The sequence below is a fragment of the Nicotiana attenuata genome, unplaced genomic scaffold (genome assembly GCF_001879085.1).
Source record: "Nicotiana attenuata strain UT unplaced genomic scaffold, NIATTr2, whole genome shotgun sequence".
In the NCBI taxonomy this organism is placed as follows: domain Eukaryota; kingdom Viridiplantae; phylum Streptophyta; class Magnoliopsida; order Solanales; family Solanaceae; genus Nicotiana; species Nicotiana attenuata.
Window position 1 is genome coordinate 11,929 of NW_017672880.1, and position 53,009 is coordinate 64,937.

The window sequence follows — 53,009 nt, forward strand, 5'->3', positions numbered from 1 at the left end:
CAGAGAAAAGATGGTTAGTCATAAGAACACAGCCAAGGTCCTCGAGTGGAAAAGGCACATGGGAAGCGAAGGAGCAATCGCTCTCAAAGTCAAGGACCACAAACCAACCACCACATTATTAACTACAAGATTTCTCTTATTTGAATACAGGGGCAGTAAATTCATATTCGTTTCGGAGAAACCCACCCTCAAGGAAAGGCAAGCACCAGACCAGGTTCGACTATTACACTTTTAGGACCTACCTGAAAAATGGATTTTAGTTTAAATTTCAAAACAATCAGTTAGTAGCATAATGTTAGCCATAAATGTACCCAAAGCGAATATAAGTTGGTTTCAAAGTGTTGGCATGTTTAAGTATAGGATTAAATTAGAAGTTTTCAGGATCCTGCCTCATAATGGGGACTAGTTTCAAAAGTCTGCTTAATAACCAAGATATAGTGTGGAAGTCATACCTTTAAAAAGACATAGCTTAGATTAAAATCTGTTGTTTTGCTAAGATGTTGTCAGGCCTAAGCCTGGATAAATAGGAACCTAGCCTTTCAAATTTTTCAATGTAACATTTGGCCAAATACCGATTCAGTTTAACAACTCACATATGCTGCCTCAGCTCAGCCAAACCGGCGCCAGGAAATTTTTCTTTGTTTGTATATTGTGTAGTAGAAATTCAGGCGACCAACCTGCGACGGAAAATGGGAATACATTTCAAGAAGTATCAGCCAATTCAGCGCCCACCTGGAGAACACAGAGGAATACATTTCAAGTTTCAGGCAATCAGGCGCCCAACCCTGAGAAAGGGGGAATACATTTCATAAGTGTCAGCAATCAGGCGCCCACCTGGGAGAACAAGGGAATATGACATTGCAAGCTTTCAGCAATCAGGACGCCCCCTGGAGACGAAGGGAATACATGTCAAAGTTCAAGCAATCAGTGCCCGCTCCACCCTGGATAACAAGGGAATTTACCCATTTCAAAGTTTTAGCAATCAGGCGCCCCCCTGATGAGAACAGGGAATACAATATCAAGTGTCAGCAGTCAGGCGCCGCACCTGGAGAACAAGGAATACATTTCAAATTTCAGCAACCAGGCGCCCACCTGGAGAAACAAGGGAATACATTTCAAATTTCAGCAATCAAGCGCCCACCTAGAGAACAGGGAAATACATTTCAAAATTTCAGCAATCAGGACGCCACCTGGAAGAACAAGGTAATACATTTCCAAGTTCAACAATCAGGCGCCCACCTGGAGAACAGAGGTAATACATTCAAGTTCCAACAATCAGACGCCCACCTGGAGAACAGGGAATACATTTCAGTTTCAGCAATCAGGAGCGCCCACCTGGAAAACAAGGGAATACATTTCAAGTTCAGCAATCAGGCCGCCCACACTGGAGAATAAGGGAATTACATTTCAAGTTCAGCAATCAGGCGTCACCTGGAGAACAAAGGAATATATTTCAGATTTAGGAAATCAGGCGCCCACCTGGAGAATAAGGGAATACATTTCAAGTGTCAGCAATCAGGCGCCCACCTGGAGAACAAGGAAATATATTTCAAGTTTCAGCAATCAGGCGCCCACTTGGAGAACAAGGGAATACATTTCAAGTTGCAGCAATCAGGCGCCCACCTGGAGAACAAGGGAATACATTTCAAGAGATTCAGCAATCAGGCGCCCACCTGGAGAACAAGGAGATTACATTTCAAGTTCAGCAATCAGGCGCCCACCTGGAGAACAAGGGAGAATAACATCAAGATCAGCATCAGGCGCCCACCTGGAGAACAAGAGAAGTACAATTCAAGTTTTAGCTTTCAAATTTTAGTAATATTTGGTAACATGATGCGCCCAGCCACCAAACCTGGGGCAGAAAATTTTCTTTGTTTGTCTATTTTGTTGAAATCAGGCACCCACCTGGAGAACAAGGGAATACATTGAGTTAGCAATCAGGAGCCCGCCTGGAGAACAGAGGCATTTATTTCAAGTTTTAGCAATCAGGAGCCTGCCTTAAAACAGGAGCCCTGCCCTGTAAAACAGAGGCATTTATTTCAAGTTTTAGCAATCAGGAGCCCTCCTGGAGAACAGAGGCATTTATTTCAAGTTTTAACAATCAGGAGCCCGCCTGGAGAACAGAGCATCTATTTCAAGTTTTAGCAGTCAGGAAGCCCGCCTGGAGAACAGAGGCATCTATTTCAAGTTTTAGCAATCAAGGAGCCCGCCTGGAGAACAGAGGCATACACTTCAAGTTTCAGCAGTCAGAGGAGCCCGCTTGAAGAACAGAGGAATACATTTCAAGTTAGCAGTCAGGAGGCCTGCCTGAAGAAACAGAGGAAATACATTAAGTCAGCAGTCAAGCATCACTCGGAGAAAGGGCAAAAACATCTCAGATCACAATTCAAGTCAGCAACAAAGGAGGCTTGCGGAAAGAATGCGAGTCAACAGTCCAAGATGACTAGCGGAAGTTGGTCACAATCCAAAATAATAAAGAAGAAGGGAGAAACAAAAAAGAAGGCAAAAGTGAATCCAAATGCAGAAGTAGAGAAAGATGTGAATTGCTTAAGACATGATTGGAGTGACAAGCGTGGTGTGGTGTTCGGGTTTGGTCCGAAAAGCTGAGGAAGAAGAATTAGCACCTGCAACTAGCAAGCATCAAGGTTTCAGATCCAAAAGTCTGCATGAAGAACCATTCAAAGACTCAAGATCAAGCTTCAGAGACTTATAGATAGGAATCTTGTAACTCGTAGTTGACAGGCTTTAGCTAGTCTTTTTCATGTTTTTTGAATTTTTGATGTAATAACAGGACCGCAGACCGGAACCTCGGCAAAACGGTCACTCGACTGGCTCTCTACCTCGCAATACTCCATCAACCTCACTCACTTCTGAACTACACGTGTCCTGATTCCTTTATAGGCCAAGGAAATGTAGGCAGCTCAGATATCCCAGGGCTTCGGTCACATTCCCCTTTTCTTCAGTTTTAGTCTCCCCAAATAAAGATCGGGTTCAAAAAAACCTGTCTAGTCGTTCTTTGTCTGAAAACTCTTCGCGTTTTCCAGTCAAAGAGGGGCAGCTGTAGACATGTGATTTTTGACCCTCCCCAAGATTATTTATATTTTAGCATGTAAATATTTAATTTTAGGCCTAATATAGCCTATTTCAACTATTTTTTGACTTCTTGACCTTTATTTTCATCATAAAAATGGAAAATTACAAAAAAATATTTTAGCTTACGTATCTTTCGTAAATTTAAATAAAATATACAAAATAGTACTTATTTTTATCTTTACATAATCACGAAAAATAACAAAAAAATATATAATATTTTCATGTTAGCTTTTGCATTGTGTAGTATTTTTATCTTATTTTAAAAGGAGTCAATTAAATTGTTGGATCACAATTTTAAGAGTTTTAGAACCCAGTTCTTGGCCCAATTCGGATTAGTCCATTAAGCCTATGGATCCTTCTAGACTCTTCTTTGAAGAAAAACAAATAAAAAACCCTAAGGACTTAACCACAAAAAATCTAGGGACTAATTGGCAAAATACACAAAAATAATAACCTAAACCTAGACTCTTACATTATACTAAACGTCTACCATCTGAAGAAGAGAACAAAAAGAACGCCTGTTATATTGAAGAAAGAGAGCGCCACAATTCACAAAAATCCCACTAAAAGATCGTCTCCTTGACCCCACCCCAAGTCACCGGACGCTCAACCCCCCCCCTTCACCAACTCGCCGGAAAATACGCCACAAACCAGCCGGCCCACCCACCAGCTGCTTGAAACAACAACGGCGAAACTCCTCCACACAACATCCCTTCTTCTTCTTCACATCTCTTTCAACAGAGGAACGGACTCAAGACCCCCTACACGCCATCGAGAAACGACCAGATCCCATCCTTCCTCATGTCCTAGCAGTAACCAAACTCACCTCAATTCAAATTAAAAAAAAAACGAATGATACAGTGAGAGGGAAAACGGTGTCACACCTCCTTTTTTAACACACCTACCCAAAGGATAATGTATAAGGAGTTTTTCCATTTAAAGTGACATTATTCGAAATGGGAGATTATTTATTTGATTTAGAGTCGCCATTGGGATAGGATTGGCTTTTGGTGTCCCAAGTCACCGGTTTAACTTGAATCCCAAATCGAGGAAAATTTCGACTTCCCAATTGGAGTCTGCGAACCAGAAATTCTAAATAAGGAATTCTGTTGACCCGAGGGAAGGTGTTAGGCACCCCCGGATCCCGTGGTTCTAGCACGGTCGCTTAAACTATCATAATTGGCCTATTATCTGATTTTAATACATGTGCAAACCTATAGTGCAATTTTAGAATTATTTACCGCTCTTAATTAGTTTTAAGGAAAATTGAACGTCGTTTAAAACGTGTCTTTGGATCGCGTCACATGAAATGCACCCGCAATCCGAAATACTTTTTATTCAACGTTTTAGGATTTGGATTTGGGTCACATGAAATGCACACCCGAATTTAGGAAGATAATATTATTAAAAGACGCACCTAAAGCAACTAACGCGTTGTTAACTTTGCGAGGGCCATGGAAAGTTCAGCTAAATGGCACGCCTCGATTCCTAAGGATTAAAATTAATTAAGTGAGGGCCATGCGTTTTGAGATTTTATTTGGCACGGCACACCTCAAATTATTCTAACCCAAAGGATTTCTAAATTTAGTTTTGAGGGCCATAGCTATTTGTGTGGCTAATATGGCACACCTCAAACCCATTTAATACTAAAGAAATCACTAACGAGACACATATGAACTTAACTTTACCATATCAAATTTCCAATTCCAACTGGAACGACTCATAAAGTAAAATAATAAAATATTAATGAAACAAAAACATGACCCATTAAGATCTAGCTATTTTCAACGTAGAAGACTTACTACCATTTAATAACTATACAAATTAGCATTCTCATAGAACAACGTATAAAAGAAAAGATAATGAAATAGCCAATATCCGTAAAGAGGAAGAACGCACAAGTTAATTTCCTCAAGCTTAATATTAAACATAATGCAAATCACAAGCAGTTTTCAAACAAACAGAACCTATAAAAATGAGATTCGAGCATTACATCATCCAATCAAACGAGTTACATGAACGAAATCAAAGTCATACCTCAACAGCCAAGTAAATATCCCAAAATAACCAGATAAAGGTTGAAAAAGTGAATCAATGGGACAGGGACAACAGAGCAGTAGCAAACAGCAATTCCATCGCTTCATGTTTCAAAAATTACGAAGCAAAGACACAGAAATTGAGACAGCGAAGAAGCATAGTTGAAAATGACCTTGGAGTCTTCAATTATTCCTGTTCTTGTTTTGTGTTTTTGAGCTTTTTTTTTCTTTTTTTTGTTCCAGATTTTTATACATACCAAGACCCGTGAGATTTTAGCAAAGAAGCATTTCTTTGATTTGTGGTTGCTCAACAGGGAAGAAGAAATAGGCGAGGAGATGGGTGGCGTTTCCTTGGTTGGACTGGGGAGTATCGATGTTGTAGCTGGGAGTTCTTTTTTGGTTCTCGGTCTTTGTTTCCAAAATGAAGAAGAAGACCTCCAGCCTTGATGGAAACGGCGCTGGCCTTTTCTAACATCTGATAATGTGTAGGGGGGTCTTGTGTGGGGGAGTATTTTTGGGGAAGGTCTTATCTAGGGGAATATCTTGGGGGGAAATATTTTTGGGGGAAGATCTTATGTGGGAAATATTTTGGGGGAAGGTCTTATGTGGGGGAATATTTTTGGAAAAATATTTTTGGGGGGAAAGTCTCATGCGGGAGAAGGTTCTTCCAATTCTTCTTTTTTATTCCCAATTTTCTTTTTATATATCTCTCTCTTTTTTTTAATTAAAAGCCCTAGAATTAAGAATCCTAAAAATATAGAATTATACTAATTATAAAAGCTACTTAATCCTAAATTAAAAGAGAAGAATCAATAAAAAGAAAAGGTGTAAAAATGAAGCATTTTTTGTGATTTTTAATTTTTATAAAACTAGTAACTATCGATTAATCCTAAAAATGTAAAAGTAAGGCCTAAATGTCATGCGTGATATTTTTGGTATTTTTTCATGATTTAAATAAAACTCAACATGCAAGAAAAATGCAACATGTTAATAAAATCTATAAAAATTCCTAAAAATGGCAAATAATTATAACAATATTCTATCTTCTTGGATGTTATAGGAGTATTTCATATAGGGCAAAAATCACGTGCTTACAAACGGAAAGTGAGAATGAGTTAGGATTTGACGAGGAGCAATTTTCCAGCGATGTACATGTTTTCGTTGACTGCTATACTTGGTTTCTTTGGGATGTCGACCGCACTTATTATGAGGGAATGTTGTCTGTTGGTTTTCTAGTTTGCTGGCCGGAAAAGTAAACTCAGACCCCTTCTAGTTCGAGTTTTTCGATGCCGAGTCGATGTTTTCGTTGCCAGCCGGGGTTTTGTTCGTGATTTCGTTGCTTGTGAGCCTTGAAACAGTGTAGGCATCTGAGTTTCAGATTCAATTAAAGGTCCATCTCTTACTTTTTTTTTAAAGTTTTCTGTTTGTGTTTTGCATCTTATGATTAAGAATGCTAATGACTGTTCATCCCGTTTTGGTTAGAGTGGGATTCATAATTCAACGTTTCTTTGTATGCATTTCAGTCGACAATTTGGTGAATGTTGAGCTTGACTTGAAATTTCGTTTATTTATGAAATATGTAAGGCTTTGCATGTGTGTGAATTGATTTGTTCATATCCCTCCTAATATCTAGCGTTCAGTGAACTCCTTTCGTTGGAATTTGAGACTATAGTTTGTTTTATTCTAGCTTAATGTGTGTGAATTGTTTGTTTGCTTGGAGACTTTGATCTCCGTGGTTTTGAATTTGCTCGCTCGGTTACCTGCTCGCGTTTATTCGAATTGGTTATAGCTGGACATGATGTTATCACAATATAGATATTGGCCCTCCGTCTGTAGTTCTCTTTTAAATTAGAATTAGAGGTGTGCCGTGCCGAACAAAAATGACAATTGCATGGCCCTCATTTGATTAATCTTGTTTTGTCCTTAGAATTCGAGGTGTGCCATTTAGTAAACTCCATGGCCCTCGCAAATTGCAAATGCGAAATTGCTTTAGGCACGCTAGTTAATAATATTACCTTCTTAAACTCGGGTGCGCATTTATGTGACCCAAATCCAAATCTCAACGATGTTAAAATATGTCAAAAGCCACGGGTGCATTTATGTGACGTGGTTCGAGACATGTATTAATAACATTGCAATTTTCTCTAAAATGAATAAAAGCGGTTAAAAGTTAAAATTTTCACATAGGTTCATAATTGTATAAAATCAGATAATTAAGCCGAATATGACAGTTGAGCGACCGTGCTAGAACCACGGAACCCGGGAATGCCTTACACCTTCTCCCGGGTTAACAGAATTCCTTACTCGGATTTCTGGTTCGCGGACTGTTAAATAGAGTCAACTTTTCCTCGATTCGGGATAAAACCGGTGACTTGGGACACCATAAATCTCCCAAGTGGCGACTCTGAATCTCTTAATATTAAATCCCGCTTCGATTGTCCCTTAATTGGAAAAACTCCTATATACCCTTGCGGGTGTAGGTAAAAGGAGGTGTGACAACAAAGTCCAAGCGAAAATAATTAAATCAACTCAAAAATCTCGAAATTGGCCAAACCCGACCCCCGGGCCCACGTCTCGGAATTTGATAAAAATTACATCACTAGAATCCTCATCATCCCACGAGTCTATACATATCAAATTCACCCAGAATGGACCTCGAATGACCCCTCAAATCCCCAATCAAAGCTCTCAAAAACTCTAGCCCTAACCTTCAATTTCACCCTAAATTCCCCACTAATTTCATGATTAAGTAGTGGATAATCCATCATAAACGCCAAATACAAAGCCCAAGCTACTTACCTCACTGGTATCCTTCAATTCCTTCTTGAATTCCCGGCTTGGAGCTCCAAAATCGCACAAAAATGGTGAAAAAATGACTGAAAATCGCGAAGTGAGGCTTTTATAGTTTCTGCCCCAGGGGTCTCGCACCTGCGGTCCCATAAGCGCATCTGCGCTTCCGCTTCTGCGGATTTCACTTAAGGCACCAGCTTTAGCACCTACGCCCCAAGCCTCGCACCTGGGGGCTCGCAGGTGCGGTCAATCCTTCTGCTCCTGCGACAACCTCCGCTCCTGCAGTTACTCTCTGCGTCTGCGACCATCACACCTACGGTCCCCACCTCGCAGGTGCGGAAACAACAGAAGCAGTAAAAATCTGCAACTCCAATTCAACTCTAAAACCTTCCGTCAACCACCCAAATCCATCCCGAGGCCCCCGGAACCTCAACCAAATATGTCAACAAGTCACATATCACCATTCAAACTTGTTCCAACCTTCGGAACGCTCAAAACAATTCAAAACATCAAATCACCCTCGGATTCAAGCCTAAGGATTCCAAAACTCCCGAATTCCGCAAACGACGTAAAAACCTATCAAACCTCATCCAAATGACCTGAAATTTCGCACACACGTCACAAATGACACAACGGATCTACTCCAATTTCCGGAATTCCAATCCGACCCCGATATCAAGATTTCCACTGCCGACCGGAAAACGCCAAATTTCCAAGTTTGCCAATTCAAGCCTAAATCTACCACGGGCCTCCAAAATACATTCCGATCACGCTTTTAAGTCCCAAATCACCTAACGAAGCTATCCGAACCATAAATCTCTACTAACCGCTCTGAAGAATAAGTAGTACACACAGGAATGAAGTGCGCGGACTTGGTCAGCCGATCCACAATCACCCAAAATAGCATCGAACTTCCTCAAAGTCCGTGGGAGTCCAACTACAAAATCCATGGCGATCCGCTTCCACTTCCACTCTGAAATATCTATTTGCTGAAGCAAGCCACTCGATCTCTGATGCTCATATTTCACCTGCTGACAATTGAGACACCGAGCTACGAATCCCACAATATCCTTCTTTATTCTCCTCCACCAGTAATGCTGTCTCAAATCCTGATACATCTTTGCAGCACCCAGATGGATGGAAGACCGCGAGCTATGGGCCTTCTCCAGTATCAACTCCCGAAGCCTATCTACATTGGGCACACATATCCGACCCTGCATCCTCAATACCCCGTCATCACCAATAGTCACATCTCTGGCAACGTCGTGCCGAACTCTGTCCTTAAGGACAAGCAAATGAGGATCATCATACTGGCGCTCTCTGATGCGATCAAACAAGGAAGACTGAGAAACCACACAATCTAAGACCCGACTGGGCTCTGAAATATCCAACCTGACAAATCGATTAGCCAAGGCCTGAACATTAACTGCCAGAGGTCTCTCCCCAACAGGAATATATGCTAAATTACCCATACTTACCGCCTTCCTACTCAACGCATCGGCCACTACATTGGCCTTCCCCATATAGTACAAGATAGTGATATCATAGTCCTTTAGCAGCTCCAACCATCTCCGCTGCCTCAAATTGAGATCCTTCTACTTGAACAAGTGCTGGAGGCTACGATGATCAGTAAACACCTCACAAGACACACCATACAGATAATGCCTCCAAATCTTCAACGCGTGAACAATGGCAGCCAACTCTAGATCATGAACAGGGTAGTTCTTCCCATGGGGCTTCAACTGACAATAAGCATAAGCAATCACTGTACCCTCCTGCATCAACACACACCCAATACCAACTCTCGAAGCATCAAAATACACTGTATATGAACCTGAAGCTGATGGCAAAACTAACACTGGAGTTGTGGTCAAGGCAGTCTTAAGCTTCTGAAAGCTCGCCTCACACTCATCCGACCACATGAAAGGGGCACCCTTCAGAGTTAATTTGGTCAAGGGTGATGGTATAGATGAAAATACCTAAACGAACCGACGGTAATAACCCGCCAAACCAAGAAAGCTGCGAATCTCTATGGCTGAGGACGGCCTGGGCCAACTTTGAACCACCTTTATCTTCTTCGGATCAACCTGAATACCCTCACTAGACACCACGTGCCGCAAGAAAGCCACTGAACTGAGCAAAAACTCACACTTGGAGAACTTTGCATAAAGCTTCTCCTCCCTCAACCGCTACAATACCACTCTCAAATGCTCTGCGTGCTCCTCCTAACTACGAGAGTACACCAAAATATTATCAATGAATACAATAACAAACGAGTCTAGATAAGGCCGAAACACGTTGTTCATCAAATGCATGAACGCTGCTGAGGCATTGGTCAGCCCAAAGACATCACAAGGAACTCATAATGACCGTATCGGGTCCTGAAAGCTGTCTTAAGAATATCCGAGTCCCTGATCTTCAACTGGTGATACCCTAACCGGAGATCAATCTTGGAGAACACCCTCGCTCCCAGAAGCTGGTCAAGTAAATCATTAATACGAGGCACAGGATACTTGTTCTTGATTGTAACTTTGTTCAACTGCCTGTAATCGATGCACATTGTCATCGTGCCATCCTTCTTCTTCACAAATAGAACAGGCGCACCCCAAGGCGACACACTAGGCCGAATAAACCCCTTATCAAGGAGTTCCTAAAGCTGCTCCTTCAACTCCGCCGGTGCCATACGATACGGTGGAATAGAAATAGGCTGAGTGCCCGGCACCAAATCAATACCAAAATCAATATTCCTGCCCGATGGCATGCCCGGCAGGTCTGTAGGAAACACATTTGGAAATTCCCTCACTACCGGGACTGAATCAATACTAGGAGTCTCTGCACTGACATCCCTCACAAAAGCCAAGTAAGAAAGGCAACCTTTCCCAACCATCCGTTGGGCCATCAAAAATGAAATCACTCTACTAGGGACAAAATTAGTCGAACCTTGCCACTCAATCTGTGGCACACCCGGCATAGCCAATGTCACTGTCTTAGCATGGCAATCCAAAATAGCACAACACGGAGATAACCAATCCATGCCTAATATCACATCAAAGTCCACCATACAAAGATATAAAAGGTCCACTCGGTCCAAAAGCCCCAATAGTCACCACACATGACCGATATACGCGGTCCACAACAACAGTATCGCCCACCGGAGTAGATACACGAAAAGATGAAGCAAGAGACTCACGGGACGTATCCAAATAACGAGCAAAATATGATGACACATATGAAAAAGTGGAACCAGGATCAAATAACATAGATGCATCTCGGTGGCAAACTAAGACAATACCTCTAATCACCGCATTTGAAGCAATAGCATCGAGCTGGCGGGAAATGCATAGAAACGGGCCTGACCACCACCTGATTGACCTCCCCCTCTGGGGCAACCTCAGGCTGACTGGTGCTGAATTCGATGGCTGACTCCTCTGCTAAGGCGGACCCCCAAGACGACGAGGACACTGCCTCCACATATGCCCCAACTCTCCACACTCATATCAACCCCCTGGTGCTGGAGACGGGGACTGAAGGGAACCCCTAGCACCGGAATGACTAGCAGAAGAGCGTGGCATGGAAGAGCCTTAAACTGATGGAGCACGGGACGAACTCTAGGCTGGAAGGGCACTAAGTGAGGAATGGCCCTGATGAGAACTGTAAGAGCCATGGCCCGATGATGCCCCACAATAAATTAGGTGAGCTGACTGAGCATGCCTGAATGGACAGCCTCTGCCGTGCTGAAACTGACCCCCATGAGGAGAACCACTGAATCCACCCTGACCACGAGCCTCTTAGCCTCCCTCTCAACCCTCTCTTGACCATGAACCATCTCAATCTTTCGAGCTATGTCAACAACCTCATCAAAGGTAGCACCAGATACTCTCTCTCTGGTCATAAGCAACCGAAGCTGAAAACCAAGGCCATCTATAAACCTCCTGATCCTCTCTCGGTTTGTGGGAACCAACCAGACCGCATGATGAGCCAACTCAGATAACCACATCTCATACTGTGTAATAGACCTATCAACCTGATGAAGCTGCTCGAACTGCCTGCGCAGCTCCTCTCGGCGAGACTTAGGTACAAACTTCTCCAAGAAGAGAACGGAGAACTGCTGCTAAGAAAGGTGCACCAACCGGCCTACGCCTCTCATAAGCCTCCCACCAACTAAGTGTAACCCTGGAGAACTGGAAAGTAGTGAACGAGACCCCACTGGTCTCCAGAACACCTGCGGTAAGAAGCATCCTCTGACACTTATCCAAGAAACCCTATGCATCCTCACCCTCAGCACCGCTAAATGACGGAGGCTGAAGTCTACCAAACCTCTCCAATCTGCGTTGCTGGTCCTCTGGCATAACATGAGCTACATAGTCCTAACCAGCTGCAACCGGCTGGGCTGGAGGTGCCCCCAATGTCTGAAGTCCCTGCACGACCTGCTCAGGTGTGCGAGCGGCGGGAGTCTGGGTGCCTCCCCCGGCCTGAGAAGTAGCTGCGGCTGTAGTAACTGAGACTGCCTGAGCCAGGTCAGTGCAAACTGATAGAATCTGGGCCAAGGCCTCCTGAAGGCCTGGGATAACAATAGGCACAGCCGGTGCCTGAGCTGGTACTGTTAGAGTGACCGCAACTGGGACTTGCTCATGAACTGGGGCGGCTGGTGGATCTGCAGGTGCTGCCCTAGCTGTTGTGCGGGATACACCCTTGCCCCTACCACGACCTCGATCGCATCCTCGGCCTCTAGTGGCCCCAACTGGTGGTACTGGTGGTCGTCCGTCCTGACCAGTAGCATGTGTGCTCACCATCTGTGAGAGAATAGAATAACATAAGTTTAGTTACCAGAATCAACAGATTTGCACGATAGGAATTCAAGAATGTGAAGTTTTTCCTAAAGGTTATGCAGCCTCTCGAAGATAAATACAGACGTCTCTGTACCGATCCTCGAGACTCTACTAAACCCGCTCATGACTCGTGAGACCTATGTAACTTAGGCTCTGATACAAACTTGTCACGACCCTAAACCGAACAGGTCGTGATGGCGCCTATCGTGAAACTAGGCCAGCCGACACAAATCCCAAATCAAACTATTAATTCATAAAAGATAGTTTTTAAACTATTAATTGGCAATATCTCATAACAGGGGTCTAAATAACAAATGCGGAAGAGAAATAACACAAGCCGGACATCGGGGTGTCACAAGTCACGAGCAACTACAAGGTCTGTCTAAGTACAATAAAGACTATCAAAGTCCGGAAATAAAGATACTAAGAACAGTTTGAGTAAGATAAGAAGGAGAAGTGTAGGGTTGCGAACACCAAGCAGCTACCTTGCCGTCTCCGAAAGATTTGCTGGAACAACGATCATCACTCACTACCGCGACCCGCAACTCCTGGATCTACACACAAGGTGCAGGGAGTAATGTGAGTGCGCCAACTCAGTAAGTAATTAGAGTAAATGAAAAATGAGCAGTAAGAAAAACAGATAATTCCACGTCATAGCAGTACAACAAATACAATACGTTTCCAAAACAGTATAGAAATTATTTATCTCATTTAAAAATCCAAGTTCATTCAAAATTCCTTGAAAATGTCTTTCTAACAGTTAACAAAGAATCAATGAAGTTCAGAGTAAAAATGATGAAAGTCATAAATAGCCCATCGGGCAAGACTTGTATCATAAACCGCCCCTCGGGCATAATATCAACTGAACCAGCCCCTCGGGCTACCTCACAATCACTCGTAATCAGCCCCTCGGGAAACAATATATCACTCACTCTGGGTACCCGCGCTCACTGGAGGTGTACAGACTCCGAAGGGGCTCTTACAGCCCAAGCGCTATCAAAAGCCATCTCGTGGCATAATAAATCAGGCCCTTGGCCTTTCATATATCACAAAACAGTACAACCTGTTGCGGCGTGCAGCTCGATCCTATGATATCCTCACAACACAGGCCCTCGGCCTTACTCAGTCAGAAACCTCTCAAGCCACTCGGGCGAACAGTAAAACAGGATGCTCAGTCCAAATATCATTTATGCATCAAATCATAGTAAATAAGACTAGGTTATGAAATCAGTAAAAACATAGCATGACTGAGTACAATTATTAAATCAAAACAGTGAGGAATTTCAGTAAAGAAATCCCCTAAGGGTCCAAGCAGTTGGCACGAGTGCCAAATATGGCCTTCAGCCCAAAATATAGTAATACTTTCTAACATAAGGTAATATCAAGTAGTTTCAGTCAAATATGCAACTCAATAGTTGCTACGGGACGGACCAAGTTACAATCCCCAACGGTGCACGCCCCTTACGCTCGTCATCTAGCGTGTGTGTCACCTCAAAATAGTACAACGATGTGAAATTCGGGGTTTCATACCCTCAGGACAAGATTTACAATCATTACTTACCTCCAACCGATCCAAACTCTAACCCGCGTTGCCTTTGCCTCTCGACTCGGCCTCCAAATGCTCCAAATCTAACGAAAATCAGTATCACATCATTAATACACGCTAAAGGAACAAAGTCCAAGAGAAAATAATCAAATTAACTCAAAAATCCCGAAATTGGCCAAACTAACCCCCGGGCCCACGTCTCGAAATTCGATAAAAATCACATCACTAAAATCCTTATCCTCCCACGAGTCTATACATATCAAAATCACCCAAATCGGACCTCGAATGACCCCTTAAATCCCCAATCAAATCTCTCCAAAACTCAAGTCCTAACCTTCAATTTCACCCCAAATTCCCCACTAATTTCATGATTAAGTAGTGGATAATTCATCAGAAACACCAAATACAAAGCCCAAGCAACTTACGTCACTGAAATCCTTCAACTCCTCCTTGAATTCCCGGCTTGGAGCTCCAAAATCGCACAAAAATGGTGAAAACATGAGTGAAAATCGAGAAGTGAGGCTTTTATAGTTTCTGCCCCAGGGATCCCGCACCTGTGGTCCCATAAGCGCATATGCGCTTCCGCTTCTGTGAAAAATATCCGCTTCTGCGGGTTTCACTTAAGGCACCAGCTTCCGCACCTGCGCCCCAGGCCTCGCACCTGTGGGCTCGCAGGTGCGGTCAATCCTTCCGCTCCTGCGACAACCTCCACTCCTGCGGTTACTCTCTGCGCCTGCGATCATCGCACCTGCGATCCCCACTCCTCAGGTGCGGAAACAATAGAAGCAGTAAAATTATGCAACTCCAATTCAACTCTAAACCTTTTGTCAACCACCCAAATCCATCCTGAGGCCCTCGGGACCTTAACCAAACATGCCAACAAGCCACATATCACCATTCAAACTTGTTCCAACCTTCGGAACGCTCAAAACAATTCAAAACATCAAATCACCCTCGGATTCAAGCCTAAGGATTCCAAAACTCCCGAATTCCGCAAACGACGTAAAAACCTATCAAACCTCATCCAAATGACCTGAAATTTCGCACACACGTCACAAATGACACAACGGATCTACTCCAATTTCCGGAATTCCAATCCGACCCCGATATCAAGATTTCCACTGCCGACCGGAAAACGCCAAATTTCCAAGTTTGCCAATTCAAGCCTAAATCTACCACGGGCCTCCAAAATACATTCCGATCACGCTTCTAAGTCCCAAATCACATAACGAAGCTATCCGAACCATAAATCTCTACTAACCGCTCTGAAGAATAAGTAGTACACACAGGAATGAAGTGCGCGGACTTGGTCAGCCGATCCACAATCACCCAAAATAGCATCGAACTTCCTCAAAGTCCGTGGGAGTCCAACTACAAAATCCATGGCGATCCGCTTCCACTTCCACTCTGAAATATCTATTTGCTGAAGCAAGCCACTCGATCTCTGATGCTCATATTTCACCTGCTGACAATTGAGACACCGAGCTACGAATCCCACAATATCCTTCTTTATTCTCCTCCACCAGTAATGCTGTCTCAAATCCTGATACATCTTTGCAGCACCCAGATGGATGGAAGACCGCGAGCTATGGGCCTTCTCCAGTATCAACTCCCGAAGCCTATCTACATTGGGCACACATATCCGACCCTGCATCCTCAATACCCCGTCATCACCAATAGTCACATCTCTGGCAACGTCGTGCCGAACTCTGTCCTTAAGGACAAGCAAATGAGGATCATCATACTGGCGCTCTCTGATGCGATCAAACAAGGAAGACTGAGAAACCACACAATCTAAGACCCGACTGGGCATGTCGCCGGACAGGGACATTGATTTCGGTATTGATCTGGTGTCGGGCACTCAGCCCATCTCTATCCCTCCCTATCGTATGGCACCGGCGGAGTTAAAAGAGTTGAAGGACAGGGTCCAGCATGATGATGCCAGAGATGTGACCATTGGAGATGATGGTGTGTTGCGGATGCAGGGCCGGATTTGCGTGCCCAATGTGGATGGGCTCCGGGAGTTGATATTAGAGGAGGCCCACAACTCGCGGTATTCGATTCATCCGGGTGCCGCGAAGATGTACCAGGATTTGAAACAGCATTACTGGTGGAGAAGGATGAAAAAGGATATTGTGAATTATGTGGCTCGATGTCTCAACTGTCAGCAGGTCAAATATGAACACCAGAGACCCGGCGGTGTACTTCCAGCGGATGGTATTCCGGAGTGGAAATGGGAGAATATTACTATGGATTTTGTGAGTGGTTCTTCCCCGTACTCGAAGAAGTTTGATTTGATTTGGGTGATTGTGGATAGGCTGACCAAGTCCGCACACTTCATTTCCTGTATGCACTACCTATTCTTCGGAGCGGTTAGTAGAGATTTTTCATCCGAGAGATTGTGCGGTTGCATGGGGTCCCAGTTTCTATTATATCAGATAGAGGTACCCAGTTTACTTCTCAGTTCTGGAGAACTTTCACGAGAGTTGGGTTCACAGGTAAAGTTGAGCACGGACATTTCATCCTCAGGGACGGGCAGTCCGAGCGTACTATCCAGATATTGGAGGACATGTTGCGTGCCTGTGTTATTGATTTTGGAGGTTCTTGGGCTGAATTCTTGCCACTTGCAAAGTTTTGGCTTATAACAACAGTTTATCAATCCAGCATTCATATGGGCCGTATGAAGCCTTTATGGAAGAACGGTGTTAGATCTCCGGTTGGTTGGTTTGAGCCCGGCGAGGCTAGATTATTGGGGACAGAGTTAGTGCAGGATGCCTTAGAGAAGGTAAAAGGTGATCCAGGAGAGACTTCGTACAGCTCAGTCGCGCCAACAAGAGCTATGCGGACCGGAAGGTTCGAGATGTATCTTATGCGGTGGGCGAGAAGGTCATTGTTGAAGGTTTCGCCTATGAAAGGCGTTATGAGGTTTGGAAAGAAAGGAAAGCTGAGTCCAAGGTTCATCGGACCTTTTGAAGATACTTAGGAGGATTGGGGAGGTGGCCTATATGCTTGCTTTGCCACCTAGCTTGTCGGGAGTTCATCCAGTGTTCCATGTTTCTATGCCTCCGGAAGTATGTTGGGGATCCATCTCATGTATTAGACTTCAGCACGATCCAGTTTGGATGAGGACTTGACCTACGATGTGGAGCCGGTGTCTATTTTGGGCTCGTCGGGTTCGAAAGTTGAGATCTAAGGACATAGCTTCGGTGAAGGTACAGTGGAGAGGGTCGGCCCGTGGAGGAAGCCACTTGGGAGACCGAGCAGTGAGATGGCGGAGCATATATCTCTCACTTGTTTGAGACTCCAGGTATGTTTCTTGACCCGCTCGAGGACGAGCGTTTGTGTTTAAGTTGGGGAGGATGTAACGACCCGACCCGTCGTTGCGGGAGTTACCGCCCTGTTTTCCCCGTTTCATGCTTCTATATGTTTTCATTATATGTGTTTGGAAAAATTTGAAGTAATTCGGATGGAGTTCGGTTAGAAATGAGAAACAATAAGTCTCTTTATGAGAAGGTTAGTTTGGAAAAAGTCAACCGAATGTTGACTTATGAGTTAGAAGTCTCGGAATGGATTTCCGATGCTTCGACTAGTTTCGGGGGATGATTTGTGACTTAGAAGCACAATCGGAATTGAATTTGGAGGTCCGGTGTAGAATTAGGCTTGAATTGGCTAAGGTTGGATTTTGGCGAATTCCGGATGGTAGGTGAGATTTTGATCCGAGGGTCAGAATGGAATTCCGAGAGTTGCAGTAGCTCCGTTAGGTGATTTTGGATATGCGTGCAAAGTTTCAGATCATTCGGAGGTGTTTAGGTCGGGTTTTAGATCAAATGCAAGTTTCGGAAGTTTTAGTTTAACTTAGGCTTGAATCCGTGGGAATTCGATGATTTTGGTGTTTATGATAGTGTTTTTATGTTACGAGCAAGTTTGAATGAAGTAATAGAACATATCTGTGCATTTGGTTGAGGTCCCGAGGGCCTCGGGGTAATTTCGGATAGCTAACGGGGAGTTTAAACGGTGAAATTTGCAGCAGAAAATGCAGCAGCAGTGCAGGCCTGTTTTGGCCTTCGCGTTCGCGAAGGCAGGTTCGCGTTCGCGTAGTATTAGCAGCTGAAGCATCGCGTTCGCATGCAGAGTAACGCGTTCGCGTAGAGGAATTTTGAGGGAGAGGAACTTTGGCCTCCGCGTTCGCGTCTAGGGGCCTCGCGATCGCGTAGGGGAAGGTGGTGAACCATCGCGTTCGCGTAAAGGAGGATCGCGTTCGCGTAAGTGAAGGACCCAGGCCTTCGCGTTCGCGTGGATGAAGCCGCATTCGCGAAGGGCATTTTTGGCAGAGTGATAATTTGGTCATCGCGAACGCAGGAGGACCATCGCGTTCGCGTAGAGTAAAATACCTGGGCAGAAGGGTTTTAAAATAATATTTCATCCGCGACCTTTTCATATTTTTCCTCCATTGTTGACGTTCTTAAGAGCTTTGGACGAGGAAATTCGAGGGTTTTGAATGAGAATCACTTGGAGGTAAGTTCCTTGGCCTAAATATTCGAGTGTATGGTAGAAATTACATGAATATGGTGGAAAATTCATCAAATGGGTTAAGTTAGGCTTGAGAAAAATAGCATGAAAAAGTGGAATTTGGAAGGTCAAACGAACTCCGATTTTGATGAACTTTATATGTACGGACTCGTGGCGAGACGAGAAATCTGTTGGTGTGATTTTCGGAATTTTTCGAGAAGTGGGCCCGGGGCTCGGGTTTTACCAACTTCGTGAATTTTAGTACTTTTCGAGTATTTTTGATTGGGTTATGTTTTTTTACCCCATATTTATGTATTCGTTGTGATTTTGACTAGATTCGACGCACGAGGAGGTCGATACGAAAGGAAAAGGCATTGCGGACCATTCTACGGCCGGTTAGAGGTGAGTAGTTGGTGTATATGATGGCCTGAGGGTTTGAAACCCCGGCTTATCACATTGTGACGCTATTGTAGGGCGTGACTCGCACCCCATGGCAGGTGCGGGATTAGTTATGACTGGGGATTGAGACTTAGTCCATCCCGAACAAGAATATTTCTATATTGGCGACTGATACGCACCCTGTATTGAATATATCTGGGCTTATTGCCGTGTTTGGGGCCTTGTGCCGATCTGTAGCATCCTTAGAGGATGATTGTCATTGTGATAGCATGCTTTGTATAATCACTGTTATAAAATGCTAAGTCACTTTTCCTGAAGTTAAATATCTAAAGTATAATCTTCTTAAGAAAACGGAAATTGGGAAATTAATTGAATTTGTTACGTGACTCATATGCATATTGTGGACTGAGTATGGATCGGGCTGCACGCCGCAGCGAATGATATGATTATATTGCGCTTGGGCTGAAGGAGCCCCTCCGGAGTCTGTACACACCCCCAGTGAGCGCCGTCGACGTTAAATGGATCGGGCTACGCGCCGCAGCGGTCATGTGCATTGCATTGCATCATTAGTTTTTACTTGACTGTATTATTTGAAGTTGTCTTGCTGTTAGATTGTAGTAAGGTGTAGGACTGTTAGTGTTAGCTTTGCTTTGTGGTATTTCGTGGATTTCTTACCTTCAGACATTTTATATGCTTATTACTCACTGAGTCGGTAGCACTCACCCCTACTCCCTGCACCTTGTGTGCAGATTCAGGTACACCGGAGGCTTAGCTGAGCAGTCTTTGTTTCCCAGAGCTTATCAGAGTTGTTGAGGTAGCTGCTTGACGTTCGCAGGACCTGACTACTCTTCCTATTTCAGTTTTATTTATATATACATTTCCAGACTTGAGTATTTTCGTTCAGATATTGTTATTCGGATTGTTTTAGAGGCTCTAGACTCGTGACCCCAGATCTTTTGGGAGTGTTTTATTAGACTTCGTATTTCTCAGTATTATTCTTCGATAAATTATTGGATTATTATTCTAAGACTATTATAATCTCTTTAGATTGTCGGTTTGAGTTTTACGGTTGATTTGGGAACGATTGTGGTCTGGCTTGCCTAGCAATATTGTTGGGCGCCATCACGACCGGGTTTTGGGGTCGTGACATATACTTAATAGTACAAAAATGAAATTAATAGATTACGAGAAAATTTATAAGAATATTATCTTAGCCTTCAACATATATTTCTCATAAAATATATACAATCCTTGGGGGAGTGTGATGACCCGAAAGGTCATCACTCGTTTTGAAAGAAAATTTTGTGTTCCGATGCCTTAAAAACCTCCTTATGTCTCACCTCGATTTGCGTGCGCAATCCGGGCGCGTTTCCGAAAAGCTTTTATGTGAAAACTAAGTAAAATATGAAAATTGGCTTTTAAAATTGAATAAAGTTGACTTTGGTCAACATTCTTGGTAAACGGACCCAGACCCGTGATCCGACGGTCTCGTAGGGTCCGTAGTAAAATATGGGACTTGGGCGTATGCCCGAAATCGAATTCTGAGTCCCAAGTGCGGGAAATTAATTTTTAAAGAAAATTATTTTCTGGAAAATATAAAGATTTTTAGAAGTGAATTGATGCATTTTCTTGATGGTATCGGGCCCGTATCTTGGTTTCGGAGCCCGGTACAAGTTTAAAATAATGATTAAGTTGAATCTGTAAAATTTGGTAAACATCGGAATTGGTTTGGTATAAATGGGATCTATAGTTGAGAAAACAGTAATTTTGAGGATCTTGAGTGATTTCATGAATTTGAGGTTTAATTCATAGTTGTTGATGTTATTTTGATGATTTGATCGCACGAGCAAGTCCGTATGATATTTTTAGACTTGCGTGCAAGTTTGGTTTGGAGCCCCGAGGGCTTCGATGAGTTTTGGATGGGCCACGGAGTGAATTTAGACTTAGAACATAAGAGTTGCAGGTTCAGAGAAAGTTGCAGATCTCTGAAGCCAAGCTTCGCGGTCCGCGGTGGGCTCTTCGCGACCGCGGTGGGATTTATGCGGTCAGCGGTGAGCAAGGCTAGTCTTCGCGGCCGCACATGATATTTCGCGATCCGCGGTGGAGCTTCGCGGCCGCGGTCCTTTTTATGCGCTCAGCGGTGAGGATCTGAGAGGGGTATATATAAATGAGCCTTTTCAGCCATTTTTCATTTTTCAAAAAACCAAAAAAATAAGAGGCAATTTTTCAAACACTCTTTCTTCCCCAAAACACAAGTAAGTGATTTTAAACTCATTTCTTTCACTCCTTAACTTCTTTTTACAAGATTTCATCCTAGAATCTAGAGTTTTCATGGTGGAATTGGGAATTTTGGGTAGAACCTTGGATTTTCAAATTTTGGGGATTTGGACCTCGATTTGAGGTCTGATTTCAAAACAAATCACATATTTGAGTTCGTGGGTGAATTGGTAATCGGGTTTTGATTCGAACCTCGGGTTTTGACCATGTGGGCCCGGGGTCAATTTTCGACTTTTTGGGAAAAACTTTAGAAAACCTATTTTCATGCATTAGAATTGATTCATTTAGCATTTATTGATATCGTTAAGTAAATTGTGGCTAGATACAAGCGAATTGGTGGTTGAAATAAGAGGTAAAGCGGTAGTTGAGGCTTGAATTGTGTTCATGGCATTGAGGTAAGTGTTAGGTCTAACCTTAGCTTGAGCGATTAGGAGTTGTGTCTTAATTGCTATGTGTTAATTGTTGAGTACGACATATAGGCATGGTGACGAGTATCTATACGTCGGTGTCAAGCATGCCCGTGAGTCTTATATTATGATAAATGTGACTCCATTTCGTATTGTTCATGCTTTATATGATGATTTCTATTTTTGAACAAGGCTTGTGGAATTATTATAGGTAATTGAACATTGTAGAGCGTCGGCTCAAATTGTGAATTGAGTTGTGGAAGAATTATTGGTAACTGAGCATTGTAGAGCGTTTGCTCAAGTTGTGGATTGAGTTGTGAAGTAATTGTGGAAAAGGGAGGATGTTTATGATATTGTCTCCCTTGCCGGGATGTTATTGCTTTTGATATTATCTCTCTTGCCGGGATGTTATTGCTTGTGATATTGTTTCCCTTACCGGATATTGTTGTTATGTTATTGTTCCCTTGCCGGGATTCTATTGTGATTTTATTGATTTCCCTTGCCCGTATTGCTTTGTGATTGTTGTTTGGGTAAGGAAGTGTGTGAAAGCACGAAGGATGATGCCGTGCATGATAATTATGAGAGAGTGTTAATGCACGGAGGGTGATGCCGTGTCGATATTGTGAGGTTAAAGCATGAAGGGTGATGTCGTGCCGCACGATGTACCATGACGTGCCCTGATATGAGTGATAATGCACGAAGGATAATTCCGAGGCCATGATTATGTGAGGTAAAAGCACGAAGGGTGATGCCGTGCCCATTATATTGATTCTTATGGTGAGGACGAGAGTAAAATCACGAAGGGTGATACCGTGCACTTGTCTTTGATTTTCCTGATTCTTGCTGATAATTGAGTTATGGTGTTCTTTACGTTTATTTATTGGTTTTCTGTTGTTACTTGATTTTCCCGCATCATGTTCCCCCCCCCCCCCCTCCTATCATTACCTGTAAATTTTTGCCTTTACTTTTCCGTTGTATATGAATTAACTGTACATGTTTATTTGGTAGTCTGGTCCTAGCCTCGTCACTACTTCGCCGAGGTTAGGCTAGGCACTTACCAGCACATGGGGTCGGTTGTACTGATACTACACTCTGCACTGTGTGCAGATCCCGGTGCTACAGCTTTTGGACCACAGTGAGGTTGCTGCTTCCAGACCGTCAGGCGACCCGAGGTAGTCCTGCAAGCGTCCGCAGGCCTTGGCGTCCCCTTCTATCAATTTCTTTCTATTTTTACTTATTCAAAGACAGATTCGTGTAATTCTATTCAGACCTTATTTCTAGTATTCTTAGACAGTATGTGAGATTGTGACACCAGTTCTGGGTAGCTTATGTTTATGGATTGGTATCGGTATTATTATTAAATTGTTATATTTCAGTCTTTCGCTTTGTTATTTCCGCTGTTTATATAATGTTAATTCACCATTGTTAACGAATTAAAGATAAAAAGGGTTAAATAATTGGAATAATCGGCGTGCCTAGCTTTCACTAGTAGGCGCCATCACGACTCCTGAGGGTGGGAAATCCGGGTCGTGATAAGTTGGTATCAGAGCTCTAGGTTGCTTAGGTCTCACAATTCACGGACAAGCTTAGTAGAGTTTGAGGGATCGGTACAGAGACGTCTGTATTTATCCCAGAGGCTACAGAGTTAGGAAAAACTTCACATCTATTCTTTCCTGTCGTGCGATCTGGTTTCTCAATGCTAATTGAACTTCTACTCTGTTCTTTCGCAGATGGCGAGAAAATGCGCTTCTTCATCCGCTGATCAGCAGCCCGAGCCCCCAGCGGTAGCGTCTACGAGGAGCGGAGGGCGAGGCCGAGGCCGTGCTAGGGGCCGAGGCAGGGGTAGAGCTCAGTCCGGAGCAGCAGTACCAGTGGCGGAGCCTCGGGTTGAGTTTGATGAGGAGATTCCGGCCCAGAAAGTTCCAGCAGGACCAGCTCAGGTCCCAAAAGGGTTCATCGCTACCCTGGTACTCCAGGATGCTCTGGTCCGTCTAGTGGGCCTTATGGAGAGTGTCACCCAGGAAGGATTACTTCCGGTAGTACCAGCTGTCTCTCAGGCTAGGGGAGGAGTACAGACTCCCGCTACCCACACTCCGAAGCAGATGGCTCCCCAGTTTCAGACTCCAGCAGTTCAGCCAGTTGGAGCAGTTCAGCCGCGTATGGTAGCACAGACCGGTGAGGGAGAAGCTATGTCTGTCGATGCTTTGTGGAGGTTGGATAGGTTCACCAAGTTGTTCACTACTACTTTTGGTGGTACATCTTCAGAGGATCCCCAGGATTATTTGGACAGCTGTCATGAGGTTCTTCGGAACATGGGGATAGTGGAGACCAATGGGGTCGACTTTGCTGCTTTTCGTCTGGCTGGATCCGCCAAGACTTGGTGGAGAGATATTGTTTGGCTAGACCAGCTGGGTCACCAGCTTTGACTTGGGATCAGTTTTCTCAGCTATTTCTAGAGAAGTTTCTTCCTATCACTCAAAGGGGGAACTATTGGAGGCAGTTTGAGCGTCTCCAGCAGGGTTCTATGACTGTCACTCAGTACGAGACTAGATTCATTGACTTGGCCCGTCATGCTCTTCTTATACTTCCCATTGAGAGAGAGAGAGAGTGAGGAGGTTCATTGAGGGACTCGTTCAGCCTATTCGACTGCAGATGGCTAAGGAGACGGGGAGTGAGATTTCTTTTCAGGATTCGGTCAATGTGGCCAGGAGAGTGGAGATGGTTCTATCACAGGGAAGTGGTCAGGGGTCTGACAAAAGGCCTCGTCATTTGGGCAGGTTCAGTGGTGCCTCATTTGGAGGCAGGGATTCTTTCGGTAGGGGCCATCCTTCCAGGTCGTTTCATTCAGCACTTCAGGCTTCTCACGGTGCTCCAGGTGGCCGTGGTTCTCATATGCAGTATTCTGATCAGCAGTCCTACAGTGCACCACCAGCTCCTATCAGTGCACCGCCGCTCCAGAGTTTTCAGGGTGGTCATTTAGGCCGTCAGGGTTAGCAATCTCAGCAGCCAAGGGCTTGTTATACTTGTGGCAATACGAGGCATATTGCTAGATTTTGCCCTCGAGCACCGAGCAGCTCTCAGCATCAGGGTTCCCGTGCCATAGTTCAGGCACGGGGTATTCCACCGCCCGCTCAGCCAGCTAGAGGGGGAGGTAGAGGTGCTAGAGGTGGAGGTAAAGATATTAGAAGTGGAGGTCAGGCCGCTAGAGGTGGAGGCCACCCAACAGGAGGCCATCCTAGAGATTTAGTTCAGAGTGGTACGCCCAGCCCCGATGTTATGCTCTTCCAGCTAGGCCTGAGGCTGATGTCTCCGACGCGTTATCAGACGTACTGTTCTGGTTTGTAGTAGGGATGCTTCAGTGCTATTTGATCCAGGGTTTACATACTCCTATGTGTCATCTTATTTTGCACTGTATTTGATCATGCCTAGTGATTCTTTGAGTGCTCATGTATATATGTCTACACCAGTGGGTGATTCTATTGTGGTAGATCATGTCCATCGTTCCTGTATAGTTGTGATTGGGGGTCTTGAGACTCGAGTAGATTTGTTACTTTTGGATATGGTTGATTTTGATGTCATATTGGGGATGGACTGGCTATCACCTTACCACGCTATCTTGGACTGTCATGCCAAGACTGTGACCTTAGCCTTGCTGGGGTTGGCTCGTTTAGAGTGGAGAGGGACTCCTGGTTATTCTACCCATAGGGTTATCTCATGTATGAAGGCTCGGTGTATGGTCGATAAGGGATTTTGGCCTATTTGGCGTATGTTCGTGATTGTAGTGCTGAGGCTCCTTCTATGGATTCTGTGCCTGTTGTTCGTGAGTTTCCTGAGGTATTTCCTTCAGACCTGCCGGGCATGCCACCCGACAGGGATATTGATTTGGCTAGGGGTGTTCATAAAAACCCGAAAAACCGAACCAAACTGAAAACCAAACCAAACCGAACAAAAAAACCGATACTTCTTAGGTTTGGTTTGGTTTTTTGGTTTTGAATTTTAAAAACCGATCAAATTTGGTTTGGTTTTGGTTTTACTAAAAAAATAACCAAAAAAACCGAACCAAACCGACTGTAAAAGTAGCTATTTAAATTTATTATTACACCTATATATATGTATATCTTTTTATAAAGTTTCTAAAATTTTATGGTACATATTAGTGATTTATATTTTTAATCTAGTTCTTTGCTATTTAATAATCTAATTCTTTGCCTTTACATTCTAGTTTGATTGGTAGTTTTCTTTTTCTAAGTACAAGAATTTAGATCATGTTAAAAATAATCAATTTTTAATTGAGTAGTTAAATTATTCATCACTATTTGATTCAATTATCATCAATATATCTTGGTAAATGATAGTCTCAAAGAGCAATTGATTTGATAGTGTTATGTTGAAAATATAGTCGCCGGAATATGCGTTTGGTAGTGTATGTCTCATACTTAATAAAAAAACGATAAATAACCGAAAAAACCGAAAACCCGACAAAAACAGAATCGATAAAGAACCGACTTAATTGGTTTGGTTTGGTTCTAATATTTGAAAAACCGACTTACTTGGTTTGGTTTCTTTTTAGGGAAAAACCGATCCAAACCGAACCATGAACACCCCTAGATTTGGCTACGGGCACTCAGCCCATTTCTATTCCGACGTATCGTATGGCCCCGCCTGAGTTGAAAGAATTGAAGTAGAAGTTGCAAGACTTGCTTAATAAGGGCTTTATTAGGCCTAGTGTCTCACATTGGGGTGCGCCAGTGTTGTTTGTTAAGAAGAAGGATGGATAGATGAGAATGTGTATAGATTACTGGCAATTGAACAAGGTCACAATCAAGAATAAATACCCATTGCCGAGGATGGATGATTTGTTTGACCAGCTTCAGGGTGCCCAAGTGTTTTCTAACATTGACTTGAGATCTGGCTACCATCAGTTGAGGATTAGGGCATCCGATGTCCCTAAAACAGCTTTCCGAACTCGGTACGGGCATTATGAGTTCTTGGTGATGTCATTCGGATTGACAAATGCCCCAGAAGCTTTCATGGATTTGATGAACCGAGTGTTTAGGCCTTATTTGGATTCCTTCGTGATCATCTTCATTGACGATATTTTGATCTATTCCCGCAGCCGGGAGGAGCACGAGCAGCATCTTCGAGTCGTTCTTCAGACTCTGAGGGATAGCCAGTCGTATGCTAAGTTTTCGAAGTGTGAGTTCTGGTTAAGTTCAGTTGCATTCTTGGGTCACGCTATATTAGCAGAGGGTATTCAGGTGGATCCGAAGAAGATAGAGGCAGTCAAGAACTGGCCTCGACCCACATTAGCTACAGAGATCCGGAGTTTCTTGGGTTTGGCGGGCTATTACCGTCGGTTTGTGGAGGGATTTTCATCCATTGCAGCCCCGATGACTAGGTTAACCCAGAAGGGTGCCCAGTTTAGGTGGTCGGACAAGTGTGAGGCGAGCTTTCAGAAGCTCAAGACGGCTTTGACTACGGCGCCAGTGTTGGTTTTGCCCACAGGTTCAGGGCCATATACAGTTTATTGTAACGCATCTCGTATTGGACTTGGTGCGGTGTTGATGCAGGAAGGCAAGGTCATTGCTTATGCTTCACGGTAGTTGAAGATTCACGAGAAGAATTATCCAGTTCATGATTTGGAGTTAGCAGCCATAGTTCACGCGTTAAAGATTTTGAGGCATTATCTGTATGGCGTGTCATGTGAGGTGTTCACATATCACAAGAGTCTGTAGTATTTGTTCAAGCAGAAGGAACTAAATTTGAGGCAGAGGAGGTGGTTGGAGCTGTTGAAAGACTATGATATCACCATCTTATATCGTCCGGGGAAGGCTAATGTGGTGGCCGAGTCTTTGAGTAGAAAGTCAGCCAGTATGGGCAGTCTTGCGTATATTCCGATCGGGGAGAGACCGCTTGCTTTGGATGTTCAGGCTTTAGCTAATCAGTTTGTGAGGTTGGATGTCTTTGAGTCCAGCCGTGTGTTAACTTGCACAGTCGCTCGCTCTTCATTATTTGGGCGTATCAGAGATCGCCAGTATGATGACCCTCATTTGTGTGTCCTTAGAGACACGGTGCGGCACGGAGGTGCCAAGCAGGTTACCATTGGAGATGATAGAGTTTTCAGGATGCGGGGTCGTATATGTGTGCCTAATGTGGATGGTCTTCGTGAGTTGATTCTAGAGGAGGCCCATAGTTCCCGGTACTCTATTCATCCAGGCGCCGCTAAGATGTATCAGGATTTGCGGCAGCATTATTGGTGGAGGAGGATGAAGAAGGATATTGTTGCATATGTGGCTCGGTGTATGAATTGTCAGCAGGTAAAGTACGAGCATCAAAGACCTGGTGGTTTGTTCCAGAAGATTGAGATTCCTGAGTGGAAGTGGGAGCGTATCACTATGGACTTTGTTGGACTCCCACGAACTCAGAGGAAGTTCGACGTAGTATGGGTTATTGTTGATAGCCTGACTAAGTCAACGCATTTCATTCCTGTGGCGGTTTCTTATTCTTCTGAGACGTTAGCTGAGATCTATATCCGGGAGATTATTCGTCTTCATGGTGTGCCCGTGTCTATCATTTCTGACCGAGGTACGCAGTTTACCTCACATTTCTGGAGGGCAGTTCAGCGAGAGTTGGGCACACGGGTTGAGTTGAGCACAACATTTCACCATCAGACGGACGGGCAGTCCGAGCGTACTATTCAGATTTTGGAGGATATGCTCCGAGCTTGTGTTATTGACTTTGGAGGCTCGTGGGATCAGTTCTTGCCTTTAGCGGAGTTTGCCTACAACAACAGATATCAGTCGAGCATTCAGATGGCTCCTTATGAGGCTTTATATGGTAGGCGGTGTCGGTCGCCGGTTGGATGGTTTGAGCTGGGAGAGGCTCGATTATTGGGTACGGATCTAGTACAGGATGCCTTGGACAAGGTCAGGATTATTCAGGATAGGCTTCGTACAGCTCAATCTAGGCAAAAGAGTTATGCCGACTGTAAGGTTCGTGATGTGGCACTCATGGTCGGCGAGCGGGTGTTGCTTCGGGTGCCGCCTATGAAGAGCGTAATGAGATTTGGGAAGAGGGGCAAGCGTAGACCTAGATTCATTGGCCCGCTTGAGATTCTTGATCGAGTGGGAGAGGTGGTTTACAGACTTACGTTGCCGCCGAGTTTATCAGTCGTACATCCAGTGTTTCATGTGTCCATGCTTCGGAAGTATCACGGCGATCCATCCCACGTGTTAGACTTCATCACTGTCCAGTTGGACAAGGACTTGTCCTATGAGGAGGAGTCGGTAGCTGTTCTAGACCGGCAGGTTCGTCAGTTGAGATCGAAGAAGTTCCCTTCAGTTCGTGTTCAGTGGAGAGGTCAGCCTGCCAAGGCAGCTACCTGGGAGTCTGAGTCCGATATGCGGAGCCGATATCCCATCTTTTCTCCGACTCAGGTACTTCTTTCTTATGTCCGTTCGAGGACGAACGGTTGTTTTAGAGGTGTAGGATGTGATGACCCGAAAGGTCATCACTTGTTTTGAAAGAAAATTCTATGTTCCGAGGCCTTAAAAACCTCTTTTTGTCTCACCTCGATTTGCGTGCGCAGTCCGGGCGCGTTTCCGGAAAGCTTTTATGTGAAAACTAAGTAAAATATGGAAATTGGCTTTTAAAATTGAATAAAGTTGACTTTGGTCAACATTCATGGTAAATTGACCCGGACCCATGATCCGACGGTCTCGTAGGGTCCGTAGTAAAATATGGGACTTGGGCGTATGCCCGGAATCGAATTCTGAGGTCCCAAGTACGAGAAATGAATTTTTAAAGAAAATTATTTTCTAGAAAATATAAAGGTTTTTAGAAGTGAATTGATGCATTTTTTTGATGGTATCGGGCCCGTATCTTGGTTCCGGAGCCCTTTACAAGTTTAAAATAATGATTAAGTTGAATCTGTAAAATTGGTAAAGATCGGAATTGGTTTGGTATAAAACGGACCTATAGTTGAGAAAATAGTAATTTTGATGATCTTGGGTGATTTCATGAATTTGAGGTTTAATTCATAGTTGTTGATGTTATTTTGATGATTTGATCGCACGAGCAAGTCCGTATGATATTTTTGGACATGCGTGCATGTTTGGTTTGGATCCCTGAGGGCTCGGTTCAGTTTTGGATAGGCCACGGAGTGAATTTAGACTTAGAACATAAGAGTTGCAGGTTCAGAGAAAGTTGCAGATCTCTGAAGCCAAGCTTCGCGGTTCGCGGTGGGGTCTTCGCGACCGCGGTGGGCTCTTTGCGACCGCAGTGGGATTGATGCGGTCAACGGTGAGCAAGGCCAGTCTTCGCGACCGCGCTCGATATTTCGCGGCCCGCGGTGGAGCTCCGCGGCCGCGATCCTTTTTCTGCGGTCAGCGGTGAGGATCTGAGAGGGGTATATATAAACGAGCCTTTTTAGCCATTTTTCATTTTTCAAAATACCAAAAACATAAGAGGCAATTTTTGAAACACTCTTTCTTCCCAAAATACAAGTAAGTAATTTTAAGCTCATTTCTTTCACTCCTTAACTTCTTTTTACAAGATTTCATCCTAGAATCTAGAGTTTCATGGTGGAATTGGGAATTTTGGGTAGAACCTAGGATTTTCAAATTTTGGGGATTTGGACCTCGATTTGAGATCCGATTTCAAAACAAATCATATATTTGAATTCATAGGTGAATGGGTAATCGGATTTTGGTTCGAACCTCGGGTTTTGACCATGTGGGCCCGGGGTCGATTTTTGACTTTTTGGGAAAAACTTTAGAAAACCTATTTTCATACATTAGAATTGATTCATTTAGCATTTATTGATATCGTTAAGTAAATTGTGGCTAGATACAAGCGAATTGGTGGTGGAAACAAGAGGTAAAGCGGTAGTTGAGGCTTGAATTGTGTTTGTGGCATTGAGGTAAGTGTTTGATCTAACCTTAGCTTGAGGGATAAGGAGATGTGTCTTAATTGCTATGTGTTAATTTTTAAGTACGACGTATAGGCATGGTGACGAGTATCTATACGTCGGTGTCAAGCATGCCCGTGTGTCACAACCCAATTCCCAACCTGGTCGTGATGGCGCCTCTCGTGAAGACAAGGCCAGCCAACTAACCCAAATCCTTTCACTAACAATTATCAAACATAAATAAATAGAAGATACAACTTAATGGCATTTAAGATTTGTTAATTTCTACCCGACCGGGGTGTCACAAGTCACGAGCATCTAAAGAAAAACCTGAACACAACTACAGGGCCAATAATAATATATATGGGAAAATTCTGGAAAATCAAAGACAACATCCGGTGCCGCGAACGCTGGCGATCACCTTACTCAGCTACAATAGCCATACCTTCAATCAGCTAAATAACCCGCTACCGGGTGTACAATACCTGCAACTGCACGCGAGGTGCAGGGAGTAAAGTGAGTACTTCCAACTCAGTGGTAATAAGAGTAAATAATAACTGAGCGGTAAGAAATCACGTAAAAGCACTCCATCATGCTATATAAGACAGTGCAAATCTTTGAGAAAAACAGTAAAACCGTGAAGATCCTTTAGAAAATATCTGACTCAGTTTAAAACCTCTTTTGAAAACATCTTTTTCTCAACAATCAAGCAAATGAATGCATAATCAGATAGTGCAAGTCCGCACATAAGTCAGCCCCTCGGGCACAGCACTCCACAAACAGTTAATACCAGGGCGTCTGGTAACAGTACAAGAAATAGCATGGATGCCAATGATATGAGAGTGCTGAATGTCATGACACGTAGTACAATCAGGAAACAATGCATGAATGCAATGCAATGCACATGACCGCTGCGGCGTGCAGCCCGATTCATTTGGGTACCCGCGCTCACTGTGGGGGTTCAGACTCCGGAGGGGCTCCTACAGCCCAAGCGCAATATCATCATAGTATCGCTGCGGCGTGCAGCCCGATCCATCCTCAGTCCAGAACATGCAAATGAGCCACTCGGGCAATGTCAAGTAATAGCTTTTAACTCAAAACATCAGAAAAATGCAATTTAAGTCTTTAAGCTTTAGCAATATGACTGCACATTTCAAAACTAGGTTTAACTCAGGACTGAAATCATTTAATATGCAAAGTGTCATGAAAACAGTGATAATGATCCCTAAAAGATTCAAATAATTGGCACGACGCCCAAATATAGCAATCAACCCAAATAATGATGATAACAAGTAGCTTCAGTCAAATACGCAGTATATTCATCTACCGGGGCGGACTAAGTCACAATCCCCAACGGTGCTCTACCCCACGCTCATACCTGGCGTGCAAGTCACCACAATACAGCACTATGATGTGCAAATCCGGGGTTTCAAACCCTCAGGATATCATTTACAAGTATTACTCACCTCGAACCGGCGAAAACTCTAGCCCGCGACGCCTTTGCCCCTCGAATCGGCCTCCACGCGCGTCGAATCTAACCAAAATCTGAGCGAATACATCACAATATGCTAGGGGGACAATACCCAATCGAAAACAATCAAAAATTAGCAAGAATCTCGAAACTAGCAAAACCCGAGCCCCGGGCCCGCTTCTCGAAAAATTACGAAATTCACATTACCGGATTCCTCATCTCGCCACGAGTTCATACATACCAAGAACTCCCAAATCCGAGCTCAAATGACCTATCAAATCCCAAGTTAAAGTATCAAAAACTCAAGCACTAGCTTTACCCTTTTTTGAAGAATTTCAACCAATTTCCATGTTAAATCTATCAAAGTTCCATGTATTTAGGCCAAAGGACTTACCTCCAATCACACCTAGTCGAAATCCCCCTTCAATTCCGTCCAATAGCTCCCAAGCTCGCTTAAAAATGGTGGAAATAACATAACCCTCGCGGAACAAAATGAATATAAAACTCCTACTGGCTTCAGGGGTTTCCGCTTCTGCGGTCCCCACGCCCGCTTCCGCGCAACCGCTTCTGCGGTTTTTGTCCGCTTATGCGGAATTTCATTAAAACTCAAGGGCCGCTTCTGCGACGCAAATTTCCGCTTCTGCGGAAGCTCACCTCCTGGCCAAACCCGCTTCTGCGACCGCCTGTCAGCTTCTGCGGACTCGCTTAAGCGAAAAGTGTTCCGCTTTTGCGGAACTGCCCAACTCCACTCCAGACCGCTTTTGCGACCAAGATTACGCTTCTGCGGAATCGCTTATGCGGTCCATTTCCGCAGAAGCGAACATACCAGATACCAACAAGATCTGTCATTTCCTCAACTTGAATTTCATCCCGATAGCCATCCGAAATCACCCCGAGGCCCCCGGGACCTCAACCAAAAGCACCAACATGTCTTAAAACATCATACGAACTTGCTCCAAACATCAAAACACACCTAACAACACTAAAATCATCAATTCACATCGGATTCAAGCCTAAGTTCTTCAAGAATTTCCGTAATGCACTTTCGATCAAAACCCCGACCAAACGATGTCCGAATGACCTGAAAATTTGCACACATATCCAAAATCACTTAACGAAGCTACAGCAACTCTCGGAATTCCATTCCGACCCTTATATCAAAATCTCACCTATCAACCGGAATTCGCCAAAATACTAACTTCGCCAATTCAAGCCTAATTCTACACCGGACCTCCAAAATCAATTCCGATCGCACTCCTAAGTCACAAATCATTTCCCGAAGCTAACCGAATCACCGAAAATCACATCCGATCCTTCTAACTCATAAGTCAACGTCCGGTTGACTTTTTCAATTTAAGCCTTCCTTAAAGAGACTAAGTGTCTCATTTCCTATCCAAACCAATTCAATTCAACTCTAACTCACTCGTTGCTGATAATGAAACATGAAGGAGCAATAAATGAGGAAAACAGGGCGGTAATACCTGATACGACGGGTCGGGTCGTTACATCCTCCCCAACTTAAGCAAAGGCTCGTCCTCGAGCGTATCCAGAGTTGTTCTAAAAGCTAACCAACAGCTGAATAACTTTACCAAGCATATACTCGGGATGATCCCACGTCACCCTATCTTACATAGGTCCGACAATACAACATAGCTGAAATTTCACAGTCCATCTAGACCATAAATCGTAGAATCACATTGCACTTTCCGAAATCATACACAAGATCAGGACCTCACATCTATACTCAGAATAGGCCCGAACCAACTGTAATAACCCATACCTGCAACCTCGATGAAATCATATGATGTACTACATAACCCAAACACTCGAAACGATAGTAGTTGCCCATAACAATCAAATACCGGTAGAAAACCTCTCATTAGCTAAAACCTTATTCCCACAGTTTCCTATACTGCCAACGATAAATGAAACACGCTATAACCGTAATCATTTCTCATATCAACCATTCATGAAACCGTTTCCCTTTTGACTAATACCACAACAGATTTCCGGGCCAAACCTCGATATTATCCTTCTAACAAGCTGAAATCAAATCTGTTCGTATTCATTAATGACTCCAACGATCACCTCGAATCCAACACATCACTTTGGTGCTACGACACCTCAATACAGGCCTAAGCCACAACTTGCATAATACACGTACCAATGAGGAACGGTCTGAACATACCCAAATCAGGACAAATGACTCAACCGAAAGAGCTGTACCTCAAGCTCATCAACACCATTACAATACAAGGCTGAGACCCCGTCTCACATCATAGAAATAGAGTACCTGAATCTACCCCAAAAGGTCATATCTCCACGTAGCCTCGCTACAATGTGCGATCCTGTCCAAACACTGTTGCACATGAAACACCTCAAGTCACTATGCTCGAAATAGACAGCCACGCACAATTTGATGTCTGGAACCCAAGCAATTCATTACACCCACGGTGAAACAGATAACATACGACACGCAACCCGATAGGTCATAGCCAACACTCCATTTACCGAGCAACACTCAATTACTCTTCCCGCTCAACTTTCTCTATGAATCCTCAATAGAACCGCACCACATGTGCCCATATCCAACAAATCATGACGTCTCAACACACCGAAAAGCAACTCATAGCTCTCCTTAGATCACTAGCAAGCTCAATAATGATCAAATCAACCTACCCCTCATCAACATAATTCGGGGCCAACCAAGCTAACTCAAGATAAAAAAACATAGCCACATCGGCGTGCCCACAAACTCAACACCAAGAAGCCTGAAGTTGCTCCTTCCACTACTATAACTCCTATCGGAGCCTTACGATACGGTGCCCGACACCAAATCAATACCGAATCCCCACATCAGTTGAGTCCACCCTCTAGAGCGACCCGAATTTATCAACTTTCAACTCGTACTTTTCAATTACACATGAGATCTTCTAATAATGCACATAAGAATCATACCATTTAAGAACACTCTGCAGGAGATAATCCACCTGCTCCACCTCAATTTAGTATTTCAGCACACCTTCCACCATCACATACGTTACGCAGTCAATTTAGTCTTCCTGCGTCTGAACTCATACCGCCACATGTAATGCACTTTACTTACCAACTAGGAGACACAAAAATATTCTTCACGCGCCCTTAATTCGGGCTACACATCAATCACAATAAGAATCGAACACTTAACAGTTCATCTATTATCCAACAGACCTCTTCGTCACTACCGAGTCATATAGGTACATCTCACAATTCTAACATACTCAGCACATGGATATCCAACTGCCATTCCGACTAATAAGGACATTACCGAACATATTAGTTCAAAACACTTGCTCACACAATCAGCACCTCAGTGCTCAAGCCATAGGCAAAGATCCGGCCTCAAGTCCTCCAGACTGGCCCAACATACTCACGAAGATTACATCTCGCCCCTCGATCGGGAATCACAAACCATCAAGGCACATATAATACTGAGCGCTCACGTGCGCATACAGACGTGTGGAAGGAATTTCAAGAGTTATATCTCAAGCTGAATCAAGTACGCACGACAAGAATTCCAAGAATGGGAAGTTTTCCTAAAGGTTCTGCAGCCTCTCGAGGATAAATACAGACGTCTCTGTACCGATCCGCGAGACTCTACTAAACCTGTTTATGACTCGTGAGACCTAGTAACCCAGGCTCTGATACCAACTTGTCACAACCCAATTCCCAACCTAGTCGTGATGGCGCCTCTCCTGAAGACAAGGCCAGCCAACTAACCCAAATCCTTTCACTAACAATTATCAAACATAAATAAATAGAAGATACAACTTAATGGCATTTAAGATTTGTTAATTTCTACCCGACCGGGGTGTCACAAGTCACGAGCATCTAAAGGAAAACCTGAACACAACTACAGGGTCAATAATAATATATATGGAAAATTTTGGAAAATCAAAGACAACATCCGGTGCCGCGAACGCTGGCGGTCACCTTACTCAGCTAAAATAGCCATACCTTCAATCAGCTAAATAACCCGCTACCGGGTGTACAATACCTGCAACTGCACGCGAGGTGCAGGGAGTAAAGTGAGTACTTCCAACTCAGTGGTAATAAGAGTAAATAATAACTGAGCAGTAAGAAATCACGTAAAAGCATTCCATCATGCTACATAAGACAGTGCAAATCTTTGAGAAAAACAGTAAAACCGTGAAGATCCTTTAGAAAATATTTGACTCAGTTTAAAACCTCTTTTGAAAATATCTTTTTCTCAACAATCAAGCAAATGAATGCATAATCAGATAGTGCAAGTCCGCACATAAGTCAGCCCCTCGGGCACAGCACTCCACTAACAATTAACACCAGGGCGTCTGGTAAACAGTGCAAGAAGTAGCATGAATGCCAATGAAATGAGAGTGCTGAATGTCATGACACGTAGTATAAACAGGAACTGATGCATGAATGCAATGCAATGCACATGACCGCTGCGGCGCGCAGCCCGATCCATTTGGGTACGCGCGCTCGCTGTGGGGGTTCAGACTCCGGAGGGGCTCCTACAGCCCAAGCGCAATATCATCATAGTATCGCTGCGGCGTGCAGCCCGATCCATCCTCAGTCCAGAACATGCAAATGAGCCACTCGGGCAATGTCAAGTAATAGCTTTTAACTCAAAACATCAGAAAAATGCAATTTAAGTCTTTAAACTTTAGCAATATGACTGCACATTTCAAAACAGGGTTTAACTCAGGACTGAAATCATTTAATATGCAAAGTGTCATGAAAACAGTGATAATGATACCTAAAAGATTCAAATAATTGGCACGACGCCCAAATATAGCAATCAACCCAAATAATGATGATAACAAGTAGCTTCAGTCAAATACGCAGTATATTCATCTACCGGGGCGGACTAAGTCACAATCCCCAACGGTGCTCTACCCCACGCTCATACCTGGCGTGCAAGTCACAACAATACAGCACTATGATGTGCAAATCCGGGGTTTCAAACCCTCAGGATAACATTTACAAGTATTACTCACCTCGAACCGGCGAAAACTCTAGCCCGCGACGCCTTTGCCCCTCGAATCGGCCTCCACGCGCGATGAATCTAACCAAAACCAGAGCGAATACATCACAATATGCTAGGGGACAATACCCAATCGAAAACAATCGAAAATTAGCAAGAATCTCAAAACTAGCAAAACCCGAGCCCCGGGCCCGCTTCTCGAAAAATTACAAAACTCACATTACCGGATTCCTCATCTCGCCACGAGTTCATACATACCAATTTCCATGTTAAACCTATCAAAGTTCCATGTATTTAGGCCAAAGGACTTACCTCCAATCACACCTAGTCGAAATCCCCCTTCAATTCCGTCCAATAGCTCCCAAGCTCGCTTAAAAATGGTGGAAATAACATAACCCTCGCGGAACAAAATGAATATAAAACTCCTACTGGCTTCAGGGGTTTCCGCTTTTGCGGTCCCCACGCCCGCTTCCGCGCAACCGCTTCTGCGGTTGTTGTCCGCTTATGCGGAATTTCATTAAAACTCAAGGGCCGCTTCTGCGACGCAAATTTCCGCTTCTGCGGAAGCTCACCTCCTGGCCAAACCCGCTTCTGCGACCGCCTGTCCGCTTCTGCGGACTCGCTTAAGCGAAAAGTGTTCCGCTTTTGCGGAACTGCCCAACTCCACTCCAGACCGCTTTTGCGACCAAGATTATGCTTCTGCGGAATCGCTTATGCGGTCCATTTCCGCAGAGCGAACATACCAGATACCACAAGATCTGTCATTTCCTCAACTTGAATTTCATCCCGATAGCCATCCGAAATCACCCCGAGGCCCCCAGGACCTCAACCAAAAGCACCAACATGTCTTAAAACATCATACGAACTTGCTCCAAACATCAAAACACACCTAACAACACTAAAATCATCAATTCACATCGGATTCAAGCCTAAGTTCTTCAAGAATTTCCGTAATGCACTTTCGATCAAAACCCCGACCAAACGATGTACGAATGACCTGAAAATTTGCACACATATCCAAAATCACTTAACAAAGCTACAGCAACTCTCAGAATTCCATTCCGACCCTTATATCAAAATCTCACCTATCAACCGGAATTCGCCAAAATACTAACTTCGCCAATTCAAGCCTAATTCTACACCGGACCTCCAAAATCAATTCCGATCGCACTCCTAAGTCACAAATCATTTCCCGAAGCTAACCGAATCACCGAAAATCACATCCGAGCCTTCTAACTCATAAGTCAACGTCCGATTGACTTTTCCAATTTAAGCCTTCCTTAAAGAGACTAAGTGTCTCATTTCCTATCCAAACCAATTCAATTCAACTCTAACTCACTCGTTGCTGATAATGAAACATGAAGGAGCAATAAATGAGGAAAACAGGGCGATAATACCTGATACGACGGGTCGGGTCGTTACACCGTGAGTCTTATACTATAATAAATGTGACTCTATTTCGTATTGTTCATGCTTTATATGATGATTTCTATTATTGAACAAGGCTTGTGAAAGTATTATTGGTAATTGAACATTGTAGAGTGTCGACTCAAATTGTGAATTGAGTTGTGGAAGAATTATTGGTAATTGAACATTGTAGAGCGTTGGCTCAAGTTGTGGATTGAGTTGTGAAGTAATTGTGTAAAAGGCAGGAGGTTTATGATATTGTCTCCCTTGTCGGGATGTTATTGCTTTTGATATTATCTATTTGCCGGGATGTTATTGCTTGTGATATTGTTTCCCTTGCCAGAATATTGTTGTTATGTTATTGTTCCCTTGCCGGGATTCTATTGTGATTTTATTGATTTCCCTTGCCCGTATTCCTTTGTGATTGTTGTTTGGGTAAGGAAGAGTGTAAAAGCACGAAGGGTGATGCCGTGTATGATAATTGTGAGAGTGTTAATGCACGAAGGGTGATGCCGTGCCGATATTGTGAGGTTAAAGCACGAAGGGTGATGTCGTGCCGCACGATGTACCATGCCGTGCTCTGATATGAGTGATAATGCACGAAGGATAATTCCGTGCCATGATTATGTGAGGTAAAAGCACGAAGGGTGATGCCGTGCCAATTATATTGATTCTTATGGTGAGGACGAGAGTAAATGCACGAAGGGTGATGCCGTGCACTTGTCTTTGATTTTCCTGATTCTTGCTGATAATTGAGTTATGGTATTCTTTACATTTATTTATTGGTTTTCTGTTGTTACTTGATTTTCCCGCAACATGTTTTCCCCCCTCCTATCTTTACCTGTAAATTTCTGCCTTTACTTTTCTGTTGTATGTGAATTAACTGCACAGGTTTATTTGGTGGTCTAATCCTAGCCTCGTTACTACTTCGCCGAGGTTAGGCTAGGCACTTACCAGCACATGGGGTCGGTTGTGCTGATACTACACACTGCACTGTGTGCAGATCTCGGTGCTGCAGCTTTTGGACCACAGTGAGGTTGCTGCTTCCAGACCGTCAGGCGACCCGAGGTAGTCTTGCAGGCATTCGCAGGCCTTGGCGTCCCCTTCTATCATTTTCTTTCTATTTTTACTTATTCAGAAACAGATTCGTGTAATTCTATTCAGACCTTATTTCTAGTATTCTTAGACAGTCTGTGAGATTGTGACGCCAGTTCTGGGTAGCTTATGTTTGTGGATTGGTATCGGTATTATTATTAAATAGTTATATTTCAGTCTTCCGCTTTGTTATTTCCGATGTTTATATAATGTTAATTCACCATTGTTAAGGGATTAAAGATAAAAAGGGTTAAATAACTAGAATAATCGGCTTGCCTAGCTTTCACTAGTAGGCGCCATCACGACTCACGAGAGTGGAAAATCCGGGTCGTGACAAGGAGCTAGCAGGTAACTAGGTGAACGGTCAAGATACGTACAAAAGGATTCATACACGATCGTTACAAAAAAAAATTGTTAAATAAATTTAAGACCTCTCATTAAGGTTTGGCTATAGGCAATCATTTTCGTTGAGCCGTTTCTGACTGAAAATTATAGTGTATATACCAGGTCAAATTATTTTATGTGTATATATATATACATGTTCAACTCCTTTGGTATTGACTAGAACTCTATATATGTTTGCATAATTGCATTGAAGTTTTGTTCCCGTTCTGTCGGCAGGTTTAATTTATTACCTAAGTAAGAAGGCAAACACGAGCAAAGAGTGAAGCCAGAAAAGGAAAGGGTCAAATGTAAGGAAACTCATGTGACAAGTCTAGCCAACACTTTCATCAGTATTTTAAGTATATCCTTGTTTTTTCCTCAAATTTCAAATTCAAACAATTAATTTCACAGAAGGTCATTCAATTTGCAGTATAATTACAATAAATAAAAGTACTACTAGTATTTATTACTTTTTTGCTTTTAAATTCACCCTTAGTGAATTAATTAGAATGTTAATTAAGTGATACGTTTAATTTTTTTTTAAAAAAGTAATTCTAGAAGATACTTTATAATTGATGCTGTTTTTTAAATTTAAAAACAAAAACTCCTATACATATAGATCCGCAATAGCAGAAAATTTTGTCGATAAGACAATTACTTTACATATTTGAACTTTTTTTAATAGCGGGAAGAGAACATTAATGTTACATTAATGACCACTTAAAGTGTACTGACAGTAAGGTTGGCTATAACTTTAATGTGAAGTTACAGAAAAAGACAATTTTTGTGGGGCAACTGTCTATAACTCTGTCTCTGATTCTTTGAAGGTTTTTTCAAAAAGTTAGTCCAGTATTTACTATAGTAAACAATCAAGTTTTGTAGGAGTAGTTCTTATAAATCCCTCACCTTTTCTCAAAAGTTTTGCACTGATACTGTGGCCATTTTTGTAAAAGCAAAAGGTGTTCTCCTTAGTTTTCCTTTGGGATTTTGATGTTTTACTAATTTAAGAGTAAAATTTTCCAAAGCTATAATAGATAACAAGATGACATGTGAATCAAATGCAGATGGAAAATTGAGGTATTTCCCTCATTTCTGTATATGTACTATATGTTGATTTTCTTGATTTGTTAGTGTATTTAATAAAAATTTCCTTAGTAAGAATCCTGACTCCAACACTGATCAAGTGTCTATGTCTAAATTGCCCTTTTCTTTTTGTTTCTTTAATTTTGACACATTTATGGTTTTTTTTTTCTCAGTGAGAAGAAAATGGAAGAAGAAGATAGTTTAAGGACAGTGGAATGTCTAAGAGGGAGATTGCAAGCTGAAAGAGTGGCTTCAAGAAATGCAAAAGAAGAGGCAGAGATTATGGGAACCAAGGTTTTTATTCAATTCCTCTGTTTTTTTAAAGTTTATTCTTGAGCCGAGGGTCTTTTGGAAACAGTCTATTTATTTTCACAATGTAGGGGGTAAGGTCTATGTATACTTTATTCGGGGGCGGATTTAGGGGGACGGAAGGGGTTCACTCGAGCCCCCTTCGTTGAAAAATTACACTGTATATAAGGTAAAATCTATTTCTTACCTCTATATATATTATCTTTTGAACTCTTTACATAGCCTAAAAGCATAGCTTAGTGATCAAGGGGGTCAAAATATTTGTGAGGTCACTGAATCAATTCTTATTAGTTGCTATTTCTTTTAATTTTTTTACTTTTTTTTAACCCCCATGGCCGAAATCCTGCATCCGCCACTGCTTTACCCTTTCGAGCCCCATCATTAAATTGAGTATGTTGTTGTTGTTGTCGTTGTTGTTGTTTTTAAGTAAAAGTGCTTAAGTTGTTGGTATAAATTTAGAATAAAAATGTCTTCTTCTTTTTTTTCACTTGAAGTAACATGGTGTAAATTTTTGAAACATTACAGCTGATTGAGCTGGAGAATAAGTTGAAAGAAGAGACTAAATCAAGAAACAAAGCAGAGAAGAAGCTTAAATTTCTGATAAAGAAGCTTGAATCCAAGAACATATATTATGTTTCAGATGAATCAGAGAATTCAAGCTTTTTAAAGAGTGAAATTTCATCTCTAATATCCACAGCTTGTAGCAGTGCCAAACAATCAGAAGATAGAGAGTGTCAAGAATCAGTTGGGAGTACAAAATCCAGCTATGAAAATCTTAATTGTTCAGAGCTCATTCAGAAGAGAAAATCTGAAGAAAAAACAGTCAATTTAGAGAAAGATGGTTCACAAATGAGCATTTCTAGTCAAGATATTGAGAATCCTTCAGCAAAAGAACATTCTGCTAAATCAAGTGAATTTGAATTCTCAAAGACAGATCCCAATAGGTATGTATACTCGATAGGTTTAATTTATATACAGTGATAGTATAATTGATAGAAGGGGAGCCTTGGCGTAGCTGATAAAGTTGTTGTCATGTGATCAGTAGGTCACGCGTTCGAGCCGTGGAAACAGTCTTTTGAAGAAATGCAGGATAAGGCTGCGTACGATAGACCTTTGTGGTCCGGCCTGTCCCCGGACCCGCGCATAGCGGGAGCTTAGTGCACCGCGCTACCCTTTTTTTTTTTTTTACAGTGATAGTATAATTGAGCCGAGTGTCTTTCGGAAACAATCTCTCTACCTGCTTCAGGTAGGGGTAAGGTTGCATATACCCTACCCTCCTGAGACTGTACTTGTGGGAATACACTAGGTATTATGTTGTTGTTGTTGTACAGTGACAGTATAATTGAGTCGAGTGTCTTCCGGAAACAGCCTCTCTACCTACTTCAGGTAGGGGTAAGGCTGTACATGTTATTACACTGTATTTGTAAAATAAATTCTGGAAATATAAATGAATATAAACAGTAATGAATATAAACAGAAATGACATAAACCAATTCGAGCCCACTGAATTCACAGTGTTTCCTTAAGGAATTTAATCCCCTCCTAGTACCCAAGGTTATGGATTATTTCCTCCCAGGATAGAACGAATTACACACTGGTGTAGTGGTACTTCAAACCCCAGTGTTTCAGCGAACACAAAGTTCGGTAGCAAATCACACTTACTTTTTGCTTTGTTTTGATGCTAAAAGTATGCAGAAGAAGGAGAGAAAACTCAGAAAATTGTAGTTAAAATTCTGAGCAGAATAGTGTTGTATTTATAGCCAAAGTTGGGTCTCTTCAGAATGGCTGTTTATGCAAAACGCCCACAACATAAATGCCATTACATAAATGGCCATTTACTCAATAATAAAGAGGGAAAATAAAGAGGGAAAATTGAAGAGGGTAGTTACTTTTCTGTTACCAAAACAGAAAAACGGATTGGATTTAATATTAATATTTAATATTAATATTTTGTTATTAAAACAAATATTTAATAACATTTCTGTTAATATTTTACTATTAACAAATAAATTTGGTCCAAAAAGTTAATCAATCAATCGTTTGACCAAATCCGAATCCGAATCCGAATCCGAATCCGAATCCGAATCCGAATCCGAAGCCGTAGCCGTAGCCGTAGCCGTAGCCGTAGCCGAAGCCGAAGCCGAGCCGAGCGAGCGACGACGACGACGGCGCGAGGCTTGCCTTCTTCTCAACTCTTTAAGAGCTAGAAGAAGAGCAATTGCTTATATACCCATAAAAAACCTCTTCCTCTTCCAATATGGGACAATGCCCATTTGCCAAGGGAGGGGGAACTTAAAATTTCACTCAAAAATTTTATTTCCCTCCATTTCCCATTCACCCTCTTTTAAGTATTTAATATATTAATTAAATACCTTAAAAACCCAACAATCCCCCACATGAATGGGGAATGGCTATATCACGGAAGTATGCATGAAAACTGTGTGATTCACAAGTAAGGATTAATTGCATCTGGATAAGTAGGTTTCCCTTTGAACTTTCCGTAGTGAACTTATGTCGGATATACTCGATCAATCGGTAGATTTGATATCTTTGAACCGTCGAACTTTAGTGTATACCTAGACAACCACAAGTCACACAACCAACCCTTAACCGTCTTTGGTTCTCATTGTTGTGTTCGTTTCAGCCATGAACACCGCCTGGTTTCATAAGTGCGTAGAGAACTGGCCTTGCTGTGTTCTCCTTGAAGCGGCTAACACTTCACACTTACATAGGTGATTCCTAAACGTGTCATCCCGTAGATACACTATTTGATATACCCTGTATCAAATTTAGAAATCATTAAAAAGCCTTAATGCTTTATCCCTGGTAGTGAACATTGTCTCATCACGAGAATGGACCAAAAGTTTAGTTGACAATGTTGAACCGTCATAAATGACTTTGTTTGATCTCCTTGAACCTAGATCTTGGGATCTCCAGTCTTCTAGGTAGAGTTACCGCCACTATGACTTGTTCTCGGCCACAGTCCCATTCCCTTTGATGACTTCTCAACTACCTCTCTAGTTAGGCCTTTTGTAAGTGGATCCGACACATTATCACTTGACTTTACATAGTCAATCGTGATAATTCCTCTAGAGAGTAATTGTCTAACGGTTTATGTCTTCGTCGTATATGGCGAGACTACGTTATACATAACGCTCCCAGCCCCTTCCAATTGCCGCTTGACTATCACAATGTATGCATATTGGTGCCAACGTTGGGCCAAAATGAATATTCTTCCAAAAATTCCGGAGCCATTCAGCTTCTTCACCGGCTTTATCCAAGGCTATGAACTCAGCCTCCATTGTAGAGCGGCAATACAATGTTGTTGGATGACTTCCAAGATACCGCTCCTCCACCAATAGTGAATCATATCCACTTGTGGACTTGGAATCAGTTGATTCCGGTGATCCAATTGCATCACAGTATCCTCAATGACCGCAGGATATTTATAGTAATGCAAAAGCAAAATTCCTGGTATGTACTAAATACCCCAAAACTCGTTTCATGGCCATTCCAATGGGATTGGCCTGGATTGCTCGTATATCGACTCAATTTACTTATAGCACAAGCTATATCTGGTCGTGTACAAATTCATGATGTACATTAAGCAACCCAACACACGAGCCTAATCCAATTGTGATATGCTCTGGCCTTTGTTCTTTGCTAATGCAAGATTCACAATCAATTGGGAGTTTTGCAATTTTTAAAGCCCAAGTGCTTGAATTTTTCAAGTACTGTCTTAATATAATGAGATTGTGACAATGCTAGACCTTGAGAAGTCTTATGGATTTCTTAATTTCCAGAAAAATCAGCAACTCCCAAGTCTTTCATTATCAAACTTGCTAGTTAGCATACGCTTAGTAAGCATTTTATGTTAGCAATGTCATTACTCATTATGAGCATATCATCCACATATAAGCAAACAAATGACTATGTGATTTTGGAACATTTTAATGTACACACATTTATCACATTCATTTATCTTAAATCCATTTGACACATTGTTTGGTCAAATTTTAGCCATGCCATTGTTTGGGTGCTTGTTTTAATCCGTAAAGGGACTTAACAAGTCTACAGACCTTCTTTTTCTTTACCTGGAACCACAAACCCTCAGGTTGTTCCATGTAAATTTCTTCCTCCAACTCTCCATTTTAAGAAGGCCGTCTTAACATCCATTTGATTGATTTCAAGACCATAAACTGCCAGCTAACAGCTACTAACGTTCGTATGGATGTAATTCCTGTAACTGGAAGTATGTATCAAAGTAGTCAAGACCTTCTCGTTGTTTTTTCCCTATTACCTTTGACCACAAGTCTTGCCTTTATTGTCAATAGTACCATCATCTTTTATTTCCTCTCTAAAGATCCATTTAGAACCAACGGTTTATTTCCAGGAGGAAGATCAACCAATTCTCATGTATGGTTGTTCAGTATGGATTCTATTTCAACTATTGACCGCCTCTTCCATAACAATGTTCCGAAGAAGACATAGCTTCTTTAAATGTTTGAGGCTCATTTTTCAATAAGAAAGTCACAAAATCTGGTCCAAATGAAGTAGACGTTCTTTGACGTTTACTACGTCTTGGATCCTCTTGGTTAAGTGTACTTTCTTTTGTTTCTTCCCGGGGTCGTTTAGATCCTTCACCAATCGACTCACATTCCTTTTATACGGAATATATTTTCAAAGAACTCACATTATCTGATTCTATTAACCGTATTATTATGAATGTTGGGATTTTCTGATTTTATGAACCAGAAATCGATATGCTTTACTATTAGTCGCATATCCTATTTGAAAACACAATCAACGGTTTTCGGTCCTATTTTACCCTTTTGGGTTTAGGAACTTGCACTTTTGCCAAACACCCCCACACTTTAAAATAATTCAAGTTGGGCTTCCTTCCTTTCCATTTTTCATATGGATGGATTGTTGTTTTTGCTATGGGTACTCGATTTAGTATTCGACTAGCCGTAAGAATGGCTTTCCCCCACAAGTTCTGTGGCAAACCAGAACTTATCAATAATGCGTTCATCATCTCCTTTAATGAACGATTCTTTCTTCTGCAATCCCATTGGATGGTGGCGTGTAAGGCCGTTGTTTGATAAATAATTTCCATATTTCTTAACATTATTTGTTCAAAAGGAGATTCATATTCACCACCCCTATCACTTCTTATCATTTTGATTTTCTTATTAAAGTTGCGTTTCAACTTCATTTTTGTATTGCTTGATATGCCGTCTATTGCTTCATCTTTACTATTAAAGTTAAGTAAACATCAGCAATATCGAGTACTATCGTCAATAAAAATTATGGAAATACTTTTTCCACCGCGAGATGGTATTGACTTCATGTCACAAATATCTGTGTGAATTAAGTCTAAAGGATTTGAATTCCTTTTCAACCGACTATAAGGATGTTTAACATACTTAGATTCCACACATACTTGACATTTTGATTTGTCACATTCAAAAACTTGGGCAATACTTCAAATTAATCATCTTTCCGTAAGGGTTATTAATTGACATACCCAAACGTACATGCTATAAATTCATTTGACTCAAGTAAGTTAGACGAAGCTGAAATTTTATTATTTTTTTCAACAACCATTACATTCAGCTTGAAAAGGCCCTCAATGAGGTAACCTTTTTCCTTACAAAACATTTCATTCTACTTATTACAACCTTATCGCGAAACAAAAACACATTTAAAACCCATCCTTAACAAGAAAGTCCAGTAGAGACTAAATTCTTCCTAATCTCGGGAACATGAAGGACGTTGTTCAAAGTCACCACTTGCCGGAAGTCATTTTGAGAAATATCTTCCCACATCCTCTCAATCTTCGCCTTTGAAGCATTCCCATAGAAATCGTCTCATCGGGTCCAAACAGAGAGCATAAGAAGCAAAAGCTTCTCTAACAGCACAAACATGGCGAGTGGCTCCAAATCAATCCACCACTCTTTAGGATTGCCCACCAAGTTGCATTCGGAAATCATGGCACATAAATCATCAACATCATCACGCTTTTCAACCATGTTTGCTGACCCTTCTCTTGTCTTTCTTTGGAGCACGACACTCCGTAGATTTTGTTCCAGTTTTCCCACAGTTGTAGCAGTTTCCACTGAACCGCTTCTTGCTTGGGTTGTATTTCGGTCCAGAAGCCTTTCTTTCTCTTTTTGTTCTCTTCAACAATATTTGCTCCCATTATTGTTGAATTTCCACGGCCTCTCTTTTCCGCAGCTTTGTTGTCCTCTTCGATTCTCAACCGAACAATGAGATCTTCAAGGGACATCTCCTTGCGTTTCTGGTTTCAAGTAATTTTTGAAGTCCTTCCACCAAAGGAGGCAACTTCCTCAATCATCGCTGCTACTTGAAATGCTTATTGATAACAAGACCTTCAATGAAATTTCTATTAGTAAAAATACTAAGATTACTACTTTCAACATCAATATTAAATTGAATTAACCTTCAGCAAGGAGATCGTAATAATCACTTGCAAATTCCTGGACTTGGGTAATAACAGACTTGCTATTACCATTTTGTAGTCCAAAAACTTTGCAGCAACAAACTTTTTCAACCCGGCATCTTCGGTTTTTGTATTTCTTTTCAAGCGCAGTCCACAGTTCCTTTGACGTTTCCACGCCACTATAGACGTTATACAAACCATCCTCCAGCCGCTTAGAATATAATTCTTGCCACAAAAAAATCTGAATGCTTCCATGCCTCAATTACGAGAAAGCGTTCAGTTTCTGGAGTTCATACGGACAGCACAGGAACATCTTTCCTTGATGAACTTCTGGAGACTTAGAAGTAGTCAGATGAAGAACATCTTTGCTGCCAGCGCTTGAAATCAATCCCGGAAAATTTTCCGGGTTCTTCCGCCGGTGCCAATGCTGCCGGTGTTGTTCGGCTTGTTGACGCATTGGCAGTCACCAATGGAACCGCTTGGTTCTGCATTGCTCATTAGTCATTTCTGAAAAGAATGACACAAACGTTAAAATCACGTAGATTTTAATAGAGTACAAAACCACAAAGGTTTACTCTTCCAGAAACAGTAAGTACAAATACAGAAAATAAATTATTAAATTCCTTAAGCTTGTTATTTACACTGTATTTGAAAATAAATTCTGGAAATATAAATGAATAAAACAGTAATGAAATTAAACAGAAATGACATAAACCAATTCGAGCCCCACTGAATTCACAGTGTTTCCTTAAGGAATTTAACCCCTCCTAGTACCCAAGGTTATTGGATTATTTCCTCCAGGATAAGAACGAATTACACACTTGTGTAGTGGTACTTTCAACCCAGTGTTTCAGCGAACACAAAGGTCGGGTAGCAAATCACACTTACTTTTTGCTTTGTTTTGATGCTAAAAAGTATGCAGAAGAAGAGAGAAAACTCAGAAAATTGTAGTTAAAATTTCTGAGCAGAAATAGTGTTGTATTTATAGCCAAAGTTGGGTCTCTTCAGAATGGCTTGTTTATGCAAAAACGCCCACAACATAAATGCCATTACATAAATGGCCATTTACTCAATAATAAAGAGGGAAATAAAGAGGGAAAATTAGAGGGTAGTTACTTTTCTGTTACCAAAACAGAAAAAACGGGTTGGATTAATATTAATATTTAATATTAATATTTTGTTTATTAAAACCACACCCTTTTTAGCATCAAAAACAAAGCAAAAAGTAAGTGTGATTTGCATACCAGAACTTTGTGTTCGCTGAAACACTGGGGTTTGAAGTACCACTACACCAGTGTGTGTAATTCGTTCTATCCTGGGAGGAAATAATCCATAACCTTGGGTACTAGGAGGGATTAAATTCCTTAAGGAAAACACTGTGAATTCAGTGGGCTCGAATTGGTTTAGTCATTTCTGTTTATATTCATTACTGTTTATATTCATTTATATTTCCAGAATTTATTTTACAAATACAGTGTAATAAACATGTACAGCCTTACCCCTACCTGAAGTAGGTAGAGAGGCTGTTTCGGAAGACACTCGAACTCAATTATACTGTCACTGTACAACAACAACAACATAATACCTAGTGTATTCCCACAAGTACAGTCTCAGGAGGTAGGGTATATGCAAAACCTTACCCCTACCTGAAGCAGGTAGAGAGATTGTTTCCGAAAGACACTCGGCTCAATTATACTATCACTGTAAAAAAAAAAAAAAGGGTAGCGCGGTGCACTTAAGCTCCCGCTATTGCGCGGTCCGGGACAGGCCGGACCACAAAGGTCTATCGTACGCAGCCTTATCCTGCATTTCTTCACAAAGACTGTTTCCACGGCTCGAAACGCGTGGCCTACTGATCACATGACAACAACTTTATCAGCTACGCCAAGGCTCCCCTTCTTCAATTATACTATCACTGTATATAAATTAAACCTATCGAGTATACATACCTATTGGGATCTGTCTTTGAGAATTCAAATTCGACTTGATTTAGCAGAAATGTTTTTTGCTGAAGGATTCTCAATATCTTGACTAGAAATGCTCATTTGTGAACCATCTTTCTCTAAATTGACTGTTTTTTCTTCAGATTTTCTCTTCTGAAATGAGCTCTGAACAATTAAGATTTTCATAGCTGATTTTGTACTCCCAACTGATTCTTGACACTCTCTATCTTCTGATTGTTTGGCACTGCTACAAGCTTGTGGATATTTAGAGATGAAAATTTTCACTCTTTAAAAAGCTTGAATTCTCTGATTCATCTGAAACCATAATATATGTTCTTGGATTCAAGCTTCTTTATCAGAAATTTAAGCTTCTTCTCTGCTTTGTTTCTTGATTTAGTCTCTTCTTTCAACTTATTCTCCAGCTCAATCAGCTGTAATGTTTCAAAAATTTACACCATGTTACTTCAAGTGAAAAAAAAAGAAGAAGACATTTTTATTCCTAAATTATACCAACAACTTAAGCACTTTTAAACTTAAAAACAACAAACAACGACAACAACAACAACATACTCAATTTAATGATGGGGCTCGAAAGGGTTAAAGCAGTGGCGGATGCAGGATTTCGGCCATGGGGGTTAAAAAAAAGTAAAAAAATTAAAAGAAATAGCAAATAATAAGAATTGATTCAGTGACCTCACAAAATATTTTGACCGCCCTGATCACTTAAGCTATGCTTTTAGGCTATGTAAAGAGTTCAAAAGATAATATATATAGATAGGTAAGAAATAGATTTTACCTTATATACAGTGTAATTTTTCAACGAAGGGGGCTCGAGTGAACCCCTTCCGTCCCCCTAAATCCGCCCCCGAATAAAGTATACATAGACCTTTACCCCCTACATTGTGAAAATAAATAGACTGTTTCCAAAAAGACCCTCTGCTCAAGAATAAACTTTAAAAAAACAGAGGAATTTGAATTAAAAACCTTTGTTCCCATAATCTCTGCCTCTTCTTTTGGCATTTCTTGAAGCCACTCTTTCAGCTTGCAATCTCCCTCTTAGACATTCCACTGTCCTTAAACTATCTTCTTCTTCCATTTTCTTCTCACTGAGGAAAAAAAAACCATAAATGTGTCAAAATTAAAGAAACAAAAAGAAAAGGGCAATTTAGACATAGACACTTGATCAGTGTTGAGTCAGGATTCTTTACTAAGGAAATTTTTTATTAAATACACTAAAAAATCAAGAAAATCAACATATAGTACATATACAGAAATGAGGGAAATACCTCAATTTTCCATCTGCAATTTGATTCACATGTCATCTTGTTTATCTATTATAGCTTTGGAAAATTTTACTCTTAAATTAGTAAACATCAAAATCCCAAAGGAAAACTAAGGAGAACACCTTTTGCTTTTACAAAAATGGCACAGTATCAGTGCAAAACTTTTGAGAAAAGGTGAGGGATTTATAAGAACTAACTCCTACAAAACTTGATTGTTTACTATAGTAAATACTGGACTAACTTTTTTGAAAAAACCTTCAAAGAATCAGAGACAGAAGTTATAGACAGTTGCCCCACAAAAAAATTGTCTTTTTCTGTAACTTCACATTAAAGTTATAGCCAACCTTACTGTCAGTACACTTTAAGTGGTCATTAATGTAACATTAATTTGTTTCTCTTCCCGCTATTAAAAAAAGTTCAAATATGTAAAGTAATTGTCTTATCGACAAAATTTTCTGCTATTGCGGATCTATATGTATAGGATTTTTGTTTTTAAATTTAAAAAACAGCATCAATTATAAAGTATCTTCTAGAATTACTTTTTTAAAAAAAAATTAAACGTATCACTTAATTAACATTCTTAATTAATTCACTAAGGGTGAATTTAAAAGCAAAAAAGTAATAAATACTAGTAGTACTTTTATTTATTGTAATTATACTGCAAATTGAATGACCTTCTTTGAAATTAATTGTTTGAATTTGAAATTTGAGGAAAAAACAAGATATACTTAAAATACTGATGAAAGTGTTGGCTAGACTTGTCACATGAGTTTCCTTACATTTGACCCTTTCCTTTTCTGGCTTCACTCTTTGCTCGTGTTTGCCTTCTTTTACTTAGGTAATAAATTAAACCTGCCGACAGAACGGGAACAAACTTCAATGCAATTATGCAAACATATATAGAAGTTCTAGTCAATTACCAAAGGAGTTGGAACATGTATATATATATACACATAAAATAATTTGACCTGTATATACACTTATAATTTTCAGTCAGAAACGGCTCAACGAAAAAATGATTGCTATAGCCCAAACCTTAATGAGAGTCTTAAATTTATTTAACAATTTTTTTTTTGTAACGATCTGTATGAATCCTTTTGTACGTATCTTGACCGTTCACCTAGTTACCTGCTAGCTCCTTGTCAGACCCGGATTTTCCACTCTCGGGAGTCGTTGATGGCGCCTACTAGTGAAAGCTAGGCAAGCCGATTATTCTAGTTATTTAACCCTTTTTATCTTTAATCCCTTAACAATGGTGAAATTAACATTATATAAAACATCGGAAATAACAAAGCGGGAGAACTAAATATAACTATTTAATAATAATACCGATTACCAATCACAAACATAAAGTAATTCCTACATGAACTAGGCGTTCTCTGGTTATCTCAAAATCTCACATGAGGTATTTTGACTATCTAAAGCAATAATCATAAAGAATATTTAGAGTTTCCAACATAGAGTTAAATCAAATCAAAAATTAATCACCGATTATAGTACTGTTTCTGAATAAGTAAAAATAGAAAGAAATGATTAGAAGGGACGCCCACAGAATCCGAATCCCCGTGAGATCCGGAAAATCCTGACAGCCGGATAGCAGAAGCACGCAGCTCGGGAATACCGAAAACCTGGAGCCGCAAGGCTCCTGAGGAAGCCGAACCGAGCCGAACGCAGCAACCTCACTGTGGTCCAAAGCAGGCTATGCAGCAACCGAGATGCCACACGCTTGCAGTGTGTAGCGACGACAGACGATATCTGCAACAACCGGACCC

The 53,009-nt window shown here is 41.9% G+C and overlaps 1 protein-coding gene across 1 annotated transcript; it reads left to right on the plus strand.

The window, feature by feature from the left end:
• Positions 1 to 40,978: 40,978 nt before the first annotated feature.
• LOC109214802 lies at positions 40,979 to 42,920 on the plus strand. Its single transcript, XM_019378753.1, has 4 exons — positions 40,979 to 41,233; positions 41,413 to 41,533; positions 42,074 to 42,492; positions 42,591 to 42,920. The coding sequence occupies exons 1-4, from the start codon at positions 41,199 to 41,201 to the stop codon at positions 42,625 to 42,627; spliced, it is 612 nt and encodes a 203-aa protein (XP_019234298.1). The 5' UTR covers positions 40,979 to 41,198; the 3' UTR covers positions 42,628 to 42,920.
• The last annotated feature ends 10,089 nt before the right edge of the window (positions 42,921 to 53,009 follow it).

Excerpts from the sequence above, each read along its gene's own strand:
- LOC109214802 (XM_019378753.1), top strand. The coding sequence starts at position 41,199 with ATGACATGTGAATCAAATGCAGATGGAAAATTGAG. Across the intron at positions 41,234-41,412 it reads AATGCAGATGGAAAATTGAG|TGAGAAGAAAATGGAAGAAG; the intron begins GTATTTCCCTCA and ends TTTTTTTCTCAG. Across the intron at positions 42,493-42,590 it reads TCAAAGACAGATCCCAATAG|TAGGTCACGCGTTCGAGCCG; the intron begins GTATGTATACTC and ends TCATGTGATCAG.